Source organism: Pseudorasbora parva, chromosome 24, assembly GCF_024679245.1.
Source record: "Pseudorasbora parva isolate DD20220531a chromosome 24, ASM2467924v1, whole genome shotgun sequence".
Lineage (NCBI taxonomy): Eukaryota > Metazoa > Chordata > Actinopteri > Cypriniformes > Gobionidae > Pseudorasbora > Pseudorasbora parva.
This window is the reverse complement of record NC_090195.1, coordinates 892,785-964,873: the sequence shown is the minus strand read 5'-3', so window position 1 is coordinate 964,873 and position 72,089 is coordinate 892,785. Positions and strand designations below refer to the sequence as shown.

At 39.4% G+C, this 72,089-nt stretch overlaps 3 protein-coding genes across 8 annotated transcripts in view; all 3 read right to left on the bottom strand.

The window, feature by feature from the left end:
- epb41l3a (erythrocyte membrane protein band 4.1-like 3a) overlaps nucleotides 1–9,536 on the bottom strand; it is a 77,735-nt gene extending 68,199 nt beyond the window's left edge. For 2 of the 3 annotated variants that reach the window (XM_067434750.1, XM_067434754.1), the window contains exon 1: nucleotides 9,373–9,536. The gene's annotated coding sequence lies outside the window, so the exon portion shown is untranslated. Of the gene's footprint in view, nucleotides 1–8,921; nucleotides 9,273–9,372 lie in introns of those variants that run through there. The other variant, XM_067434749.1, reaches the window with a different exon arrangement.
- A 14,885-nt stretch (nucleotides 9,537–24,421) lies between these two features.
- tmem200ca (transmembrane protein 200C, genome duplicate a) lies at nucleotides 24,422–44,704 on the bottom strand. 3 transcript variants are annotated; one of them, XM_067434760.1, is made up of 4 exons: nucleotides 44,174–44,628; nucleotides 34,124–34,253; nucleotides 32,094–32,262; nucleotides 24,422–29,773 (listed from the first exon to the last, which is right to left on the bottom strand). In XM_067434760.1, exon 4 carries the CDS (start codon nucleotides 29,750–29,752, stop codon nucleotides 28,208–28,210), a length of 1,545 nt encoding a protein of 514 aa, XP_067290861.1. In that variant the 5' UTR covers nucleotides 29,753–29,773; nucleotides 32,094–32,262; nucleotides 34,124–34,253; nucleotides 44,174–44,628; the 3' UTR covers nucleotides 24,422–28,207. The 3 variants fall into 3 exon arrangements, 2 of the variants coding, with proteins under 2 accessions (XP_067290861.1, XP_067290862.1); XR_010901393.1 differs by lacking the exon at nucleotides 34,124–34,253 and having other exon boundaries at nucleotides 27,827–27,843; nucleotides 28,019–29,773; XM_067434761.1 differs by lacking the exons at nucleotides 34,124–34,253; nucleotides 44,174–44,628 and adding an exon at nucleotides 44,656–44,704.
- A 13,810-nt stretch (nucleotides 44,705–58,514) lies between these two features.
- The window catches only part of LOC137063530 (lethal(3)malignant brain tumor-like protein 4), a 55,400-nt gene continuing 41,825 nt past the window's right edge, over nucleotides 58,515–72,089 (bottom strand). For both annotated transcript variants that reach the window (XM_067434758.1, XM_067434759.1), the window contains exons 17-19: nucleotides 68,994–69,163; nucleotides 62,244–62,306; nucleotides 58,515–58,784 (exon numbers count right to left, since the gene is read on the bottom strand). In XM_067434758.1, coding sequence (XP_067290859.1) covers nucleotides 58,629–58,784; nucleotides 62,244–62,306; nucleotides 68,994–69,163 — 389 coding nt within the window. In that variant the 3' untranslated portion in view covers nucleotides 58,515–58,628. The remainder of the gene's footprint in view (nucleotides 58,785–62,243; nucleotides 62,307–68,993; nucleotides 69,164–72,089) is intronic.

Sequence of the window (72,089 nt, the reverse complement as noted above, 5' to 3'; positions counted from 1 at the left end):
GCATGTAGATGAGTCCCGTCGTCTGCACTTCCCATCATGCATCTGCACAAGGACACACACACGCACACACACACACACAGCATCAGTCTAACAGAGCAGAAGTGGATAGCACACACTTGAGTTCAGGTCAGCTGTCAATCACATGTCAACTCTGATTGGCTGCTGTCGTTGAGCTCTTCAGGTTCAGCTTCATTAAAGCATCTTCATACACTAATAATCTTCTGAACACCAGAGAGAGTGTGTGTGTGTGTGTGTTGTTTATATTACATTGTGAGGACCAAATGTCCCCATAAGGATAGTACAACCTGAGATTACCTACATTATGGGGACCAGCCAGCGGTCCCCACTTTTCAAAAGGTTTATAAATCACACCGGAGGAGTTTTTTTGAGAAAGTAAAAATGAAGAATGTTTGCTGTGATGGGTAGGTTTAGGGCCAGGGACAGGGGGATAGAATGTACAGTTTGTATGGTATAAAAACCAGAACGTCTATGGAGAGTCCCCACAAAGATAGTAAACCAGACATCACCAATCACCTAGCAACACCTTTGCAATCACCTAGCAACATCTTAGCAACCACCTACAAAACATCCCGAACGCCCTAGCAAAAACCTTGAAACCATTCAGAACAGCCCTAGCAACCACCCAGAATACCCTAGCAACACCCCTTTCAACCATCCAGAAGACCCTAGCAACCGCTAAGATAGCAGAGGTATTATAGACTATTGTGAACTAAAACTAAAACTATTAAAAACGTTTCTGTTAATTGAAATAAACATAAAAATATTATATAAATTGGTTGAAAAATCTGCAATAAATTGGGTTTTGGTTTTAGAATAAAACCAATAAAACCGCGGTGGTTGCTAGGGTTTCACCCATAAAACCCTAGCAACCACCTAGAAACCACCTAAAACACCCAAGCAATGCGTTGCTACACAATAGCAACGCCCTGGCAACCACTCAGAACACCATAGCAACACCCTGGTAACCTCCCAGAACACCATACCAAAGCCCTGGCAACCACCCAGAACACCATAGCAACACCCTGGCAACCTCCCAGAGCACTATAGCAACACCCTGGCAACCACCCAGAGGACTCAGCAGTGCGGTGGTGAGTTCTGCAAAAGTGAACACCAATCTAGTTGGTATCTGTTGCCGTTCACACACACATTCAACTGGGTCAAAACATGAACACGAGGTGTAAATGTGCTGAGAACACACTGTAGGTTCACACAGACGACGGATTACTGCAGACTCTCTAATCTCTGGCTCAGCTCTGAGCACATCAGTGCACTGCAAAAAATGCTCTTCTTATTTAGTATTTGTTGTCTTGTTTCCAGTCTAAATATCTAAATATTCTTAAATCAAGATGCATTTACTAGATCAGTAAAATGACATAAGATATTTTTCCTTGTTTTGTTGAAAATAACTCAAAATGAAGAGAGTTTTTGCTTAAAACAGGCAAAATGATCTGCCAATGGGGTGAGAAAAATAATCTGATTTCTGATTGAAATCTTGTTTCTTGTTCCCAAACAGAAATTAGATTATTTTTCTCATTATTTTGTGGAATATTATTTCTAAATATTCCACGCTCAACTGTTAGTGGGATTATAACAAAGTGGAAGCCATTGGGAACAACAGCAACTCAGCCACGAAGTGTTAAATCCCAGAGCGGGGTCAGCGCATGCTGAGGGTCACAGTGCGCAGAAGTCTCCAACTTTCTGCAGAGTCAACAGCTCCAGACCTCCAGACTTCTGTGGCCTTCAGATGAGCTCAAGAACAGCGGAGAGCGCTTCATGGAATGGGTTTCCATGGCCGAGCAGCTCATCCAAGCCTTACATCACCAAGAGCAATGCAAAGCGTGGGATGCAGTGGAGTAAAGCAGCCGCCACTGGACTCTAGAGCAGTGAGACCTGTTCTCTGAGCGACCAATCACGCTTCAGTCTGACAATCCCATGGACGAGTCTGGGTTTGGCCGTCGCCAGGAGAACGGGACTCGCCTGACTGCATTGTGCCAAGTGTAAAGTCTGGTGGAGGGGGGATTATGGGGTGGGGTTGTTTTTCAGGGGTTGGCCGCTTAGTTCCAGTGAAAGGAACTCTTAATGCTTCACCAAGACCTTTTGGACAATTTCACGCTCCTGACTTTGTGGGATCAGTTTGTGGACGGCCCCTTCCTGTCCCAGCATGACTGCGCTCCAGTGCTCAAAGCGTCGCTCCATAAAGACATGGATGAGGAGTTTGGTGTGGAGGAACTGGACTGGCCTGCACAGAGTCCTGAGCTCAACCCGATAGAACAGCTTTGGGATGAATTAGAGCGGATACTGAGAGCCAGGCCTTCTCGTCCAACATCAGTGCCTGACCTCACAAATGAGCTTCTAGAAGAATGGGCAAAAATCCCCATAAACACACTCCTAAACCTTGAGGAAAGCCTTCCCAGAAGAGCTGGAGCTGTTAGAGAGGGTGGGCCGACTCCAGATTAAACCCTACGGGTTAACAATGGGAAGCTCATGTGTGTGTAGAGGCGTCACAACACTTCTGGCAATATAGTGTATATATATATATATATATATATATATGCAGCTCCAATGTGTAAATTAGCTGTAAATCTGTGTTGCTGAAGTTATTCCTGAGCTTCATCTCTCTGACCTCAGCGATGGCTCTTCTGATCTGAAGTGTATCTGTGATCTTCACACTGTGTTCAGAGGTTTAGATGTGAGGATTGGGTTACAGACAGTGCCATGTATGTGTGTGTGTGTGTGTGTGTGTGTGTGTGTGTGTGTGTGTGTGTGTGTGGGCATGTTTGTGTGACATATGAGGACCCAAATGTGTATAATGCCATGGGTATGACACAGGTATTACAGGAGAGGGTGAAATATGAGGACATTACCCATGGCCCCACTTTACAAAAGGCTTATAAATCACACAGGAGGAGTTTTTATGAGAAAGTAAAAATGCAGAATGTTTCCTGTGATGGGTAGGTTTAGGGGCAGTGTGTGTGTGTGTGTGTGTGTGTGTGTGTGTGTGTGTGTGTGTAAATCACTGGAGCGTTTGGGTCAGCGTGAGGCCGAATCACTCGGGTTTGATAACAGTCACAGTAGGAGACTAAAATAAATGGTGCACATGCTGAAGTTAGAGAAGTGTGTGTGGGTTGTTTAGTTGTTCTCTGTGTAAAATCATTCTCTGTAGGCAGAACGACAGTCATTACTGTGTGAATACACACACACTCTTAATGAAGATTGCAGCTGCACACGTCTATATTCATCAGTTTCTGTCCAGACTGGAGGTTTGATCTGACCTCTGGTGTTCTCTAGAGACACTGTGCAGCTGAGCTCAAGCTCTCATCTGCTCTATTCAGAGAATAAAGCTCTGCTCGTGTGTGTGTGTGTGTGTGTGTGTGTGTGTGTGTGTGTGTGTGTGTGTGTGTGTGTGTGTGTGTGTGTGTGTCGTCCTCCTGATGCACCAGGTTCAAGTCTGTATATCATGAGACATGCTGATATCACTCTAACTAGTCCTTCGGTTTGTAAAAACAAACAAACATGAATGTTCTGCACTGTAAGTCTCAAACTATATTTTCATGCAGTATTCAAGCTGCAGTCAGGGCCGGACTGGGACAATTTCAGGCCGGCAAATCCTACAACCATTCAGGCCATCCCAAATATAATTTAGAAACATGGACAACCCTATTTTTCCCTAAAATATTTAAAGGCTTTCTTTAGAACGCTACCCTCACTTCCATTTTCCTTTTCTTAATTTCCCTAATATCTCTCTGTCTCTCCCTTCCAGCAGGATCATCAGCCTAAAGTAAAGAGGAGTACTAGTGTTATTGGAAAATTACACCAACAAAAGATCACCATATGTGTGTGTGTGTGTGTGTGCACGTGTGTGTGTGTGTGTGTGTGTGTGTGCGCCAGTGTGTGTGTGTGTGTGTGTGTGCACATGTGTGTGTGTGTGTGTGTGCACGTGTGTGTGTGCGCACATCGGTCACTTTTTCGGACCTCATGTTACAAACAGAACTGTCTCCACCTTATTGTAATTTGTTTGGCCATAATCTACATCTATATTAGTAAAAATCAAAGTAATATATTTATGACAAAATGTTTTTATCTTAAAATTACTTTAAAAAAATCTTACTTTGCTTTTACCCCCTGCCTGGCTGAATCTGCCCATTCTTCTAGAAGCTCATTTGTGAGGTCAGGCACTGATGTTGGACGAGAAGGCCTGGCTCTCAGTCTCCGCTCTAATTCATCCCAAAGCTGTTCTATCGGGTTGAGCTCAGGACTCTGTGCAGGCCAGTCCAGTTCCTCCACACCAAACTCCTCATCCATGTCTTTATGGAGCGACGCTTTGTGCACTGGAGCGCAGTCATGCTGGGACAGGAAGGGGCCGTCCACAAACTGATCCCACAAATTCAGGAGCGTGAAATTGTCCAAAGTGTCTTGTTGAAGCATTAAGAGTTCCTTTCACTGGAACTAAGCGGCCAAGCCCTGAAAAACAACCCCACCCCATAATCCCCCCTCCACCAAACATTACACTTGGCACAATGCAGTCATGCGAGTCCCGTTCTCATGGCGACGGCCAAACCCAGACTCGTCCATGGGATTGTCAGACTGAAGCGTGATTGGTCGCTCAGAGAACACGTCTCACTGCTCTAGAGTCCAGTGGCGGCTGCTTTACTCCACTGCATCCCACGCTTTGCATTGCTCTTGGTGATGTAAGGCTTGGATGAGCTGCTCGGCCATGGAAACCCCAATTCAAAATATGAATAAACAATACATTAGTATATTAATGATAGTAAAATAATTTCTGGGATGTTCCTGGAAGCTTCCTCAATTCAGCTTAAAATCTCAAATCCCAAAAGATTAAGAATTAATTTAGGAAAAGTAGAAAGCTTTGTATCCCTGAGGAAAAGAAAATAGATATTTGAACATACAGAATGAAAACGACCCAGATGTGCGTTAAGAGCTGAATTATTCTGGAAGCTGCTCATTAAAACAGCAGCAGAATCATTTGCATGTATATGATGTTACAGAGCGCTCCTCTTCAGCTTCATCGGATAGAAACCTAACGCCAATCAATGAATCCTGATGACACTAATGTGGAAAAAGCCCGAACATCACAATCGTCCAATCACAACGTCACAGAAGAAATTCAGAAGCTCAGAGATGATTTCAAAACCAATAACATTAACATGATCAGCAGCAGCTCAATCACATCTGAGCCTCGTTCTCTAAAATGAGAAGAAACCTACAAATCTCCAGTTCATTATTAGGGATGTTCTGTAAAGCTTGTCAGACGAGTAAAACAAACACGACCTGATGAACGGATCAATCTCATCCAGTGAGCTGAGCGTTCACTCCAGCTGGAAGATGTTCAGATTCTTCAATAATTTATGCAATAAATGCATCCAGAAGCTTCCATTAATCGGCATAATGGAGCCCTGGACGAGCGTCCGTCTGAAGAACCGACTCGGAGTTATAAAAGGCCATCAATACTGATTATCTGGCTTTTTGCAGAGCTGAAGTTTCTGGCGTCGGGGCTGCACGTCTTCAGTGGAAACCCAAAGAAAACCAGAGCTCCGACAGATACAGAGAGCGAAGGGAGGGCCGCTCAGTCCTCTTTTACTAATCTCTCTGTGTAGGAAAACTGGAGCGGTTGTGGATTTTAATCCAGAGCAGATCAGCAGATTAAATCTCAGTCAAAGAGTTTAAAATCAGGACACACGGGATGGGACGACCAGCACAGATGTTTATTCTGCATCTGTTTATTCCCAGTTCTCCAGAAACGTTAATATAACGTTCGTTCAAAGTTCTCTGGACGTTTGCAAAACATTAAAACATGCAAAACGTTTGAGGAATGATAAATGTAACGTTCCCGTAACGTTTGAGGAATGATAAATGTAACGTTCCTATAACGTTCTCGTAATGACGAATGTAACGTTCCCGTAACGTTCTCGTAATGATAAATGTAACGTTCCCGTAACGTTTGAGGAATGATAAATGTAACGTTCCCATAACGTTCTCGTAATGATGAATGTAACGTTCCCATAACGTTCTCGTAATGATGAATGTAACGTTCCCGTAACGTTTGAGGAATGATAAATGTAACGTTCCCGTAACGTTTGAGGAATGATAAATGTAACGTTCCCGTAACGTTCTCATAATGATGAATGTAACGTTCCCGTAACGTTTGAGGAATGATAAATGTAACGTTCCCGTAACGGTTGAGGAATGATAATTGTAACGTTCCCGTAACGTTTGAGGAATGATAAATGTAACGTTCCCATAATGTTCTCGTAATGATGAATGTAACGTTCCCGTAACGTTTGAGGAATGATAAATGTAACGTTCCCGTAACGTTTGAGGAATGATAAATGTAACGTTCCCATATTGTTCTCGTAATGATGAATGTAATGTTCCCATAATGTTCTCGTAATGATGAATGTAACGTTCCCGTAACGTTCTCGTAATGATGAATGTAATGTTCCTATAACGTTCTCGTAATGATAAATGTAACGTTCCCATAACGTTCTCGTAATGATGAATGTAACGTTCCCATAACGTTCGTGTAATAATGAATGTAATGTTCCCATAACGTTCGTGTAATGATGAATGTAACGTTCCTATAACGTTCTCGCAATGATAAATGTAACGTTCCCGTAACGTTCTCGTAATGATGAATGTAATGTTCCTATAACGTTCTCGTAATGATAAATGTAACGTTCCCATAATGTTCTCGTAATGATGAATGTAACGTTCCCATAACGTTCGTGTAATAATGAATGTAATGTTCCCATAACGTTCGTGTAATGATGAATGTAACGTTCCCATAACGTTCGTGTAATAATGAATGTAATGTTCCCATAACGTTCGTGTAATGATGAATGTAATGTTCCCATAACGTTCGTGTAATAATGAATGTAATGTTCCCATAACGTTCTCGTAATGATGAATGTAATGTTCCTATAACGTTCTCGTAATGATAAATGTAACGTTCCCATAACGTTCTCGTAATGATGAATGTAACGTTCCCGTAACGTTCGTGTAATAATGAATGTAATGTTCCCATAACGTTCGTGTAATGATGAATGTAACGTTCCCATAACGTTCTCGTAATGATGAATGTAACGTTCCCGTAACATTCTCGTAATGATGAATGTAATGTTCCTATAACGTTCGTGTAATAATGAATGTAATGTTCCCATAACGTTCTCGTAATGATAAATATAACGTTCCCATAACGTTCTCGTAATGATGAATGTAATGTTCCTATAACGTTCTCGTAATGATGAATGTAATGTTCCTATAACGTTCGTGTAATGATGAATATAACGTTCTCGTAATGATAAATGTAACGTTCCCATAACGTTCTCGTAATGATGAATGTAATGTTCCTATAACGTTCTCGTAATGATGAATGTAATGTTCCTATAACGTTCTCGTAATGATGAATGTAATGTTCCTATAACGTTCTCGTAATGATGAATGTAACGTTCCTATAACGTTCTCGTAATGATAAATGTAACGTTCCCATAACGTTCTCGTAATGATGAATGTAATGTTCCTATAACGTTCTCGTAATGATGAATGTAATGTTCCTATAACGTTCGTGTAATGATGAATATAACGTTCTCGTAATGATAAATGTAACGTTCCCATAACGTTCTCGTAATGATGAATGTAACGTTCCTATAACGTTCTCGTAATGATGAATGTAATGTTCCTATAACGTTCTCGTAATGATGAATGTAACGTTCCTATAACGTTCGTGTAATTATGAATGTAACGTTCCTATAACGTTCTCGTAATGATAAATGTAATGTTCCTATAACGTTCGTGTAATGATGAATGTAATGTTCCCATAACGTTCTCGTAATGATGAATGTAATGTTCCCATAACGTTCTCGTAATGATGAATGTAATGTTCCCATAACGTTCGTGTAATGATGAATGTAATGTTCCCATAACGTTCGTGTAATGATGAATGTAATGTTCCCATAACGTTCTCGTAATAATAAATGTAACGTTCCCGTAACGTTCTCGTAATGATAAATGTAATGTTCCCGTAACGTTTGAGGAATGATGAATGTAACGTTCCCGTAACGTTTGAGGAATAATAAATGTAACGTTCCCGTAATGTTTGAGGAATAATAAATGTAACGTTCCCGTAATGTTTGAGGAATAATAAATGTAACGTTCCCATAACGTTCTCGTAATGATAAATGTAACTTTCCCGTAATGTTTGAGGAATAATAAATGTAACGTTCCCATAACGTTCTCGTAATGATAAATGTAACGTTCCCGTAACATTTTCGTATTGATAAATAAAACGTTCCCGTAACGTTCTCGTAATGATGAATGTAACGTTCCCGTAATGTTTGAGGAATGATAAATAAAACGTTCCTGTAATGTTCTTGTAATTATAAACGTAACGTTCCCATAACGTTCTCGTAATGATAAATGTAAAGTTCCCATAACGTTCTCATAATGATAAATGTAAAGTTCCCATAACGTTCTCGTAATGATAAATGTAACGTTCCCATAACGTTCTCATAATGATAAATGTAAAGTTCCCATAACGTTCTTGTAATGATAAATGTAACGTTCCCGTAATGATAAATGTAACGTTCCCGTAATGTTCTCGTAATGTTGAATGTAAAGTTCCCATAACGTTCTCGTAATGATGACTGTAATGTCCCTGTAACGTTCTCGTAATAATAAATGTCACGTTCTCATAATCTTTTCTTTAATGTTCTCATAAGCAAAAACCCGTAAACGTTCAAAGAAACAATGTTGATATATTGTAACGTGAATACATGTTTGTTAGCCGTGTTGTAAAGCTTCAGTCAGGCTTCTGATCTATATTTTGAGACAAACACAAGCAGAAATGATGATGATGATGTTATGACTTTTAGGCAGAAACTCACCGTTCAGATCCGCCCAGACCGATCCACCATCGCAGTTCAGGTTCGGGTGACAGAGAAGAGACAAATATGACAGCACGTGATTTATTATTGGCACTAAAAACACAATATAATCAGACTCGGTTCCGTCCCGACTGGACTGTTGCGCGCGTTCTGGAGGCGTGCCGGACCATCTGTGGTGTCGGCCGCGCGCACAACATTCCTGTCTGGACGGAGTCTGTCATTCAATATTCCCCATGGATTCAGTTACAGATATAAATAAGCATAACACACGCGTTCTGCAGAACACATGGAGAACTCATGCGAACGAACACGTGCATTAATGAAGCTTTAGAGAACAAACTAAATCCTTCTGTGACGAGACACGACCGCAACGCGCATCATAAACACACACACACACACACACACACACACACACACACACACACTGTAGATCAGAGAGAAACACTCGCACCTTTTATTTCTTCCCTTTCACTCCTTTAACTCCTCCTTTAAGCCCTCCTGATGCAATAATCCAGTGTTTGTGAAGATGAAGCTCAGATGAAGATGAGGATGAAGAGCCGCTTCGGTGGACCGGACCGGTGCTGAGAGAAAGATGTTCAGAAGCAGACAATCTGACCACACCCACTTATGCTAACGAGCCTGCTCTCCGCGGACCCTGATTGGCTCGGGCTGCTGTCAGTCAGATTAATAACAACATCTGCTGTAACGCCCTGATTAAGAGCCCAGGATAGATCATGAATAGAGATTTCTGACTTACAGTAAAATCATATTTCCGTATTTCTGATTATTTATTTGTATTTAAAATTTTTATTTTTTACTTTATTTAGTACATCAAGTCAAACTAAATGATGAATGTTTCCTTGGCAACAGCTGGATTTATTTTAGTTAACGTTTATTTTATTTCAAGTAACGCAAATGGCTTTTATTAATATTTTGTTTTTATTTATTGCATTTCTATTTTAATTTTAGTGAAAGCTTTAGTCATTTTGCGTGTTTTTACATTTTTATTAGTAGTTTTTTAATTTAATGTCTAAATACTTTTTGTTAAAAATTTTTATTTGATCTGACTTTAGTACATGAAGTTAAGCTAAATGCTGTTTTTATTTTTTTATTTAAGTTAACCTTTTTTTGTCTCTTTAAATAAAGAAAATGTGCTGTTATATTTTAATTAATAGTTAGATTTTCCATGTTAATTTTCTTTTTAAAGCTTTAGTAATCTTGCATATTTTGACTTTTAGTAGTAGTTGTTTTTTAAATGTCTAATTTTATTTATTTTTATTGAATTGCATTTTATTTTTATTATTATTTTTTTATTTCATGTGTTTATTTGTATGTATATTTTCCCCTTTAATGTTTATTGAATTTTATTTTTGCATTATTATTTAATTGTTTATTTATTTAGTTATTATTATTTTGAATTTAATGTATTTATTATTTGTATTTATTTTATTTTTATTATAATTTTATTTTTATTAATTTCTTTTATTATTTTTAATTTTATTCAATTCATTTATTTTGTATGTATTTTCCCCTTTAATGTTTTTTATTGAATTTTATTTATTTATTTTATTTTATTATTATTTAGTTATTTATTTTGTTATTAATATTATTTTTAATTTAATGTATTTATTATTTTTATTTATTTTTATTATATTTTCATGTATATTCATTTATTTTATTATAATTTTTAATTGAATTATGTGTATATTTCCGCCTTTAATGTGATGCCGTGAGATGGCTCAGCTCAATAGCTCATCTGGTGTGATGCAATGGTCCTGAAAGCATCAGATCTGATCCTCTCGCTCTGCACTTCACACTCATGCATAATAAAGCAGCTCATGCGCCTCTTTCTGCAGATGTATAATTCCCTTTGAGTGGAGGATGAGTTTATAGCATCATCATTTCCAGAAGATTCACAAAAGAGCTCATCCCAGCATATCCCATCATATCCCAGTATATCCCGAGCATATGCAATCATATCCCAGTATATCCCGAGCATATCCCATCATATCCCGAGCATATCCCATCCTATCCCAGTATATCCCGAGCATATCCCATCCTATCCCAGTATATCCCAGCATATCCCGAGCATATCCCATCCTATCCCAGTATATCCTGAGCATATCCCGAGTATATCCCAGCATATCCATCATATCCTAGCATATCCCATCATATCCCATCATATCCCAGTATATCCCGAACATATCCAATCATATCCCAGTATATCCCGAGCATATCCCATCATATCCCAGTATATCCCGAGCATATCCCATCATATCCCATCATATCCCAGTATATCCCGAACATATCCAATCATATCCCAGTATATCCCGAGCATATCCCATCATATCCCATCATATCCCGAGCATATCCCATCATATCCCGAGCATATCCCATCATATCCCGAGCATATCCCATCATATCCCATCATATCCCAGCATATCCCATCATATCCCAGTATATCCCGTGCATATCCCAGCATATCCCGAGCATATCCCATCATATCCCGAGCATATCCCATCATATCCCAAGCATATCCCATCATATCCCAAGCATATCCCATCATATCCCAGTATATCCCGAGCATATCCCAAGCATATCCCATCATATCCCAGTATATCCCATCATATCCCATCATATCCCAAGCATATCCCATCATATCCCATCATATCCCAGCATATCCCATCATATCCCATCATATCCCAAGCATATCCCATCATATCCCAAGCATATCCCATCATATCCCGAGCATATCCCAAGCATATCCCATCATATCCCAGTATATCCCGAGCATATCCCATCATATCCCATCATATCCCAAGCATATCCCATCATATCCCAGTATATCCCGAGCATATCCCAGCATATCCCGAGCATATCCCATCATATCCCAAGCATATCCCAGCAATTTTTTTTTGTTTTTTTTTGTTTTTTTGAGTTAATATCAGTTTTAGTAATCTATAATAATAATAAGAACCTGGGTCGTGGGTCCAGACAGACTAAATATGCTGAGTTTAATGTGAGATCAGAACAGAAACCAGTTTAAACGGAGGAAAAACAGCATCCTGAGCAAACCTGCCAAACAATCCCAAACCTCTTCAGGGATTGAGAGGAATTCAGGGCTCGTTTTCAGGCCGTTTGGGGATCCTCTGGTCAGGATTGGGCAGTTTTACACAACTCAAACTGGATTACAGACAAAAACAAAGACAAGTCATGTCTGATAACGGATCAATTTCAGACTTAACAGCATTAATATTGATCAGTCAGGGCTTTTTATGCGACTCAAACTCAATGGGAATTTGTTTTGTAAAGTATGTAATCATATTTTTCAGCAGAAATCAATACAGACGGAGCAGAACTGCAGAAAATCACCTTTATCATCATCATCATCATCATCATCATCATCATCATCATCAATGACGCAGAAAGTGTAATAATGTCGCCCCCTGGCGGTCAGAGACGAGCACAGCAGCCTCGCTCACATTAAAGCATGGGCGAGGGAAAGGCGGATATAATGAAGGCATTTCAATACATTTAGCATTGTTATCTCTTAAATAAATGAATTGAGAGAGATTGATAGTTTATCGTCAGCGTTAACTAGTTTTTTTTTTGTAATTTGATGTAAATCTAATGTAATACAAAGTATAGTGTTATAAATGTACATACATTTATGAAAATAAATAAATAGGGCCTATGGTATTTATTTATTATTATTATTAATGCTTGAATAACAAACATAGAACATTGCCAAGGGAGTACATATAGAAACATAAACACACAATGCATACATACAATACAAAAATAAACATGAATTAAACAAAAGCAAACCAACAAAACCGGAACAAGAGGAAGAACAAAACATTTCAAAGCAAAGCAGAGTAGCAATAATTTCTGACCAATTTTGATGGAACATGTTTTCATTCATCACAAGACAATGACAGAAAAATATGAAATTTGTTTTGAGATTAAAAATTGACTTCTGCCTGAGAACTATGTTTTGAACAAATGTATTTTTTATTTTTTGCTGTATCGAGCGGCCGGTCTGGATGACACCGCTGCACTTCCTGCTTTAATGACGTCACTAGAACCGTCTGTTGACTAAAGCCTACATCAATGGCTACAGTTTATGGTTAACTCGGTTCCGGAAAATTATAATCACAATGTGCAGCACATTTCGCTGAGGACTGCTTCCTCAATCTCAATCAGTTTAATGCCGGATTCGCAGAAAGATTATTCTTAAAAGATGACGCAGTTCCCTCTTTGTCTGGAGAAGGCGTTGTTTATGGACCACTACCGGTAAGTGTATTTTATTATTTAAGTCGGTCCGTTTAATAGTTTATGTAACTCATGACACAAAGTGCAACGCTGTTTAGCTTTGTTAACTAACGTTAGATGGTAATTGAAACTAATCCGAAAAACTTAGCATATAAAAGTGTAGTAATTCATTCAGACACCATCGATTGTTGGTGTTTGTAATAATCAGTTTAAACTCCTGAATAGACAGCTTACCATTCTGAAACATCCAGCAAAAGTCTTTCCTGAGCAGGTTGTAATCGATCCTCTTCGATATTCTCCGGGTCTGATTCCGGCTCAAATTGATAAGGCAATATAGACATTTTTGCAATAACATTGAGCGCGCGCTATGGTAAGAGGCGGGACCTTTCCGGGCAACGTGCGCTAAGCTGCTGTCCAATCACAGCACGGGAAGCGCTGGCCCAATCAGAACTCGTTACGTGTTTCTGAAGGAGGGACTTCATAGAGCAAGGAAATCATCAGGCCGTTTGTAGGACAGAGGAAACAGCGCTGGACAGATAAGACGACTGTGGGAAAAATACTGTGTTTTTACACGCGAAACATCAACTCATGTTATATTGCACACTGTAAACATAATCAAAGCTTCAAAAACACGCGAAGAACGGGACCTTTAATTCAAGCGGTAACCTCAACACTGAAGTGAGTTAAACTGCAGTTCATGGAGTGGCCACTAGAGACAGGCGGAGGCAGATCAGGATCTATCTCATGTTAAAATGGCCAACTTCACAGCAGAAAATTAAAAGGCTCCGCCCACTTTAGGCTTTAAAAATGTTCAACTAAATGAGGCTTTATATTCTCATACAGTTTATGGTTTAATTATGTACGAAACATACTCTCTCTGCTGTCCCTCTCAAGCACACACACACGCGCAGAAACGTGCAATTTTAGTGGCGAGGTTGTGAAGTGCACCCGTCCCCAGGCTCACCCCTCCTTTTAGAAGCACATAGAGACTCTACGGTGGCTCACACAGGGCAAAAATGTGGTTGTGTGAGACGGCAGAGAGTAAGAAGCACTCTCTAGGAAAGTTTGTCCGTTTAAGGCCACCGTAGTAACATGACGGCACAAAATGGCGGCTTCACTGTAAGGGGATCCACAGTGTGTGCAGATAGAAACGGCTCATTCTAAGGTAATAAACACATAACGGTCTGAAGACATAGTTATGTGTATTATATCGCATTTCTGTCAGTAGATCCTCATAAATCCTACACACTGCACCTTTAAACGTGTTTCTCACTATAGTGAGGCAGTAATGGTGCTATGCTTACAGTTTCATATTATAGACGCAAATCACATACTCTCTCTCTCTCTCTCTCTCTCTCTCTCTCTCTCTCTCTCTCTCTCTCTCTCTAAGTGCATTAATAACTGCACTAATAACTGCACTAATAAGTGCATTAATAAGTGCACTAATAAGTGCATTAATAAGTGCATTAATAACTGCACTAATAAGTGCATTAATAACTGCACTAATAAGTGCATTAATAAGTGCATTAATAAGTGCATTAATAAGTACATTAATAACTGCACTAAGTGCATTAATAACTGCACTAATAAGTGCATTAATAAGGGCATTAATAACTGCACTAATAAGTGCATTAATAAGTGCATTAATAACTGCACTAATAAGTGCATTAATAAGGGCATTAATAACTGCACTAATAAGTGCATTAATAAGGGCATTAATAACTGCACTAATAAGTGCATTAATAAGTGCATTAATAACTGCACTAATAAGTGCATTAATAAGTGCATTAATGAGTGCACTAATAAGTGCATTAATAAGTGCATTAATAAGTGCACTAATAAGTGCATTAATGAGTGCACTAATAAGTGCATTAATAAGTGCATTAATAAGTGCACTAATAAGTGCATTTAATAAGTGCACTATTAAGTGCATTAATAAGTGCACTAATAAGTGCATTAATAACTGCATTAATAAGTGCACTAATAAGTGCATTAATAAGTGCACTAATAACTGCATTAATAAGTGCATTAATAACTGCATTAATAACTGCATTAATAAGTGCATTAATAAGTGCATTAATTACTGCACTAATAAGTGCATTAATAAGTGCACTAATAAGTGCACTAATAACTGCATTAATAAGTGCATTAATAACTGCATTAATAAGTGCACTAATAAGTGCATTAATAAGTGCATTAATAAGTGCATTAATAAGTGCATTAATAAGTGCATTAATAACTGCACCAATAAGTGCACTAATAAGTGTATTAATAAGTGCACTAATAAGTGCATTAATAACTGCACTAATAACTGCATGAATAAGTGCATTAATAACTGCATTAATAACTGCACTAATAAGTGCACTAATAAGTGCACTAATAACTGCATTAATAAGTGCATTAATAACTGCATTAATAAGTGCACTAATAAGTGCATTAATAAGTGCATTAATAAGTGCATTAATAAGTGCACTAATAACTGCATTAATAAGTGCATTAATAACTGCATTAATAAGTGCACTAATAAGTGCATTAATAAGTGCATTAATAAGTGCATTAATAAGTGCACTAATAACTGCATTAATAACTGCATTAATAAGTGCATTAATAACTACACTAATAAGTGCATTAATAAGTGCATTAATAAGTGCACTAATAAGTGCATTAATAACTACACTAATAAGTGCATTAATAAGTGCATTAATAACTACACTAATAAGTGCATTAATAAGTGCATTAATAACTACACTAATAAGTGCATTAATAAGTGTATTAATAACTGCATTAATAAGTGCACTAATAAGTGCATTAATAACTACACTAATAAGTGCATTAATAAGTGCATTAATAACTACACTAATAAGTGCATTAATAAGTGTATTAATAACTGCATTAATAAGTGTATAAATAAGTGCACTAATAAGTGTATTAATAAGTGCATTAATAACTACACTAATAAGTGCATTAATAAGTGCATTAATAACTACACTAATAAGTGCATTAATAAGTGCATTAATAAGTGCATTAATAAGTGCATTAATAAGTGCACTAATAACTGCATTAATAACTGCATTAATAACTGCATTAATAAGTGCACTAATAAGTGCATTAATAACTGCATTAATAAGTGCATTGATAAGTGCATTAATAACTGCATTAATAACTGCACTAATAAGTTCATTAATAAGTGCATTAATAAGTGCACTAATAAGTGCATTAATAAGTGCACTAATAAGTGCATTAATAAGTGCACTAATAAGTGCATTAATAAGTGCACTAATAAGTGCATTAATAAGTGCATTAATAACTACACTAATAAGCGCATTAATAAGTGTATTAATAACTACACTAATAAGTGCATTAATACGTTTATTAATAAGTGCACTAATAAGTGTATTAATAACTACACTAATAAGTGCATTAATAAGTGTATTAATAAGTGCACTAATAAGTGTATTAATAACTACACTAATAAGTGCATTAATAAGTGCATTAATAAGTGCACTAATAAGTGCATTAATAACTACACTAATAAGTGCATTAATAAGTGCATTAATAACTACACTAATAAGTGCATTAATAAGTGCATTAATAACTACACTAATAAGTGCATTAATAAGTGTATTAATAACTGCATTAATAAGTGCACTAATAAGTGCATTAATAACTACACTAATAAGTGCATTAATAAGTGCATTAATAACTACACTAATAAGTGCATTAATAAGTGTATTAATAACTGCATTAATAAGTGTATAAATAAGTGCACTAATAAGTGTATTAATAAGTGCATTAATAACTACACTAATAAGTGCATTAATAAGTGCATTAATAACTACACTAATAAGTGCATTAATAAGTGTATTAATAACTGCATTAATAAGTGTATAAATAAGTGCACTAGTAAGTGTATTAATAAGTGCATTATTCTGCTATAATGGCTCCGTTATGGGTTTAGCAGCGGATCGAGTTTAGATCTTTAGATGCGTAAGAAAAGAGAGTTTTAAAGACAAAGCCTGACTAATGTCTTCGAGTGTAGCATTCGCGGGATCCGCTGAATTATTCTAGATGATAACTGACTGCATGACCACCTCGGGTGTGCATTATTTTCTAATAATTCAACGGCCCGTCGTCAATTATTCCTTACAGCAGATCAGACTCATATTCCTTTAAAGACTCTCTCTCTCATGACAGTGGAAACCTCCTCAGACTTCACAATCATATGAATAATATGCAGATGAAATATCAGATGAGTGTTTGTCTGGCTCCGCGTCCCTCTGGATTATTATTATGCTCAAACGCGCTCATTAATATGCATGAATAATGAGTTTAATAATGAATGTAATATTGAGCTCTGGTTACGTCACCGTCGTTATGTTAATGTGGAGATGTCTGTCTGGATATGAGAGAATATTTATCATTTTAATTGATCAGGATTAATCTCAAAAACTCTGTCAAGATATTTTTGCATAAAGATAATTAAACCTGCTTTTAGGACCAACATGTGAGCATGTATGACACAACACATATCACTGAAACATTTGAAACTATTAACATTTCTTTGAGATTCCCCCACCAACACCTTTGTTTACAATAACACATTATCTTTTTAACTGCACAGTGTGTGTGTGTGTGTGTGTGTGTGTGTGTGAGAGAGAGAGAGTGTGTGTGTGTGTGTGTGTGTGTGTGTGTGTGTGTGTGTGTGAGAGAGTGTGTGTGTGTGTGTGAGAGAGAGTGTGTGTGTGTGAGAGAGAGAGAGAGTGTGTGTGTGTGTGTGTGTGTAAGAGAGAGAGAGTGTGTGTGAGAGAGAGTGTGTGTGTGTGTGTGTGAGAGAGAGAGAGTGTGTGTGTGTGTGTGTGTGTGTGTGTGTGTCAGGAGCCACTGGATGGCGCTGCAGGATTCAATCTTTAAGTGTCTAACACTCATAACTTAACTCTTTCTCCGCCATCGTCAGATTTGTCCAGCTATCCGTGTTATATTGAAGCCGCAGAATCGAGCTTATGCACATTTAATTTGACAAAACAAGATTTCCTCAACTTCTCTATTCAAAATGTTGTTGTTTTCTTTTATAAAACGTACACATTCAAGAGTTAATAAAATAAAAACGCATGAAGCTGAAGTTCTTTTGATATATTGCATGTTCAGATATTCATACAACAAAATATTTTGAGGGCCATGAAAGTTTTGTGGAAATTATCAACATAAAAAAAAAAAAACTGGCATGGAAAGAGTTACTGAAATGTTAGATGTTGTTCATTCTCAGTGATAAATGAAAGCTGGGAAACTGTTTTGCTGAATGCGAGCCGCAGTGCATGCTGGGAGATTGAGTGTGTGTTTTGGCAGAGTTACATAAACAGCCGTCGATGGTTACATAAGGCCATTCAGATGTTTGGGAGCTATTTAAAGCCGTCTTCTACTGGAATCGAGCTGTTTAACCCTTTGCTGAACATGAGTGTGTTTGTAGAATGAAGCAGTCTGATCTTCTGCTGGACAAACACCAGATCTCTTCAGTAAAGCTCTGGTCAGATTCATGCGGAAAAACTCATTCAGTCGAGAAGTCCAGACACGAGCTCTCAGAGCCAGAACTGATTCAGACGCCGTGAGATGTCCAGTCCAAATATCGAACAATTCTTAAATCAAGATGATTTACTAGATCAGTAAAATGACAGAAGATATTTGTCTTGTTTTGTTGAAAATAAACAAAACTGCTGGGAAACCTTGGGTCCTCCATCCATGTGGATGTTACTTTGACACTCATAGAACTCTTACAACACCTTGACAACCGCACAACTCTACATGTCTAAACAGGACTAACGTCCTTCAGCAAATCTTGTTCTGCTTAATTATTCTCTCTCTAATGGCGTCAGACTCGTTACTGTCTCACAGCTCTGAACGGAACAATACTTCACCGAAAGCAAGAGCTGAATATAACGGAGGAAAGGGCGGAATAAATCAGCAACAGCACAAGAGACGAGAGCCGGACTGCAGAGAGAGAGAGAGAGAGAGAGAGAGAGAGAGAGAGAGAGAGAGAGAGAGAGAGAGAGAGAGAGAGAGAGAGAGAGAGAGAGAGAGAGAGAGAGAGAGAGACTGAAGGTTATATTCTGGATGAGGATCTATCTGAAAAGGTTTTGGAGGTCACATGCAGAATAAAATGGGTTACACATTAAGGCAGACTTTCTGGTAAAACTTTATCAGTTAAATGAAAATACAAACCCGATTCCAAAAAATGTTAAGACACTACAAATTGTGAATAAAAACAGATTCCAATGATGTGGAAGTTTTACATTTTCAATATTTTATTCAGAATACAACAGATGACATATTAAATGTTTAAACTGAGAAAATGTATGACTTTAAGTTGATTTTAAATGTCATGGCATCAACAATCTCAGTAAAGTTGTGCCGAGGCCATGTTTCCCGCTGTGTGTCATCCCCTCTTCTGTTTATATCAGTCTGCAAACGTCTGGGGACTGAGGAGACGAGCTGCTCAAGTTTAGGAATAGGAATGTTGTCCATTCTTGTCTAATACAGGCTTCTAGCTGCTCAACTGTCTTAGGTCTTCTTTATCGCATCTTCCTCTTTATGATGCTCAAAATGTTTTCTAATGGTGAGAGATCTGGACTGCAGGCTGGCCATTTCAGTGCCGGATCCTTCTTCTACACAGCCATGATGTTGTAACTGATGCAGTGTGTGGTCTGGCATCGTCATGTTGGAGAATGCAAGGCCTTCCCTGAAAGAGACGCCGTCTGGATGGAGCAGATGTTGTTCTAGAACTTGGATAGACCTTTCAGCATTGATGGCCTTTCCAGATGTGTCAGCTGCCCATGCCACACACACTCATGAACCCCAGACCACACACACACACACACACACACTCATGAACCCCAGACCATCAGAGATCAGCTTCTGAACTGAGCGCTGAGAACAACTTGGGTTGTCCTTGTCCTCTTCAGTCCGGATGGAGTCTCAGTTTTCCCAAAAGAACTTCACATTTTGATTCGTCTGACCCCAGAACAGTTTTCCACTTTGCCACAGTCCATTTTAAATGAGCCTTGGCCCAGAGAAACGCCTGCGCTTCTGGATCATGTTTAGATATGGCTTCTTCTTTGACCTGTAGAGTTTTAGCCGGCGACGGCGAATGGCGCGGTGGATTGTGTTCTCCAATGTTTTCTGGAAGTATTCCTGAGCCCATGTTGTGATGTCCATTACAGGAGCATTCCTGTGTGTGATGCAGTGCCGTCTATGGGCTGAAGATCACGGGCATCAGTTTGGGTTTGACCCTTGACCCTTACACACAGAGATTGTTCCAGATTCTCTGAGTCTTTGGATGATATTATGCGCTCTAGATGATGATAACTTAAACTCTGTGCAGTGTTTCTCTGAGAAACTCCTTTCTGATATCGCTCCACTATTGTTCGCCGCAGCGTTGGGGGAATTGGTGATCCTCTGCCCATCTTGCCTTCTGAGAGACACTGCCACTCTGAGAGGCTCTTTATACCCAATCATGATTGGTCCTCCAGCTGTTCCTTATATGTGCATTTACATTTTTTGGCCTCTTATTGCGACCTGTCCCAACTTTTTTGTAGTGTAGCTTTCATGAAATCCAAAATGAGCCGATATTTGGCATGACATTTCAAAATGTCTCACTTTCAACATTTGATATGTTATCTATATTCGATTGTGAATAAAATATAATTTTATGAGATAAATTATTGCATTCCTTTTTTATTCACAATTTGTAGTGTCCCAACTTCTTTGTAATCAGGTTTGTATTATTTCAGAATGTTCATCATTAGAACGTCGAGTTTAAAAACATTCTTGGCTATGCAGACATTAAGGAAACGTTCCATTGTATCATTCTTCAGACATTATGGGATGTTACTTTTGAATGTTTCAGAATTTTCTGAAACAAGTAGCAACTTTTAAAAATATTACATTAAAGTCCAAATAAAACGTTTCAGAAAGTTACATGAATATTTTTGTGCTAACATTTTGAGAACATCTCTGATGCACTTTTTGACCATAAAAAAATTATTAAATAATTAAACGGTCCTAAAAAAAAAGTCACTTTTGCTTTAGAAATTAGAGACGGATCTCATCTAGTGGAAGCATTTGGTATTGCACGCACACAAACCCACACACACACACACACACACACAAACAAACTGGAAGAACATCTTTATAACTTTAAGAGAATGTTCTAGGAATATTAGTCACATGAGAACATAATTTTAATATATTGTAATAATCTTTTGAAGTGTTGATCGTTACCAAACGGATGTTAAACTGTATTTAATGTTTTAGACCAAATAAACATCCCAGAATCCATCAAATCCATACTTACTGCGGGTTTCCCTCCAAAATGATGTCACTTCCTGTGGGTTGATGTTGTTCAGCCAAGGGATTTGACAAAGGACTGGCAGGATGGAAAGTTATATTGAGACACAAGGGGAAAAAACTACTTTTGAATGAAAACATGCTCAAATGTTTAAGATTTAAATGAGGAAAACATCCAAAATCCACAGCAGAGAAATGATCTAAAGTTCACCTCGTTGTGATGAAAGAAAACGATATGCTTTAATCTGGATAGATTGTGAGTTTAATATGTTGTCTAGTGTTTTCAGAGACACACACACACACACACACATATATATATATGATGCACAGGAGGAGAAGAGCTTCTGTTTTTCAGCTTTCCTTGAGTTAACTCTTCATTCATCCACGGAGAGTTTTAAATATGTCCAGGACTGGCATATCTGCAAAAAAATGCTTTTCTTATAGATAAATAATCTGCCAATGGGGTGAGAAAAATAATCTTGTTTTCTGTTTGAATTAAGATTATTTTTCTCACCCCATTGGCAGATTATTTATCTTATTTTAAGCAAAAACTCTCTTCATTTTGAGTTATTTTTCACAAAACAAGACAATTACTTTTGCTTGTCTAGTAAATGTTTCTTGTTTTAAGAATTTTTAGATGTTTGGACGAGAAACAAGACAAAAATACTGAGTAAGAAAAGTAAACGGACACACACACACACACACACACACACACACACACACACACACACACACACACACACACACACACACACACACACACACACACACACACACACACACACACACACACACACACACACACACCAAGGAGAGATAATGGAGTATCAAACACACTCTTAAACATAAAGCTTGTGTTGGCATTGATGGTTCCACCTTTAACATCCATCAAACTCCAGGAATCTCGTCACACAAGGTTATTTTACGAGCGGATCACGCTATCACTGGGAAAACCCTCTTCTGGAGCTTTATTTTGAAGAGATGGGTCAGATACAGCACTAGCGCTCGCTGTAGTTTTCAGCCGCATCGCTGTGCTCATTAAAGAGCAGAATGATTGTACTATCAAAGGCAAATGGAGACATAATGACTGAACTGACTAGGGAAGCTTGAGAAGAGTTTACCGTTATATTTCAACACCGTCACAAAGACAAAGTCTGTTCATTAAAGGATCAGTTCACTTCCGAATGAAAGTTTCCTGATCATCTACTCACCACCCATATCATCCTAGATGTGTCTTTCTTTCTTCAGTCGAAAAGAAATGACGTTTTTCCAAGATTTATCTCCACTTTAATGGGAAGCAACGGTTAAAGGTCCAAATCATTGCAGTTTCAAAGGAAGGGCTTCAAGAGGCTCTGATGATCACACTCTAAAATAATGCTGGGTTAAAAACAACCCAAATTGGGTTGAAAATGGACAAACCCTGAAATTGGGTTGTTTGAATGTGTCCCTTTACTAGGGTTCAAACAACCCAATTTCTGGCTTTGTCCATTTCCAACCAAACTTGGGTTGTTTTTAACCCAGCACTGGGTTTCTGGGTTTGTCCATTTCCCATTTCTGGGTTTGTTCATTTCCAACCCAACTTGGGTTGTTTTTAACCCGGCACTGGGTTTCTGGGTTTGTCCATTTCCCAATTCTGGGTTTGTCCATTTCCAACCCAACTTGGGTTGTTTTTAACCCAGAACTGGGTTTCTGGGTTTGTCCATTTCCAACCCAAGTTGGGTTGTGTTTAACCCAGCACTGGGTTTCTGGGTTTGTCCATTTCCAACCCAACTTGGGTTGTTTTTAACCCAGAACTGGGTTTCTGGGTTTGTCCATTTCCAACCCAAGTTGGGTTGTGTTTAACCCAGCACTGGGTTTCTGGGTTTGTCCATTTCCCAATTCTGGGTTTGTCCATTTCCAACCCAACTTGGGTTGTGTTTAACCCAGCACTGGGTTTCTGGGTTTGTTCATTTCCAACCCAACTTGGGTTGTTTTTAACCCGGCACTGGATTTCTGGGTTTGTCCATTTCCAACCCAACTTGGGTTGTTTTTAACCCAGCACTGGGTTTCTGGGTTTGTCCATGTCCCAATTCTGGGTTTGTCCATTTCCAACCCAACTTGGGTTGTTTTTAACCCAGAACTGGGTTTCTGGGTTTGTCCATTTCCAACCCAAGTTGGGTTGTGTTTAACCCAGCACTGGGTTTCTGGGTTTGTCCATTTCCCAATTCTGGGTTTGTCCATTTCCAACCCAACTTGGGTTGTGTTTAACCCAGCACTGGGTTTCTGGGTTTGTTCATTTCCAACCCAACTTGGGTTGTTTTTAACCCGGCACTGGATTTCTGGGTTTGTCCATTTCCAACCCAACTTGGGTTGTTTTTAACCCAGCACTGGGTTTCTGGGTTTGTCCATGTCCCAATTCTGGGTTTGTCCATTTCCAACCCAACTTGGGTTGTTTTTAACCCAGCTCTGGGTTTGTCCATGTCCCGTTTCTGGGTTTGTCCATTTCCAACCCAACTTGGGTTGTTTTTAACCCGGCACTGGATTTCTGGGTTTGTCCATTTCCAACCCAACTTGGGTTGTTTTTAACCCAGCACCTTTTAGTGTGCAGAGGAATAGGGATCCAGACAATCCATCAGACATTTACTAAATAAAATAAACATTTAAATACTTTTCACAGTGTATAACGTCAGTAAGGTCATGCCCGTGATAGGTGGAAGTACCGACCCAGTGTTAAAACAAACATGCAAAGACTACACTCTAAAGAATGCTGGGTTAAAAATAACCCAAGTTGGGTTGGAAATGGACAAACCCAGAAATTGGGTTGTTTGAACCCAGTGAACGGAACCATTCAAACAACCCAATTTCTGGGTTTGTCCATTTCCAACTCAGCTTGGGTTGTTCTAAACCCAGCATTCTTTAGAGTGTAATGATGCATCCCAATTGGTCGTTCGCAAAGACCCCGCCCCCTTCTCTGCGGAAAAAGGCATTTCTAAATTAGTGCACTGTAAAAAAGAATTTAGAAAAAAAGTTACCTGGTTGCCTTAAAATTTTGAGTTCATTGAAATTAAAATTTTGTGTTAATACAATTAAACATTTTTGAGATCCGACAACCTTTATTAAAATATTATTAAAAGTAATTGTGTGTTTTATTTGTGATGACGCAGCCAAATTGTGCTATTCTCATGATTTATCAAATTGTTTATGTGGTTCAGATACAATAATATTTTGAGTTTCTATTTATTAAACAAATTTCCTTCATTGTATCAACTCAAATTTTTAATTTCAATAAACTCAACATTTTAAGGCAACCAGGTTACTTACTTTTTTAAGTTAAACCAACAAAAAACATTTTTTTTTTTTTTTTTTTACGGTGTGGTTGTTTTCAAACTGATGGGTGTCTATAATGCTGCGTTCCAGGCTGGTTTTTGAGCCCGCAATTTACGACTTCAATCCACAACTCACAACTTTTTCCAGGCAAAGTCACGCCAAACCGCCAGGAATTGTGGTAGCTATATGTAAACAAATCCTGGTGGACCGTACGGGGCTTCTGCTCATTTACAATCATTTCTATCACCAAAGGTGCTTCTTGCTTATTTGAGGAAAGCAGTGGATAAAAAATGCCGCACAAGGCAAGAGAAGCTGTTATAACGTTTATTTTACTTTATTTGTATATTTGAAATGTATTTGGAACACTGTAAAAAAAATTGTTGGTTTAACTTTAAAAAGTAAGTTTCCTGGTTGCCTTAAAATGTTGAGTTTATTGAAATAAAAAAATTGAGTTGATACAATGAAGGAAATTGACTTAATAAATAGAAACTCAAAATATTATTTTATCTGAACCACATAAAACATTTGAAAAATCATGAAAATAACAAAATTTGGCATGTTTCCCTGCATCATCAAAAAATAAAACACACAATTACCCAATATGCTTACAAAATATTTTAATATTTTAATAAAGGTTGTCAAATCTCAAAAAAAAAATCATTGTATTAACTCAAAATGTTAATTTCAAAGAATTCAAAATTTTAAGGCAACCAGGTAACTTTTTTCTAAATAATTTTTTACAGTGTACGAGTTCACAGATAGACAGAAAAAATCGGGTTTCACGGCTGTTCCAGTGCAGTTTCATGGGTAGAAGTTTGGAAAAAACACGGTTACGGGTTGCCTGGAACGCGGCATAAATCTCTCTTAACCGTCGGACTCGCATATCCGCCATGTTTGTAGTTTTCAAAACACTCTTTATCAGCGTTTGTAGTTCTAATCGAATCCTCGTCTAACTCGCAATGGGTTGTGGGTAATACGAGCATGGATCTGCACTACCGGAAGTCATAGACCATCCGGGTATCTTTGGGATACTCTTTTCTACATACAACGATTTGGGACTTACTAATTCTATTTTCGAATACTATTTAGGATGGATAGTATGCGAATTGAGACCCACCGTAAATCAAACGCCCTGGTGACACTTTAGTACGGGGAACACATATTCACTATTAACTATGACTTTTCCCTTAATAAACTCCTAATTTACTGCTTATTAATAGTTAGTAAGGTAGTTTTTGTAGCGTTTAAGTTTAGGTATTGGGTCGGATTAAGGGATGTAGAATAAGCTCATGCAGAATAAGGCATTAATATGAGCTTTATAAGTGCTAATATCCTAGTAATATGCATGCTAATAAGCAACTAGTTAATAGTTAATAACTGAACCTTAAAATAAAGTGTTACTAATGCCCTTATTGGTAAAACGATGACCTTTCTGACGTAACGAAGAGCAACACCAAAGTCGAGCATTTGAGGCTAACAATTATATAATACCTTTATTTTTTATTTTAATTTTTTTATGTCCGATGGTTTGTCTGGACCAGTCTCTGAAGCTCTTCCTCTGAAACTGCATTGATTTGGACCTATTGAAGTCCATTATGTGCAGAAAAATCCTGGAATGTTTTCCTCAAAAAAACGTAATTTCTTTTCGACTGAAGAAAGAAAGACATGAACATCTTGGATGAGATTGGAGCGAGGAAATCATCAGGACATTTTCATCCTGAAGTGAACTAACCATCATGAGCTGCAGATCACACTGCGTTCCATTCAACTCAAGATAGTCTGAATTATTTAAGAATAACATTGGATAGAAGTGGGATTTCCAAATTGAAACTGGGAACTGCGACACAACTCCAAACGAGTCACAAAAGCCATCGGTTTCAACTCTAAACACTCATTTCCCCAGAGGTTCTTGATTTTTCCTCGTTCAAACATCTGGTTTTGGATGGAACGCGGCATTAATGCTTCTCTCTGGCTTTTTTAAAGATTAATCTTTAATTAACTGACCCCAAAACCCATCTGACAAACTCTCATGATATTTTAAAAATACTATATAATGGACATTACATCTCAGACATTACTACATGAACACACTGTGCTAGCTAACGTCTGGATTTGGTTCGTTCGAGTTAATTCAAGTAAAAAAACAAAAAACTGACAGCATACAAGTGTAAGTTAACATCTCTGAGGCAAAATGCAGACATAAATATTTCCCACACAAGCAGGGAACATTATTTCAAATGAGATATTGCTATCAAGTCAATCTCTAAAAATAATCAGGAATTTGGTGGTTTAAAAAAAGTGCAAGTAGACGACAGTATAAAACATGCTGCTCAGACAGCCAAACTTCACCGATAAACTAAACAGCCACAAATATTCTACTACTGGAAGTTTAAGGTAACGCTTTAATCTAGGGGAGCATAGCTGTGCTATCATGCTGAGAGTCTGAGATTGGTACTTCCATCTGCTTTTTGCTTGTAGTTCCTTTAGGAAACAGTATTAAAGACTGACCGTAGGGTCTAACATATGAACATCATTTCAGGCCACGTTTGCTCTCTTTCTGAAGACCATCGCTGCATGTAATGTCACTGAAATGACTTGTAAGGTGCGGTCACATTTACCATTGTTCTGCAAAATCCAGCCATTTCAATGGGAATCCATGTGGGGGCGAAATATTTCCCCAACGCAGGTTTTGAACATTTGCCACGTTGACCATCAGAAAGTGGCTTGTTTTTTTGGTGTGAGCTGCTCTTCACACATCGCTACACTAGTAATGGACGATGAACCTTTTATGTTTACGCCGAAAATACTTTCTTAGGACCATCAAATGGACAGAGTAGAAGTTTAACGAGAGATTTGTGGCCTTTGGGATGGTCCTAGACTCTACCAATGCGAAATCCATCTGGGAAAACGACTGGATCTTATTGAAACAACTGGATTTTGCTTGTGAAAATTTTCTGACATTACTTTCTGAGGACCATCAAATGGACAGAGTAGAAATGTTAAGCTTTATTAGAGTTCCACTTTGGCCTTTGTGATGGTCCTAGACTCTACCAATGCGAAATCCATCTGGGAAAATGTCCAATTATGTGGATTCCTATTGAAACGACTGGATTTCTCTTGTGAAAATTCGCTGAAATTACTTTCTGAGGACCATCAAATGAACAGAGTAGAAGTTTAACCTTTATGAGAGTTCCACTTTGGCCTTTGTGATGGTCCTAGACTCTACCAATGCGAAATCCATCTGGGAAAACGACTGGATCCTATTGAAACGACTGGATTTCGCTTGTAAAAACTCACTGAACAAATTCCACCAATGTGACCGTACCTTTAGTTTCATATCAGACAAGAGTCTCGAGGGAATCGCCTAGCTAAATTTCTACACTGTCCATTTCCACATCCTCTAAAGTAGTGTCCGACTGAGAAACCATTATGAGTTTTTGTTTCTTTGAAAACTGTCTGACCACACCGCTCTCCTCTTGCTCTGTCTGATCGTGATGCTCTTGGTCCTTTTCCAAAACCTCAACAGAACTCCCACGACTAAACATGGCATTGTCCGTGGACTCGAAGGATTCGCCCCCAAGGCCTTCAAGTTTAGTGTAGCCTCCGCCTCCAATACCCTCCAATCGAGGGCAGCTGAGCCGTCTCAATCGCACTTGCCGATCTGTGGAGGTAGACCCACAGATATCCAAATCGATAGACCTGGAGTAGTCCGACAAAGCGCTTAAAGACAGGTGAGATCCTGAGACCTTTGGCGAACACGGTGGAAGCAATTGAACTTGGGAACCCTGCAGAGAAACTCGTGGTGCTCCATGCAAACTCCCGCTACTCCTGTAAACCTCCACCGAGTCCTGCGGGAGCTCCGGATGAGTTCGAGCCGGCTCCACTTTGGCCTTTGTGATGCTCCTAGCCGCTACCAGATCCTCCAAACGTCTGCAAATGGCCTCTGCGTCCAAAAACTCTCTCTTGGCTTCTCCGGTTTTGTCCGACCCCCTTCTTTCGGACGCTCCTCGGTTGTTGAGCTTCATCATTGGCAGGGTGAACGCATTGACTGAAGTCGACACGATGGTTCTGGTTTCCCATTGCTTGAGCTCCGATGGGATTCGGTTCTGATCCGTATAGATACTGTAGACCGTGTCGGTAAAGCTCTGCTTTTCCAAAGACGAGACTCGTGGGATTGTGGTAGACACACGTCGGGATGAGATTATGCTACTTGCGTCATGTCCACCAGATCCTGGAGAAGGCCATGAGCCTTTATGAGGCGCTCCATGTGATTTATTCTCTTTCGATTGACAGTAATTCACGAAACCGTTAAGCGGGCCAGACTCTTTGCTTCGCAGACTATGAATGTCAATCACCGTTGAGTAGATGTCTCTGAGATTAATGATTTTGGTCTTTTTGTCTCTGTTTTCGTGAAGTACTGCATTAGCACAAATGAATAGGAAGATCCCGATGCCCATAATTAAAGGTCCGAACACCTTCAGCTTGTCTGAATACAAGTATCTGTTTATAAACGCAGCAAATGCTCCTAGTTTAGGCGAATCCTGCTCAGCAGTCCCATTGGAGCCATTATAGCTCCTAAAGTATTTATCTAGTAAATCCCATCTGACGGTTAAATTGGCGAATTCACGTTCTCGGTTCTGACCCGGTGAGTTTACCAATTCTGGATACAACACATTTTCTTTGGGCCAGTAGCCCAAAACAGCCATAGCGACGCCAACCAGTAGCACCAGAATCCCAATGGCAGCGACCAATCCGGATACGGAGCACAGCTTCAGCTTTCCTTTAACCACAACCACTTCGTTCTTCCTCTTTTTCTTCGCTTTCCTCTTGCGCTTGTTTTCAGCGTGGTTCTTAGCGCGGAGGGAGTCTTGTCGCCGGGCAGATATCCGAAGCAGACCCCCTGTGGCAATCATGATGGCGCTCAATTAATCATCCTGGAAAAGATAGGAAGAACATGAGAACATTAGTGTGGGCTGGAAAAGCCATGAGATCTAGACACACACTCACCAAATATAGCATGTAGCATGTGCATATAGAGGCAGCAACTAATAATCTAAACACAAACACACTGCCAAACAAATAAGTTTGGAATTAAGATTTGTTAATGTTTTTGAAAGTCTCTTCATAATACAGTAAAACAGTGAAATATTACTCCAGTATAAATCAGCTCTTTTTTAATGTGAAAAGTAAAGTGTAATTTAATTCTATGATTAAAGGTGAATTTACGTGATAAAATACAGTAAAAATATTCAAATGTAAATCAGCTGTTCTCCATGTGAATGTTAAGTAAAGTGTAATTTATTTTGTATGCTTACAGCTGAATTTACATGATAAAAAACAGTAAAAATTGTGAAATATTATTAAAATGTAAATCAACAGTTTTATATGTGAACATACAGTAAAGTGTAATTTATTTGTATGATTAAAGCTGAATTTATCATCATTACTGCAGTCTTCAGTATCACATGATCCTTCACAAATCATTCTAATATGATTATTTATGATTATTATCAATGCTGAAAATAGTTAATCTTTTGTGGAAACTGATACATTTAATTTTTCAGGATTCTTCGATGGAACACCGAAGACTAAAAATTCAGCTTTGATCACAGGAATAAATTACATTTCAACATATATATTTACATAGAAAGACAGGTACATAGTTATCCATTTTGAATAACAACATTTCACAATTTTCCCTGCATTTTTAATCAAAGAAATGTGCCCTTGTACAAAAATTTCCACAAAAATTCAATCAGAAATGTTTCTAGAGCAGCAAATCAGCATATTAGAATGATTTCTGAAAGACACCAAAGACTAAAAATTCAGCTTTGATCACAGGAAATAAATTATATTTGAACATATATTCACATAGAGAACTGCCATTTTGAAGAGCAATACTATTTCACAATTTTTCCAGTATTTTAAATCAAAGAAATGTACCTTGGTGAGCAGAAAAGACTTATTTTTGCTTGTGAGTGAATGTCACACACACGCATTTGCTGTGCTCCTATTTGGTTCCTCATTGGAATTAAGATTTGTTAATGTTTTTAAAAGAGTCTCTTCATAATATAGTAAAACAGTGAAATATTCCTCCAGTGTAAATCAGCTGTTCTCTATGTGAATATATTGTAAAGTTTGATTTATTTTTATGATTAAAGCTGAATTTACCAGATAAAAATACAGTAAAAATTGTGAACTATTATTCAAATGTAAATCAGCTGTTCTCTCTGTGAATGTACAGTAAAGTGCAATTAATGTCTATGATTAAAGCTGCATTTATGTGATAAAATACAGTAAAAATTGTGAAATATTACTCCAGTGTAAATCAGCTGTTTTATATGGGAATGTACAGTAAAGTGTGATTTATGTCTATGATTAAAGTTGCATTTATGTGATAAAACAGTAAAAATTTTGAAATATTACTCCAGTGTAATCAGCTGTTTTATATGTGAATGTACAGTAAAGTGTAATTTATATCTATGATTAAAGCTGCATTTATGTGATAAAATACAGTAAAAATTGTGAAATATTACTTCAGTGTAACTCGGCTGTTTTATATGTGAATGTACAGTAAAGTGTAATTTATGTCTATGATTAAAGTTGCATTTATGTGATAAAATACAGTAAAAATTGTGAAATATTCCTCCAGTGTAAATCAGCTGTTTTATATGTGAATGTACAGTAAAGTGCAATTTATATCTATGATTAAAGTTGCATTTATGTGATAAAATACAGTAAAAATTGTGAAATATTACTCCAGTGTAACTCGGCTGTTTTATATGTGAATGTACAGTAAAGTGTAATTTATATCTATGATTGAAGTTGCATTTATGTGATAAAATACAGTAAAAATTGTAAAATATTCCTCCAGTGTAAATCAGCTGTTTTATATGTGAATGTACAGTAAAGTGCAATTTATATCTATGATTAAAGTTGCATTTATGTGATAAAATACAGTAAAAATTGTGAAATATTACTCCAGTGTAACTCGGCTGTTTTATATGTGAATGTACAGTAAAGTGCAATTTATATCTATGATTAAAGTTGCATTTATGTGATAAAATACAGTAAAAATTGTGAAATATTACTCCAGTGTAACTCGGCTGTTTTATATGTGAATGTACAGTAAAGTGTGATTTATTTCTATGATTAATGCTGAATTTAAATGATAAAAATACAGCAAAAATTGATTTTGATTGAAAACTGATTGCAGAAAAGACTTATTTTTGCTTGTGAGTGACTGTCACACACCAGCATCTGCTGTGCTCCTATTGGTTCCTCATTAGATGGACGTTCCTAATGTTCGCTTATCTTGATGAAAGCTCTGAAAGAGAGGACGAACATGAAGCAGGCGAGGCGAAGCTCCGTCTCAGATGAGCTTTCTCTGGACTCTCTGGCAGGCTGAGCGAAAGGCTTCTTCCTGCAACGGCATATGGACAGTGTGTGTTAATGCAGCACACACACACACACAGTAATCAGCAATCACAGACACATGAGCAGTGTGTGGCGGAGACAGACGCCATGATTCACTTCAGACTCCAAACATAAAGAGGAAAAGCATCTGTTTAGGGGCAGTGTGTGTGTGTGTGTGTGTGTGTGTGTGTGTGATGGGTAGGTTTAGGGGCAGTGTGTGTGTGTGTGTGTGTGTGTGTGTGTGTGATGGGTAGGTTTAGGGGCAGTGTATGTGTGTGTGTGTGTGTGTGTGTGTGTGATGGGTAGGTTTAGGGGCAGTGTGTGTGTGTGTGATGGGTAGGTTTAGGGGCAGTGTGTGTGTGTGTGTGTGTGTGTGTGTGATGGGTAGGTTTAGGGGCAGTGTGTGTGTGTGTGTGTGTGTGTGTGTGATGGGTAGGTTTAGGGGCAGTGTGTGTGTGTGTGTGTGTGTGTGTGTGTGTGTAATGGGTAGGTTTAGGGGCAGTGTGTGTGTGTGTGTGATGGGTAGGTTTAGGGGCAGTGTGTGTGTGTGTGTGTGTGTGTGTGTGTGTGTGTGTGTGTGTGTGATGGGTAGGTTTAGGGGCAGTGTGTGTGTGTGTGTGTGATGGGTAGGTTTAGGGGCAGTGTGTGTGTGATGGGTAGGTTTAGGGGCAGTGTGTGTGTGTGTGTGATGGGTAGGTTTAGGGGCAGTGTGTGTGTGATGGGTAGGTTTAGGGGCAGTGTGTGTGTGATGGGTAGGTTTAGGGGCAGTGCGTGTGTGTGTGTGATGGGTAGGTTTAGGGGCAGTGTGTGTGTGTGTGTGTGTGTGTAATGGGTAGGTTTAGGGGCAGTGTGTGTGTGTGTGTGATGGGTAGGTTTAGGGGCAGTGTGTGTGTGTGTGTGTGTGTGTGATGGGTAGGTTTAGGGGCAGTGTGTGTGTGTGTGATGGGTAGGTTTAGGGGCAGTGTGTGTGTGATGGGTAGGTTTAGGGGCAGTGTGTGTGTGATGGGTAGGTTTAGGGGCAGTGTGTGTGTGTGTTGGGTAGGGAGACAGAAAACACAGTGTTTGTACGGGTATTAAACCCATTACGGCTCTGGAATGTCCCCACAATTAACAAAAACAAACGTGTGTGTGTGTGTGTGCCGGATTCGCCTGGTCTAAGAGTGTCTGTGTGCACGTGTCGGATCTGTGCGTCAGCGCGAATTAGATTGTTTTCATGGACAAATGAAAGGTACACCTCTCTGAAAACATACAAATAAAGATGTTTCCTTTCTATCTGGAGCATGGAGCTCGTAGACGAGGGGTTAATGTTGGCTAGACGAGGGGTTAATGTTGGCTAGACGAGGGGTTAATGTTGGCTAGACGAGGGGTTAATGTTGGCTAGACGAGGGGTTAATGAGCGAATGTTTAGCCTGTAGCACGAAATGATCCCACCCTCATTCCCACTCATTTTGCCAGCACGGGTCACATCTCATTTCCAGAAGCGTTAAACTCGGATATACGGTCCAATAGACAAGAAAAGACGAGCACGACTTCCCTTTCATGGTGTCGTTCTAAATAAACTCCCAGAAACTTTAGTCTTTCTCAAGGGTCTGACCCAAACACAGCCTCATTAAAGCTTGCGGAGACTATACTCAGGCCACTGTGTTTATTACATGTGCTTAATCACAACAGACTCTGCAGTGGCATTTCGTGAACCCATCCACTTTTCTCCAGTAGAGCCTAATAATTTATGGCACCAATTAAATCTTTATGTTGTCTTCCAAAAGGGACTTCCGGAGGAAAACACAAATGTGAGTTTCCAGCACCAGGGTTCATTAGCTCTGAATCATCAGGGTAGAAAAGAAGAGAAAAGAGCATTGGTTTCTCACCGAGTGTCCGTTTCTCTTCATGTGCAGTGCGGTGTAATGCCGCCATACTCGTTAAACGCATTAGACGGACATTGATTTGAAATGAATCAGCAGATATGACGTGATAATGACCCTCCATGGCTTCATAAACCTGATGAGAGTAAACAAACATCAAGCATGTAATTACATGTTCTCGTCAGTCATCAATCTATCCGCCAGTAAACGGAATATCCACTGACTTTAAATCACGCCTAGGGAAAAAATCACGCCTACACTCTAAAACATGCTGGGTTGTTTTAACCCAATGTTGGGTCAAATATGGACTAACCCAGCAATTGGGTTGTTTTAACCCAGCGATTGGGTTGTTTTAATCCTGCGGCAGCGGTTGGGTTAAATATTTGCTTAAAACGACCCAATCGCTGGGTTAAAACAACCCAACTGCTGGGTTAGTCCATATTTTACCCAACATTGGGTTGTTTTTTAACCCAGAACTTTTAAGAGTGTAGGGAAAGGTTTTGTACTCTCAGATATAAGAGCACTGCATTTACATGGCAACACTCTAAAAAATGCTGGGTTGTTGTAACCTAATGTTGGGTCAAATATGGACTAACCCAGCAATTGGGTTGTTTTAACCCAGCGATTGGGTTGTTTTAATCCTGCGGCAGCGGTTGGGTTAAATATTTGCTTAAGACAACCCAATCGCTGGGTTAAAACAACCCAACTGCTGGGTTAGTCCATATTTAACCCAACATTGGGTAGTTTTTTAACCCAGAACTTTTAAGAGTGTAGGGAAAGGTTTTGTACTCTCAGATATAAGAGCACTGCATTTACATGGCAACACTCTAAAAAATGCTGGGTTGTTGTAACCTAATGTTGGGTCAAATATGGACTAACCCAGCAATTGGGTTGTTTTAACCCAGCGATTGGGTTGTTTTAATCCTGCGGCAGCGGTTGGGTTAAATATTTGCTTAAGACAACCCAATCGCTGGGTTAAAACAACCCAACTGCTGGGTTAGTCCATATTTGACCCAACTTTGGGTTGTTTTTTACTCAGAACTTTTTAGAGTGTAGGGAAAAGTTTTGTACTCTCAGATATAAGAGCACTGCATTTACATGCCAACACTCTAAAAAATGCTGGGTTGTTGTAACCCAATGTTGGGTCAAATATGGATTAACCCAGCAATTGGGTTGTTTTAAAGCTGCAGTTGGGTTAAATATTTGCTTAAAACAACCCAATCGCTGGATTAAAACAACCAAATTGCAGTTCGTCCATATTTGACCCAATATTGGGTTGTTTTTCACCCAGAATTTTTTAGAGTGTAAAGGCGGGCGTACACTGTGCGAATTCGGACACTCTGGAAGTCGTGAGATATTGCAGACGCTACGTGTCATTTAATTTAATCATCGCATCAAATCAGCAGGAACACGACTGTTTGCACCGCGAGCCGGCCGCGATCACACGAGCTTTCGCGTTAAACACAGACCGGAGCTTTCAATGTTGCTGCTATAGCTTCAGATACAAAAAATAAAGAAAATATTGTGTGCAAATGATTTGTTGAAAAGCAGAGAACAGCCATTCCTTTCAACCGAAACCAGAGGGAGAGAGAGAAAGTGAGTGTGTGTGTGTGTGTGTGAACGCTGTATGTTTGCAGCCACTGCGCTAATAATACTCATAGATTGAGTCTTTGTGACGTGCTTGTGCATGATTTGGCAATAGGGGACAGCCATATGCTGGTAAAAGTCAGGCAGACTCCCCGAACTTTTTAAACATGCTTAAAAATGATCGTAAGGTCGGGAGGTGCTCCTAACGTGCTCGGCTCGTCTCGTATTTCCTCTCACACGCACACTTAAAACAACTCAACTGTAGGGTTAAAACAACCCAATTTCGGGGTTAAAACAACTCAACTGTAGGGTTAAAACAACTCAACTGTAGGGTGAAAACAACCCAATTTCGGGGTTAAAACAACTCAACTGTAGGGTTAAAACAACTCTATTGCTGGGTTAAAATAACCAAATTGCTGGGTTAGTCCATTTTCAACCCAACTTGGGTTGTTTTTAACCCAGCATTTTTTAGAGCATACAGTCTGTGGAAGCGAATTTCCTCTACTGAGGACAATACAGTATAAATCTAAATCTTTGCTATGATTCTAGAAAGGGAGATTTAACTCTTAGATTAGGCCGGGTGGATGATGGAGATTGTCCCTCAGTATATATGGCATCTGACGGCCCACTAGATCACAACACAGCCAGGAAAAATGCGAGAGAAATATTCACTTTCCCTCCTGTCAAGCAAACAAAAATGCTTTTGAGTGTTTATGGACCTGCAGTAAATTTGCTACTTAAAGTTTATGGCTGGTCAATCTGTGTAAATGCACTGCTCGTCTTTAAATCAGGATGAATGTACTTGTATAGCGCATTTCACAAAACATTCTGTTTTAGAGCAGCTTTAAAGAAAATCCTGATGTTTATGTTTATATCTTAATGCCTTTAGCAGAGCTGGACAATAATATAGACCGGTGAAGTGAATAACACTGATGATCTCTTCATCTCCTGTTAGTGGGTGGGATATATTAGGCAGCAAGTGAACATTTAGTCCTCAGAGTTGATGTGTGTGAAGCAGGAGAAATGGGCAAGCGTAAGGATTTGAGCGAGTTTGGCCAGATTGTGACGGCTAGACGACTGGTTCAGAGCATCTCCAAAACTGCAGCTCTTGTGGGCTGTTCCCGGTCTGCAGTGGTCAGTATCTATCAAAAGTGCTCCAAGGAAGGACCAGTGGAGAACCGGCCACAGGGTCATGGGCGGCCAAGGCTCATTGATGACCGTGGGGAGCGAAGGCTGGCCCGTGGGGTCCGATCAAACAGACCAGCTACTGGAGCTCAAACTGCTCCAGAAGTTAATGCTGGTTCTGTTGGTTCTCGGGTGTGTGTGTGTGTGTGTGGTTTACCTGGGGAACACATGGCCCCAGGATGCACTATGGGAAGAAGGCGAGCCGGCGGAGGCAGTGTGATGCTTTGGCCAATGTTCTGCTGGGAAACCTTGGGTCCTCCATCCATGTGGATGTTCCTTTGACACGCTCCACCTACCTAAGCATTGCTGAGACCATGTTCAGCCTTTGATGGAAACGGTATTCTGGTGGCTGTGGCTCTTCCAGCAGGATAATGCTCCTGACACAAAGCACAAATGCTTCAGGAATGGTTTGAGGAGCACAACAACCAGTTTGAGGCGTCGACTCGGCCTCCAGATTCCCCAGATCTCAATCCAATCGAGCATCTGTGGGATGAGCTGAACAAACAAGTCCGATCTGAGGCTTCACCTCGCAACTTACAGGACTTAAAGGATCTGCTGCTAACATCTTGGTGCCAGATGCCACAGCACACCTTCAGGGGTCTAGAGGAGTCCATCAGAGACGGGTCAGCACAATATTAGGAAGGTGCTCATAATGTTATGTCTGATCGTTGTGTATATTTGTGTGTGTGTGTGACCTGTGCTGACAAAATGAGTGGGAATGCACACACACTAATTACAAGCTACAGGAAAAACAAATGAAAAATTTCAAGATTTTCACTAAAATGCAGTTAATTAAGCCCTGGTCTAGTGATCACAATGCTCCAAATAGCAATTAAACATCTAAAAGTGTTGTTCTGTACGCTTTCTGAGAAGAGAACCTTTCCTTTGTACATTAAAAATGCAGGTTTACTCTGCTCACTTCTCTACGACCGGCGTTTCCTCTCAGTACAAGCGTGGTATCGTTTTAAAGCGCAGCGTTCCAACTGTGTGAATTCTCGATGGTATGAGTCTCAACCAAAAATGTGATTTTTAAACTCATGCTGATGTAAACAAAACGATCTCACTCCTGCTGAATGACAGACCTGAAGCGCTCGTTTCTGTTGTGTCTTATGTGAGCGTTTGGTTAACTGAAAACATCTGATGTGTATTATATTAGATCCATGCGGTACAGTAGATCTGAATATATAGGCTGTCTGTCTCATTGTTAATCAAACAAGTGTGGTATCATGGAAAAAAAGAACGGTCATCAATGAGCCTTGGCCGCCCATGACCCTGTGGCCGGTTCTCCACTGGTCCTTCCTTGGAGCACTTTTGATAGATACTGACCACTGCAGACCGGGAACAGCCCACAAGAGCTGCAGTTTTGGAGATGCTCTGACCCAGTCGTCTAGCCGTCACAATCTGGCCAAACTCGCTCAAATCCTTACGCTTGCCCATTTCTCCTGCTTCACACACATCAACTCTGAGGACTAAATGTTCACTTGCTGCCTAATATATCCCACCCACTAACAGGAGATGAAGAGATCATCAGTTATTATGTTATGCCTAATCGGTTTTAAATTAGTTTACTGTTAAAAATGTTGTGTCAATATAATCAATCGTACAATCAAAATATTATAGCCAATATTTGCTGTATATTGCTTTATGTGAGTGCAGTGTAAGTCTACAGCACATAATAGCGTATCTTCCTCCCTTTAATCAAAACATAATGGTAAAGTTCATATAGCTGTACAAAGCTTATGAATATTTAATGACATAAACATTCAGATTGGATATTTGCGCCTGAACATCCTAGCACTGCATTATTTCCCTGAAAACATTTACCACCACAAGTCAGTGTTCATAAAACGGTTAAAAATGATGCAAAATGTATAATTGGATTAGCAAAGATTTCAGCGAGTGTAAATGCATTACATAGAGCTGCGGTCACTAATGTTACGTCTCATATTGTATTTACAAATGGGTGTTTTTTTCATAAAGAGTCTGATGTTCTCCATCTCTCTTTAGTCTCTAGTGTTGCTGTTTGAGTTCCAGTTCAGCTTCCTCCTGCAACGCCTCCATTGTAGTACTGAGTTTCTTCCGAGAACAAAAACATCACAATATTCCTCATTATAATAATTAATGCGCAGAATAAAGCGGTGGGCCTGGTTGGGTTAGTTAGTCGTGCGTTGAAACTGCCGGTTATGGTAAGGGGCGGGACATTTCCCAAACACCAATCACAACACACCGCTTCAGCCGACCAATCAGAGCACAGTGTGCGTTCAGAAGGCGGGGCTTCATAGAGACAGGAACTGAACAGAGTTCAGGGCTCGACATTAACGCTTGTCCGTGAAATGTGGATTTTTTTGAAGGGGCAAGTGAAAGAATTATTTTATTTTACTTGCCCGACAGACAAGCGGATTAAAACGGCAATAACAAAAAATAACTAGCGAATCACCAAAATGCACGAATGATTCTGCATTAATTTAGTGCAAGTGGCGATGGATAGTGGATAATAGTGTAATATATAATGAACTGAAGGTGGCGCTGTTGACGCTCCGCAGCCTCTCGAGGAGAAATCGGAAAAAAACTGCGGTAAACATTCAAAATCTGACGTTTTTATATTGATAACATATGAGACAGTTAAACAACATCTCACAACCAAGAGTGTTTTCCTGAACACCATCACGACTGAAAATGACACTGATTTCATATGACCGCTCCATAAACTATTAATTAACATTAAGGCACTTACATTTTAGATGCAATATTGACTGTTTTTGTTCTGTTTCAGCAGCGAAAATAGATCCAACCATCAGAACCGTAACGCATCTCACAGCAACTGTGTGTGTGTGTGTTACTGAATGTAATACGGTTTGTAGATGGGAAGGAAGGAGGCGGGAACCGGCGAACGTTTAAACAAACTTTAATTCAAAAGAAATAAACAAACCGAAAGTAAAACCGCGGGCAGCCCCTCACGGACGACTGCCCGCGAACACACAAAATAAAACGTGGGCAGCCCCTCACGGACGACTGCCCACAAACACATAAACAAAACAAAACATAACATAAAATTCCAGGCCTGGTCCTCTCTCGTCTTCCGCTGTCCTTGCTCCTCCTTATATGCTCCCGTCACATGGCCGTGAGACGAGACCGGTGTGCCACGCAGCTGGCCCTCGTGAACATTAATCACCGGCCCGCTCTCGCGGTCCCTCGCCCCGCTGCCTGTCACACCACACTGAACGATTCAGTGTTTGAATGAATCGGTTGAATCAAAGATTCAATGACCTGTTCGTAAACAACTCCCTCATTCTTAAATGATTCAGCGTTTGACTGAATCGTTTGAATGAATTGACTCAATGACTCACTCATTAAGACTCACCTGCCGCCCCCTACTGGTGGTTTAGTTTCATGTTTAAACATACTTTCTAAAATTTCTTATTTGTGTATCCAAAAATACAAATCTCACAACATTATTTAATGCAGTTGTAATTTTTTAGTGTAAATTATTGATTACTGGTAACAGCCCTATAGTGTCTTATTCCAATTTAATGTATAGATCAAATTTATGAATATAAAATGAAAGCTGAAGCAAAGCCTATATTTACTAAGATTAGGGGAAATGCTCTTTATAAAAGATAAAAATATCACAAATATGCAGCTTTAAATATGCCAAAACACTGGTGAGAATATTGCTTCAGAATCAATTATATTTACAACACACACACACAAACCGGACAACCTAATTTTTTACTCTGACAAGTGAATGACCGATTTACATGAACATGCCCTGGAGTTACTGTCGGACAGGGAAGAAAGGAGCCGCAACAATGGAGAATATGAGGAATAATCAACATTAAAAGCAGAAAAACCTGAGACAGAAACAACAGCAAGACTTTAAGGGCCTAGTATTAACAAATCAGCGTTTTGATGTTACCAAACAAACGGCTTTTAAAGAACAAGGCTTCTGTGTTGGCACTGCTTCTGTTTTTCCAACCGCAAAGATTTATAGATTTGATGAATTCCTAAGAGTATTTTTGGCAAGGAAGGACTCCACGTTTAATCAAATAAAGCTGAAAACTCTCCGACGGTCCAGACAAATAGACATTTAGCCAGGCCGTGGGAGTTCAAAGGTGTGTGTGGATCCTTCCACATCAAAGCAAACAGCAAAGGATCTGTACGAACAGAAAAATGAGCGGCGGATCCACAGAGACTTCACACATCAATTGACATCTCAAACACGGGCGAGAAGCATTTATGGATCACGATGACCTTTACATTCATATCTGAAGGGCTTTATGAAGGGCTGCGGAGATGGAAATAAACATCATGAGGACAAGACACAAAATGACAGCGATCGCGTAACACTGCCAGAATGAGTTTGCTTGTAAGACTAGAGACGAAGCAGAAATGTGATTTCTCGCCAGCTTTATCATCACATTCGGTGCACAAAGGTAATGGAGCTAAAAATGACGGCTATTACCATCCGAAAACACGGGCCGCACAAGTCAACAAACCATACTCCGCGCACAAATAAACAAATTTCACCGAGCATATGCTGCTGACATTCATTCGTGGGCGGAAAATGAATGATATGCTGTTCACAAAGGCAAAATCCATCTGAAATATGTGCTGCTGGCAAAAGCTGCATTTCACTGATCTGAAGCCACACTGCACAAAACGCTCTTCTTCCTCAGTCATTCTGTCTCGTTTCCAGTCTAAATATCTAACAATTCTTAAAACAAGAAGCATTTACTAGATCAGTAAAACGACATATTTTTGCTTAAAATAATAATCTAAATGAAGAGAGTTTTTGCTTAAAACAAGCAAAATGATCTGACAGTGGGGTGAGAAAAATAATCTCGTTTCTTTCATTTTGCCTGTTTTAAGCAAAAACTCACTTCATTTTGATATTTTACCCCAGAAAACACAAAAATATCTTGTCATTTTACTTATAAATGCATCTTGATTTAAGAATATTTAGATATTTGGACTGGAAACAAGACAAAAATACTAAATAAGAAGAGCATATTTTGCAGTGAACGCTTCTCCTTAGATTTGGTGTGTGAGTTGCAGTCTTCTAACAACTTACAATCAATAAAGAAACAAGATTGCAGAATGACTTTAAAAGGATCAACACATCCATTATTGAACTCACTGTTTAATTGAAACTAATGAGGGAAGATGCAGTTTATTCAATAGGGTTTAATTGCTCATTGACAATATGAGACCGGTCATAATCTCACGGGTATATCTGTGGCAATAGCCAACCATTTTTCTTTTATGCGAAAAAACATTAGGATATTCGCTGCAAAAAATGCTTTTCTCACTTAGTATTTTTGTCTTGTTTCTAGTCAAAATATCTAAAAATTCTTACATTAAGAAACATTTACTAGACAGGCAAAAGTAATTGTCTTGTTTTGGGGAAAATAACTCAAAATGAAGAGAGTTTTTGCTTAAAATAAGATAAATAATCTGCCAATGGGGTGAGAAAAATAATCTTAATTCAAACAGAAAACAAGATTATTTTTCTCACCCCATTGGCAGATTATTTATCTTATTTTAAGCAAAAACTCTCTTCATTTTGAGTTATTTTTCCCAAAACAAGACAATAATTTTTGCTTGTCTAGTAAATGTTTCTTGTTTTAAGAATTTTTAGATGTTTGGACGAGAAACAAGACAAAAATACTGAGTAAGAAAAGCATTTTTTGCAGTGTTAAGATCATGTTGCATGAAGATATTTTGTAAATGTCCTACCGTAAATATATCATAAATGCATTATTAGTAGTAATATGCATTGCTAAGGACTTCCTTTGGACAACTTTAAAGGAGATTTTCTCGATATTTAGATTTTTTTGCCCCCTCAGATTCCAGATTTTGTTGTATCTCGACCAAATATTGCCCTATCCAAACAAACCACATAATTGGAATGTTATTCAACTTTCAGATGATGTATAAATCTCAATAAAACTTATGACTGGTTTTGTGGTCCAGGATACAAACAAATAGAGGACAAAAAGGTTGTGAACATTAGACTTTGAATCAATCAACCTCTCACGGTCTCATTTGCATCAAATTAAATATGCAATCGATACTGACCCTGACTAGAGTACATCTGGTCTGTAATGCGGGACTTGGATTGTAATAAGGAATATGCGCTTTAATGCAAGACCAGTTGCAGCAAAATCCATAAGTGAAAAAACCTTTGGTTATGGGTTTGTTTCGACTGGCTGCCGGTCTGTAATGTAAGATAAGAACCACTTAGTGGTTTACAGCATATACGGCAGTTCTATTGCATGTGAATATGCGATTAATGCATGTCGATCACTTTATGCTGCGCTTGTTATTCCAGATTTTTGGTCAGCTTGGACAGATTCTCATGCGCTTTGCTGCACACTGGATGCATTAATGAGCTGTGAAAGCACAAACATCGCATGCATTCCTGCATTAGTTATTGCACTGACAATATCAAATCATAACAAACTCTAGTCTTATGCATGAAAAACTGTCCTCATTGAGCTGTTTGACCAGCACAAAGTCAAATGTATACATGCCACTGAGGTTTTTGGTGAAATGAATTGGTAGTTATTCAATCAATTCACAGGTATGTTTCATATTTTAGAGTTCTTAGCATCCAAGAAGACCTTTGAAAGAAAGTAGAATACACAGGACATAACATGCATTGATCATATATGACCTGAGAGCCTTTTAAACCTGGAACATGGACAGGTTCACCTCAGCCCTTCAAATCAATAATGATCAATAATGAATAACCCTATACCTACTCTTCAGTGTCTTCTCACAGGTCGGTGATATTCGATAATGGACAGATTTATAGTCAATTAAGCTATAATCTTCGTATTTTAGTTTTCTGAAATGTCACCACACGTTTCTGATCTCTATAAACACGGGGAACACGAAAAGAGACGAATTTGAATGTAAATATTAGAGTTTTTATTCACATTTGGACATAAAATGGGGATTGTGGGCAACTGCTCGGATGAACAACCTCTATTAAAGGGATTTATGTCGAAGGAATTAAACGAAATGACGAATAAAGGTAATTTATATCATTGTACTGTTCAAAATGAACGTAAAACTGAATAGAAACTGGAAGATCTGGGGGTTTATGCGTAGAAAATAACGTGCGTAACAGCTCGTGACATTCGGTACATTTAACGAGACCTAAAAATACACAAAACACAAGATACAGACACTCATGCGTTGACATATTAATAATTTATATCAATAATCGATAAAGCAATGTCCATCGACACAGTGAAGGAACAATAAACGATCGCTTACCGTCAAATATGGCTAACGAATTCGTATTTGGGCATTTAAACGAAAACTTTCTCCCTTCAGAAGAGAACATTTTGCGCGAAGGTTAAAAAAAAAGCAGAATAAGTTGATTATTTCCGTTATTTCCAGTCAGGAATATTCCCGCGCTCCTCTCAGCCGTCTCGCGCTCTTCTGTGGGGAGTGTCGCGCGCGCGGGTTTTTCTGATCCAGAGAGTTTTGTGCTTCAGGTTCGGTTGCAGCTGATGTGCTTCTCGGGTGTTGTTGCTATGATACCGCAGCCCGAAATCCAGTGGAAGTGCTGCAGGATTTGAATAATTGCCTTCTAAACTGTTTAACCCCATGAATGACGGCGCGCGTGATGCTCAAATGCGCGTAACATCATCAGAACCGGTCAGCAGAAAAGAGAGAGAGAGAGAGAGAGAGAGAGAGAGAGAGAGAGAGAGAGAGAGAGAGAGAGAGAGAGAGAGATGGTGACGCGCACTTACCTGCGCGATGCGACGTGCGTTCACTAGTTTTGTCGCGTCGTGCCACTTCCTGTTGGTCAAATATGCAAACAAATAATAATAAATTTCATATATATATATATATATATATATATATATATATATATATATATATATATATATATATATATATATAAAATAATATGCAAAACCTGAACCGAACCTGAAGCACAAAACTCTCTGGATCAGAAAAACCCCCCGCGCGCGACACTCCCCACAGAAGAGCGCGAGACGGCTGAGAGGAGCGCGGGAATATTCCTGACTGGAAATAACGGAAATAACGAACTTATTCTGTTTTTTGTTTTTTTTTGTTTTTGTTTTTATTATTATTAATTTCATTTCTTAAGGCTTTTCTTATCAATATGGTCCAAATGCCGTGTGAATATATATATATATATATATATATATATATATATATATATATATATATATATATATATATATATATATATATATATATATATATATTCACACAGCATTTAGATCATTTTCATAAGAAAAACATTAAGAAATGAAATTCACCAGTTAAAGTACAGTGGCAAAGGAACATGCAGTACTTTCCCCCTTCAAGATGCTTAAAAGAACACAATGGTACATGTCCAAAAAATACTATATAGCCATATTCAAAACATCCTTTCTGAGAACCATTTCTGTGTTTTAGCAAGATATTTTAATCTGCATTATCAATGAAATGCTGATAAACTCATTAAATGCAAAACATTTGTTAACATCTGTTGGAAGAGGAGAGTATAGGGTTAAATCGATACCAGGATCGATATCATTCCAGAGGCCAGAGTTTTAGGGATCTCAACCAGCATTTGACGAATGTTGAGTATGGACTCTAAAAATGCTGGGTTAAAAACAACCCAAGTTGGGTTGAAAATGGACAAACCCAGAAATTGGGTTGTTTGAATGGGTCCATTCACTGGGTTCAAACAACCCAATATCTGGGCTTGTCCATTTTAAACCCAACTTGGGTTGTTTTTAACCCAGCATTTTTTTTAGAGTGTGAAAAGAGCAATTTAATAAATAAACAAACATTCAAAATCCAAATTCAGACTAAAACCATCCCTGGTTATAACGCATGTCATGTTAGTCAAACTAGTAAAAATCAACCTACAAATTAAACCAAAAAAACCTGGCTATTGAAGTTAAACCATGGATATCACAAAATTAATCATGGTTTTATTACAATAACCATAGTTTAAACTTACTGGATCTGAATACACTTCTGTGGTTGCTCATTGATGAATTTACCGGTTTTCATAATTGATGACCTTCACAAAGTTATTGAACTGATCTGCATAATGACACTATAGTTTTCTCTTGGGCTAATTTAAATATTACATTGAATTCATAATTGATGAATTGCAGAACTTTAGCACTGTTATTTTCCTGTTTATCACTGTGAAGCTTCTTTGAAACAAACATAAAGGTTCTTTATTTGGATCAGGCATAACATAATATTGTGTTGGTCCCCGCAGCAATGCTTAGGTAGGTGGAGCGTGTCAAAGTAACATCCACATGGATGGAGGACCCAAGGTTTCCCAGCAGAACATTGGCCAAAGCATCACACTGCCTCCGCCGGCTCGCCTTCTTCCCATAGTGCATCCTGGGGCCATGTGTTCCCCAGGTAAGCCATACACACACACACACCCGGCCATCCACGTGATGTAGAAGAACACGTGATTCCTCAGACCAGGCCACCTTCTTCCATTGCTCCGTGGTCCAGTTCTGATGCTCACGTGCCGCTGTTGGTGCTTTCGGCGGGGTCAGGGGTCAGAGGTCACCCTATGCCGCCCCATATGCCTCAAACTGAGCTGCTCTGTGTATTCTGACAGCTTTCTATCAGAACCAGCATTAACTTCTGGAGCAGTTTGAGCTCCAGTAGCTCGTCTGTTTGATCGGACCCCACGGGCCAGCCTTCGCTCCCCACGGTCATCAATGAGCCTTGGCCGCCCATGACCCTGTGGCCGGTTCTCCACTGGTCCTTCCTTGGAGCACTTTTGATAGATACTGACCACTGCAGACCGGGAACAGCCCACAAGAGCTGCAGTTCTGGAGATGCTCTGACCCAGTCGTCTAGCCGTCACAATCTGGCCAAACTCGCTCAAATCCTTACGCTTGCCCATTTCTCCTGCTTCACACACATCAACTCTGAGGACTAAATGTTCACTTGCTGCCTAATATATCCCACCCACTAACAGGAGATGAAGAGATCATCAGTGTTAGTCACTTCACCTGTGTATAATCCATCCGACAAAGGGTTCTTTAGATTATTAAAATGTCCTTTAAGAACTGATCACTCAAAGGTTCTTTGGGGAACCAAAAACGGTTCTTCTATCACTGCGAAAACACTCTTTTGTAACTTTTATTTGTAAGAGTGCAAGGTTTACACTGCAAAAAATGCTCTTCTTAAAGAAAATAATCTTATTTCTGTTTGGGACAGAAACAAGAAACAAGATTTCAATCAGAAATAAGATTATTTTTGGCAGATCATTTTGCCTGTTTTAAGCAAACACTCATTTTGATTTTATTTTCAACAAAAGGAAAAATATAGTTTTACTGATCTAGTAAATGCATCTTGATTTAAGAATTGTTCGATATTTAGACTGGAAACGAGACAGAATGACTGAGTAAGAAGAGCAGTGTTTGCAGTGAACGGATGAGAGTATATTGCAATATCTAACGCATTCACAATCTTAGCATATTTGATGGGTAACTCTTCACATCATCCGTAATAAACACACCCAAAACGCTTCCTGTAGATGTTGAGCTCAGGATAAAGATGAAACGCTTCAAAACCAAGAAGGTTGAGGCGGCTGAGGTCCTCCGAGAGAAGCGTATTATCCAAACCTCCACGGCCTTTGAAGTTCTCTCTCTACATCTCGCCTCAAGACACAATCAAGGAACTCAGTCTTCGGAAACGCTCACCGATGGCCGAGTGCATTTAACAAGCTCCAGCTCTTCCTCTGGGATCTGTCAGGAAACAGCTTCCCTCTCCCACTACAGCACATCTTATTCCACAAGCGTTTAAGGAAAGATCTGCGTCATCAAATTCTCCCATAATCCTCAGAGCTCCAGAGTCGCCTCGTGAGACGGGACGAGTCTGACCTGAGGGTTATTTTCCTTTACTGCAAGCTTAGTATTTTTGTCTTGTTTCTTGGTCTAAAAATTCTTAAAGCAAGAAATATTGGTATCACTTTATTTTAGGGTTCAGTTATTCAGTCCCTGCAGAAAAATGCTCTTCTTATTTAGTATTTTTTTCTTGTTTCTAGTCTTAATGTCTAACAATTCTTAAATCAAGATTCATTTACTAGATAAGTAAAATGATATATTTTTCCTTGTTTTTTGGGGAGTTTTTGCTTAAAACAGGCAACATGATGAGAAATGAGAAAAATAATCTTAATTCAAACAGAAAACAAGATTATTTCTCTCACCCCATTGGCAGATTATTTATCTTATTTTAAGCAAAAACTCTCTTCATTTTGAGTTATTTTCCCCAAAACAAGACAATTACTTTTGCTTGTCTAGTAAATGTTTCTTAATGTAAGAATTTTTAGATGTTTGACTAGAAACAAGACAAAAATACTGAGTAAGAAAAGTATTTTTTGCAGTGATGGAAAATAAAACTAGGCTAAACATAACTGGGGCTAGTTGTCACAAGACTAAATCCTAAAAGGTATAAAATCAGGATAATATTCTGAACTAAAATGCCAATAGCATCCAATAGTAGTTGGTTATTACAAAAACACACACATTATAAGTTGAATTTTACATATTATTCTGATTGCACCTTATCTATGCATCATTTTTTACTGTTTTAGTTTACCTGTTCTTTTCTTTGGTTATCTTCATTTTATTATTTTTAATTCTCTTTACATTGTATTCTTTTTCTTATGCATTTTTTTATCCCTATTTTAATTCCTTTCTATGTAAAGCACTTTGAATTGCCATTATGTATGAAATGTGCTATATAAATAAACTTGCCTTGCCTAAATGTCACATTTAACTAGAACATTAAAAGAAATAAAAGCCAAAACGCACTGAAATCAAAATTTAATTTTTTTTATCTTTTAGTATGACTGTGTTAGCCTTAAAGTTATGAATAAGCTGGTGTGTGTTCCAAAACTATAACAAAATGTGCATTTAGGAGATATAAGCGTTCAAAATGTACAGTCTCCCACTTCCGCTAAAACGAATCTCAGATTTTGGTGACATCATCGCAGACTCATCAAATCTTCTGTCCAATCAGAATGCGCTCTAGAATCTAAAGCTCCGCCCCCTTACACTGCGGTCAGTTGTTCACACACATTTACTCATTTCTACATAAGGCACAGAGCACACTATATATGTGATAGGAAATGATTCAGTGTGAATATGCTTTCATTTGAGGCGAATCAAGTCTGTTTTCACGTTAGTTTCACACACCGCAGCAGCGCACACACACCAACTAAAGCGGACTCGCATATGATCCGCGCTGACAACAAACATATCGGCCCATTTGAGTTCTGCACAGAACGCTGCATTTCAGAGCGATATATGGAGGAGATTATGATGATGATAACAGTGTTAGAGGAAACTGGCGTCACCAAACAGAGACAGAAGGTCCGCTCTAGCGCTCTAGTCAAACTGTACATTAACGGAACGCTATTGGCTGTTTTAAAAAAGGGGAGGAGCCACTAACAGCTGGAGCCGTTTCAGGGGAAATCACGTCAACACATCGAATAATGCGGCGCGTTCCAGAGCACTTCAGCGGGGCTTTAAGAAAAATATGGGTTACACTTGTGTAATTATATATATTTAAGTACTGAGTAATATTAATTAACTATGTGTAAGGGTAAGTAGGGTTAGTTTAGAGATAGTTGCATGCAAAAAATGCATTTCTTACTCAGTATTTGGTCTTGTTTCTAGCAAAAATATCTAAAAACTCTTACATTAAGAAATTGTTTAGTCCATTTTTCTTGTTTTTGGAAGAAATAAGTCAAAATTAAGAGTTTTTGCTTAAAATACGCAAAATAATCTGCCAGTGCAGTAAGAAAAATAATCTTATTTTCTGTTTGAATTAAGATTATTTTTCTTACCTCATTGGCAGATTTATCCTATTTTAAGAAAAACTCTCATAATTAGTTATTTAATGAGTCAAATTCTCCCATTTATTCACCGTTCCAAACCTGTATGAGATGCTTTTGTGAAACACACACACACACACACACACACACACACACACACACACACACACACACACACACACACACACACACAATGTCAGTGGGGTTCAAAACAACACAGACTCCACTGACTTTGAGGAAAACACAGATTTGAGAGTAAATGATAATCTGTGATATAAGTCTGATGTATAATCTAAGAGTCTTTCCGAAGAGTTTCCCACAGACAGGAAATTAAATGTGATTTATAATATTGTGCGGCTCTTCTTACAGTTAAACCACAACCACACGCGAGTGTTTTCCTGTCATCTCCATCGGTTAATCATGAGGGATGAGCATTAAAGGACACCGGCAGTCACCAAACGTCATTAGATTGCACCAAAACGTTAAACGCATGTGTGATTCACCGGCTGCCAAACCTCAGGGACATTCTGATGGGGTTTATGCCGCTGTGCCTGTTTTAAGTGTCGATGTTCTGGCGTGTTTTGTCTGTCTCAGCTTCACACCCTAATAATTAAATTCACATTTGCTGAAACAGCCGCATTATTAATCCCTCTGAACATCTGCTGTTACAGCAGACTCTTTTAGAGTGACCGTGTTTCTGTCACATTTGCATGAAGAGCCTTCAGGTGTTTCCTCAGCAAGCGGCCAATCACGAGCCAGACACAGACATCAAACACACACCGTTCCTGATTACGCCACAAAACAGCCTTAAACCTGACGTACTCACTCTCAGAAGAAAAGGCTCTATTTAGAACCTTAAAGGGTTCTGTCAGGCACTTCTTTTAGAGGTTGCCATAATGGGATCATTTTAAGGATTTACTTTTGGGTCATTTTTAATTTTCATTCAATAATTTAATTAAACCGCTCATAAACAGACATGAAAATATTATGCGATTTTGAAGACCTTTCTCCTTAAATATAACCTTTTTGGCATAAAGCATTTTTTAAAACGGAGTCGAGAACCCTAGAGTTCTGTATAGAACCTTTTTGGTATAAATGTTTTTTTAAAGCTGAGTCGAGAACCCTAGAGTTCTGTATAGAACCTTTTTGGTATAAATGTTTTTTTAAAGCTGAGTCGAGAACCCTAGAGTTCTGTATAGAACCTTTTTGGTATAAATGTTTTTTTAAAACTGAGTCGAGAACCCTAGAGTTCCGTATAGAACCTTTTTGGTATAAATGTTTTTTTAAAGCTGAGTCGAGAACAATAGAGTTCCGTATAGAACCTTTTTGGTATAAATGTTTTTTTAAAGCTGAGTCGAGAACCCTAGAGTTCTGTATAGAACCTTTTTGGTATAAATGTTTTTTTAAAACTGAGTCGAGAACCCTAGAGTTCCGTATAGAACCTTTTTGGTATAAATGTTTTTTTAAAGCTGAGTCGAGAACAATAGAGTTCCGTATAGAACCTTTTTGGTATAAATGTTTTTTTAAAGCTGAGTCGAGAACCCTAGAGTTCCGTATAGAACCTTTTTGGTATAAATGTTTTTTTAAAGCTGAGTCGAGAACCCTAGAGTTCCGTATAGAACCTTTTTGGTATAAATGTTTTTTTAAAGCTGAGTCGAGAACCCTAGAGTTCCGTATAGAACCTTTTTGGTATAAATGTTTTTTTAAAGCTGAGTCGAGAACCCTAGAGTTCTGTATAGAACCTTTTTGGTATAAATGTTTTTTTAAAGCTGAGTCGAGAACCCTAGAGTTCTGTATAGAACCTTTTTGGTATAAATGTTTTTTTAAAGCTGAGTCGAGAACCCTAGAGTTCTATATAGAACCTTTTTGGCATAAAGCATTTTTTAAAGTTGAGTCGAGAACCCTAGAGTTCTATATAGAACCTTTTTGGCATAAAGCATTTTTTAAAGTTGAGTCGAGAACCCTAGAGTTCTATATAGAACCTTTTTGGCATAAAGCGTTTTTTAAAGCTGAGTCGAGAACCCTACAGTTCTATATAGAACAATTTTGGTATAAATGTTTTTTAAAGCTGAGTCGAGAACCCTAGAGTTCTATATAGAACAATTTTGGTATAAATGTTTTTTAAAGCTGAGTCGAGAACCCTAGAGTTCTGCATAGAACCTTTTAGGCGTAAGGTGTTCTTTAAAAAGGAGTCGAGACCCCTAGAGTTCTATATAGAACCTTTTTGGCATAAAGCATTTTTTAAAGCTGAGTCGAGAACCCTAGAGTTCTATATAGAACCATTTTGGTATAAATGTCTTTTAAAGCTGAGTCGAGAACCCTAGAGTTCTATATAGAACCTTTTTGGCATAAAGCATTTTTTAAAGTTGAGTGGAGAACCCTAGAGTTCTATATAGAACCTTTTTGGCATAAAGCGTTTTTTTAAAGCTGAGTGGAGAACCCTAGAGTTCTATATAGAACCTTTTTGGCATAAAGCATTTTTTAAAGCTGAGTCGAGAACCCTAGAGTTCTATATAGAACCATTTTGGTATAAATGTCTTTTAAAGCTGAGTCGAGAACCCTAGAGTTCTATATAGAACCTTTTTGGCATAAAGCATTTTTTAAAGTTGAGTCGAGAACCCTAGAGTTCTATATAGAACCTTTTTGGCATAAAGCATTTTTTAAAGTTGAGTCGAGAACCCTAGAGTTCTATAGACGGTTTCATCGAACGCACGCGCGTTGCTACGGTTACGCGCCTGGCCCGAAGTTAACTTCCGGTCTGTGTCTGTTTGTATGGCGCACTACTCAGTAGAAATACATTTTAAAGTACTATTCTTGGTTAACATGATATAAATATTAAAAATCAAGCAGAGAGCACATGACACAAGTTTCCCAACATTATTCTTATATTATGAAACAAAGAAACATGTTATGCCGACGCATTGCATAATTGAAAGGCGAGTGCGCATGCATTTATATAGGCTACTGTGAACCCACCGGTAAAATGATGTTCGTTCAAATCCAGCTCAGGCATGACATAAATCTGTAGCTTACTATACTTGTTGTAGCCATTAAACAATGTTTTTTTTCTTCTTCATATTTATGTTTAAATATTATAATATTATTTTTAGATCTCATCTGATTATGATAGGCTATAAGTGCAAAGATGCGAGTGGGTCAGAAATGATTTTGGTGGTTATATTTAGTTTAATATTAAGTTTTGTTTTGTAAAAAGCCTTTCTTTCGTTTTGTACAAATTGTCTCTTAATTTTAATAAAGGGTTCTTCGGTTAATTTCATGTATTTAATTAATAAGAAATAAATAAGTAGACTAGGTCGCGGAAGCCATCGCTTTCATCATGAACTGAAGCGCGTCTCAAACTGAAACTCGGCTTGCCTCACAGACATGAGGAATATGTAGTCTAATATGTGTAGAAACGAAAAGATTTAAATAAGCACATGGTGCAGTGTTCAGAACTCACATGGTAAACAACCAGCGTTATACAGATGATCACGGCGATGGGCATGAGCGGGATGTTAAAGTTTAAGGGATTTTTTTTTTTTTTTTTTTTTTTACCTTCTACTGAATATGATCGGGTGCAAGCACATTTTAAACAGGTAGCACTTATTCACACACGTAATTTTGTGAATAAGTAATTTTGTCGTTTTCTCTAATGATTTCAAAAACATCTTGTAGTGCGCTTGTAGTTATCAGTACTGTTATATTCTATTATATGATTTTGTCATTTCACACTGTGGCCAATTTAAATGTTACCAACTAAATGAGACATACTGAGTTTATAATTAAATTTATGAATTGCGTTTAATTATTGCATCTAAAGATTTTTCACGTGAATAAAGGCAAATAGATTTGCACACTTTGCTTAATCACTGGTCTAGTCTGTTAAACTTGTCAGAAGTTCTCGTTTCTAATCTGCCCTCGTGGTCTATTTTTTCTCTCATCAAAACCGAATACCATCAGTGGTTGTACATCAAGAGCAGGAACAGTTTTTGTGCGTTTTGTTTCGCGATCTGACCGGAACAAACAGAAAGTCTCTGCAACGGCGTTAAGCGTTAGATTAAAGCGCTCGTCTGTGTGAAGACTGCATGAGCCGCGTTTGCTGCATTGAACTGCATTGTTTGTATTAGTTAGGTTAATCCGTGAAGCAAGATGTTTTAAAAAAGTGGTAGGGACATGTCCCACCTGCAAATTACGCCTATAAGTTAAAAAAATTGGTTGATTGACGCCAATCGGACGTTCATGTTTTTTTTTCCGTCTATTTGAAAGTTCGGCTAATAAACATGGTCATTTTTTTAATAAGTTACATAAACTGCTTTCAGGAGTTTTTGACCGGCATATATAATCAAAATGTCCGGAAAACGAAACCTCTGCCGGTCACTTTGACCGGCTCCATTTTTTTCTAGCGGAAACTCTGGGATCAACGTGACGGTGAGTAATGACAGGATTTTCAGTTTTGGGTGACCTACCCTTTAAGTGGGGCGTTTTCCCACTCTATATTAAAGACATAAATGGGAGATTATTTATAATAAACATGCTGAAACAAAAAAAAAATCTATACATTAAGATAATGGTGCACAATCAAAATTAAAGATGCTAACGCATAAGAAAGATAACGCATCCTCTGGTGTTATTGATGTCTACCGGAAGTTAAGTTTGGGCCACAAAAGCGCGCATGCGCAGTAGCGTTTGTTTATGTTGTTACCGTTGAAACCGTCTATATAGAACCTTTTTGGCATAAAGCGTTTTTTAAAGCTGAGTCGAGAACCCTACAGTTCTATATAGAACAATTTTGGTATAAATGTTTTTTAAAGCTGAGTCGAGAACCCTAGAGTTCTATATAGAACAATTTTGGTATAAATGTTTTTTAAAGCTGAGTCGAGAACCCTAGAGTTCTGCATAGAACCTTTTAGGCGTAAGGTGTTCTTTAAAAAGGAGTCGAGACCCCTAGAGTTCTATATAGAACCTTTTTGGCATAAAGCATTTTTTAAAGCTGAGTCGAGAACCCTAGAGTTCTATATAGAACCATTTTGGTATAAATGTCTTTTAAAGCTGAGTCGAGAACCCTAGAGTTCTATATAGAACCTTTTTGGCATAAAGCATTTTTTAAAGTTGAGTGGAGAACCCTAGAGTTCTATATAGAACCTTTTTGGCATAAAGCGTTTTTTTAAAGCAGAGTGGAGAACCCTAGAGTTCTATATAGAACCTTTTTGGCATAAAGCATTTTTTAAAGTTGAGTGGAGAACCCTAGAGTTCTATATAGAACCATTTTGGCATAAAGCGTTTTTTTAAAGCTGAGTCGAGAACCCTAGAGTTCTATATAGAACCTTTTTGGCATAAAGCATTTTTTAAAGCTGAGTCGAGAACCCTAGAGTTCTATATAGAACCTTTTTGGCATAAAGCGTTTTTTTAAAGCTGAGTCGAGAACCCTAGAGTTCTATATAGAACAATTTTGGTATAAATGTTTTTTAAAGCTGAGTCGAGAACCCTTGAGTTCTATATAGAACCTTTTTGGCATAAGGCGTTTTTTAAAATTGAGTCGAGAACCGGTTCTATAATGTTATTTCTATAATCTGTATTGAAAAGCATTTTCTTTAAAATGAGCAGGCTGGCACATGATGAGTGGTTATAAACAGTGCTAAGATGATCGTTTGATTCAGCCATGACCGCTCGTCCAGACGGTTAATGAACGTCTGAAGGTCGTTGAGCTGCACAAACTCAAACGTTCATATTCAGACACGGATCAGATCTAGCGCTCGCGCTGCTTGAGCTGAACTCTATTAATAAACGCGGATAAATCAATGTGTTCTTCCACTAATGCTGCTGCCGGAGATAAGACGACCACGCTGAGAAGAAACATGCGTTCTCCCCAAGAACATCCACCAATGATTTGACATAAAGACGACAGACGACAGAATGAGGAGGTTTGCATTGTTTATTAGGGTGCTGATGTGGACTGAATGAAGTCTGAAATATATTCAGAATTAATAAATCAATCATTGTGGATGAATGAACAGCAGTGAACTAATGCAGCAATGCAGTGAAAACACAACTGATCATCTTCATTCTGGGTGTGAGACTACAACACGCAAGATGGACGTACAATCCTGACGTCTGGCTAAAGGAAATAAACGTTCAAAATGAGACGGAAATCACATTAATGTCAAAATTCATAGCAAATATATATATCGTTTGCTTTGTGCATTATAGCAAAGTCTTTAAATAATCATCAGAAAATCCCCTGATGCGAAACGAGAATTCAGATCTAACAGAGCCAATGAGAGCGCAGCTTTCACACTCCAATAAAGTTTTATAATATTTCATTAAACATAAACGGGGAGTCGTCATATTCCGGGCTCTGTGCAATACATCACAAAAATAAACACTCTTCAATTTAAAACAAATCCGTTTGGCATTTGAAATTGATCATATACAATATATTATTATCCTTCACTGTGCAAACATACGGTGGTTTCGCACAATAAATAAAAGGAGATTCATCATCAGGTACAGCAAAATCATACAGAACTGTACAAAACAGAATAAAATTAGAGGAAGTAACAGAAAGGGCACAATTCTCTGAGTATCCAGGAAGAGTTCAGACACAAATCATCGTTCGGTCATCGTTTACTCGCCCTCGTGTGACTTTATGGCTGTTCGATTCCATTTAAAGAAGGAAGAGCATAAACTGAAGCAGAATAAAAGTTTATTACATGATAATATACAGAATTATTCACTGATAATCTTCCTCATCGATGTCATTTTGAAAGATTTAGTCCTAATTAAAAGCTATTAAAGGGAGAGTTCACCTAAAAATGAAAATTCTGTCATTTACTCACAAGTTGCTCCAAACCTGTGAGAGTTTCTTTCTTCTGCTGAACACAGAAGAAGATATTTGGAAGAATGTTTGTAATAAAGCAGAGAGAACAACCATTCATTACAATTGTAGGGAAAAATACTAGTCAATGGTTGTTCTCTCTGTTGTTCTCTCAAAATATCTTCTTTTGTGTTCAGCAGAAGAAAGAAACTCATACAGGGGTCAGTAAATGATGACAGAATTTTAGATTTTTGGGTGAACTATCCCTTTAAATATGATCATATGGTGATTATAAACCCATCCAGTCTATTTTAGTCACATTAAATGGATGTTATTAGTGACACGAGGGAGCGTAGATGATGACAGAACAATCATTATTGGACAAACTATTCATTTAAAGTCATCTCCCACACACACACACACACACACACACACACACACACACACACACACACACACACACACACACACACACACACACTCATTTGAGAGCAAATTCACCTGTTGTGTTTTGAATAGAAATAGCACCGTGACCGATAAACCCCTGATAATAACGCGTTTGACTGCGTCGGATTGATTGTCATGTCGTTGAGTTTAAAGGACGACTCCGGTGAGAAATGCCCCTCGGGGTGATTAACAGATGGTCAGCGAGTAGATCGTTCTCTGGGATGCGGTTTTATGGAAATCGAATGTAAAGAGTTTTATCTCTAAACACAGATTAGCTTATAGCGCTTGTCTATGGGGCACAGGGTAAGTGAAATTAAACCGCTAGTTAATACCACTAACAGCTCAACATAGCCTCACACTAACATGGCAGCATAATGAGGGTCCCTACAGGCAAACCGCAGCATTGAGAACTTTATAAGAGTACAAACAGTTTAATAAGAAGATACTTTATAAAGACAGAACATTACGCGTTTACAGACGGCAGCCATTTAGGAGAACAGTCTCGACGAGTCGAGCCACGAGCGCTGAAGTGTGAGTCTCATATGCGACGCCTTCTTCCCTTGCAGTTAGTCAACCTTATATTTTAATAAATAGATATAATTCATGCACTTCCAGTAATTCGATTTCACAAACTTAATTCCTATCGACCAGCTCACTTAGCACAGCGCTCGTGGCTCGAGTCATCGAGACGGTTCTCCAAAATGGCCGCCGTCTGTAAACACGTAATGTTCTGTGTTTATAAAGTATCTTCTTATTAAACTGTTTGTACTCTTACTGAGTTCTCAATGCTTGGGTTTGCATGTAGGGACCCTCATTATGCTGCCGTGTTAGTGTGAGGCTATGTTGAGCTGTTAGTGGTATTAACTAGCGGTTTAATTTCACTGACCCTGTGCCCCGTAGACAAGCGCTATAAGCTAATCTGTGTTTAGAGATAAAACTCTTTACATTCGATTTCATGAAACCGCATCCCAGAGAACGATCTACTCACTGACCATCTGTTAATCACCCCGAGGGGCATTTCTCACCGGAGTCGTCCTTTAAGCGAGATTAGTTCGGTCCAATACGTCTGTTTAAAGGCAGAACCGGGAAAAACGCACAGGAACCGCACTGCAAAAAATGCTTCTCACTCAGTATTTTTGTCTCGTTTCTAGTCCAAATATCTAAAAATTCTTACATTAAGAAACATTTATTAGACAAGTACATATTTATGTCTTGTTTTAGGAAAAAATAACTCTAAATGAAGAGAGTTTTTGCTTAAAATAAGATAAATAATCTGCCAATGGGGTGAGAAAAATAATCTTGTTTTCTGTTTGAATTAAGATTATTTTTCTCACCCCATTGGCAGATTATTTATCTTATTTTAAGCAAAAACTCTCTTCATTTTGAGTTATTTTCCCCAAAACAAGACAATTACTTTCGCTTGTCTAGTAAATACTTCTTAATGTAAGAATGTTTAGATGTTTGGACTAGAAACGAGACAGAAATACTGAGTGAGAGGTGCGTTGTTTTGCAGTGCTGATCATCGGGACGGAGAGTTTGGGGCACGAGAGGTTTCGGAATGCATCGATACAGCAGATCTGTTTGACATACGGGACGGCAGGCTGTGATTGGTCGCTCTGGCTTCATGTGTTGCTGTCGCCGGCTGCTGATTGGTCCTCCTCGGCGTGTCTGAACATCAGGATGGAGTTGTAGATCTTGAGGGCGGGGCCGAGCTTCACACTCATTATCTTCACGATGTCTCGCTGCGTCAACAGAAGAAACGCCTTCCCGTCGATTTGCTAGCGAGGAAATGGAGAAAATATGACCGATGAAGGAACATAATCATAATAATCAATCAATCAATCATCTTTATTTCTATCGCTCTTCTCCAGCGGCGATTGTGTCAGAGCAGCTTCAGTGTTAAACAGGACAATACTGCAGCAGAATTAGATTTGGCTGTACAGTCGTTCTGGAGTAAACAGTGATGTTATCAGCTTATTTTAATTTATCATAGAGAGACAATGTTGGCAGATCAGTATTATAGTTTATAGAATTAAATAAGACCTCATTCATTAATGTTATTTGTATATTTAGTTGAATAACTCTGATCATATTTTTAGTGTCCCCAACTGAGCAAGCCAAGCCAAAGGCGACAGTCATAATCATTTGTTACATTTATATAGCGCATTATATTACATTTATATATATATTTTCAAGGCACTCAAAGCACTTTACATATCATATTACATAATCATATACGGCTGAATCTCCAGGATGGCCGGGCGATATCCCCAAAAAAATGATATCTTGATATCGAATTGCTTTTAAATTAAAAAATATGGTAACACTTTATTTTAGGGTTCAGTTATTAACTATTAACTAGTTGATTATTAGCATGCATATTACTAGGATAATAGCACTTATAAAGCACATATTAATGCCTTATTCTGCATGAGCTTATTCTACATCCCTTAATCCGACCCAATACCTAAACGCTACAAAAACTACCTTACTAACTATTAACTCTTTCCCCGCCAAACACGGATATTTCCGTTATTTGTGAGAAAACGCTTCCAGGTCAATATCCGGATTTTTCACTGTCGGGCGCTAGGGGGCGCTGTTGCACATCTTCTGAATGAGTCCTGAATCTCCTGATCAAAACACACCTGAGGAAGACGCAGTGAAACGAGCGATCGCATGTCATCATACGCATATTAAAAATAACGTGATCCTCGTCATTAAGCAGCGTATGAATCGAAACGGCCTAATGTTCCAGAATGAGATGTGGAGCGAGGACGAGCTCCAGGACTGTGTGAGCATCAGGAGTGTAGATGGACTCGATCTCCTCATCTGAGTTTGATCATCTCTGAATCTGATCTGGAGTCAGTCTTTCACACACACCTGATTATAACAGCTTTTTTTATGAAACCTACCCATACTCAAGAGTTGATAAAATAGAAATGCATGAAGCGAGAATAAAACGGGTTTATCTTGTTTAGAAGAAGAGGCTCAGCTCGTTATTTTGATATATTGCATGCTCAGATATTTATTAAACTAAATATTCTATGGGTTATTACATTTTGGTGAAAACTGTCAAAAAAACTCTGTTTTAAATGCTGGCGGGGAAAGAGTTAATTAGCAGTAAATTAGGAGTTTATTGAGGAAAAAGTCGTAGTTAATAGTGAATATGTGCTCCCCATACTAAAGTGTTACCGAAAATATATATTTTCTTTTGCCCCCATTAAAAAAACCTAAAATTATTTAGACAGAACCCAATTAAATAGAAAATATTCACGTTTACTGAACCGGGTTGGGATGACCAAAATCTTAAATCATGACATGAGTAATTTAATATTTTTGAAATGTTCTTTTATAATTACAATATAGATTTATATTTTATGTTTGTTTTTAAAAATAAGTTAAACACGTAAATTACAAACAATATGACAAACAGTGCTTTATTTTCAGCTATAGGTCTATTTAACAGCAGCGAGTCAAGAAATAAATCAAATATCAACTGCTCAGTCTTCACTCTATGAATGAACTATAGGCTACACTGATTCTTAATCAATATATTCAAGTTGTTTAGCCAAGCATGTGGTGGTTTTCTGATTAACATTAATCACACAGAATATGAGCTCTGGCCCTTTAAGAGCTGCACGGACCGACTTCATTTTAACACACGACTTCTCACTCAACTCCGTGTGTGTTCACTAAAGACACAGTAAGACTGAAAAAACTAGTATATGCTGAAATGTCTGAATGAAGAACAAGGACTCTCTGAGAAAATAAAGGAAATTAACATCTGAACTGTCCCTCACACACCACTGGAGACGCAAGTCTCACCTCACTATCAGCTAATCTACATCTTTCCCTATATACCCCGTCTCCCCCAATTCCTTCCCTGTCTCATGCTGAGATCACCTGAAAATACACACAAAATCTCTATATTACAATGTCAATCCACACGATACAGTATTATATGTGTTTGATATCGTTTGAAATGTCTCAGTGCAACTGGTACAAAGATCTCATCCCTACAGAAGTTAATCAAAAGATAATCAATGTTTTAAGAGTTTAGAGATATCTTGTCTTAGTTTGGTGGGTGTGGCTTTCAGCCATTTGGCCTTTACATCAACACAAGTCTTGATCAATGCAAATTCCCATTGTGAACTCGTGTTTACATTTGAAAGAATTTCTACATTTGTTTCTGGGTATTTAAGGAAATGTTGCAGAGCTCAGGGCTTGACACTTTAAACCGGTCAGCCCGTAATGTTGGATGTCTCAAGATAGCCAGCATTATGCAGTTTTCAGAAGTCAGGTATACATTTCATTCTTTACTTCAGAGTATTTCAGAATCAGAATCAGAAAGAGCTTTATTGCCAAGTGTGCTTTCACACACAAGGAATATTTTTTGGTGCTGAAGCTTCCAGTGCACATAAACAATACAATACAACACGGTAATAAAAAAATTCTAAGAATAAAAATATGAACAGTATAAGGTCACGGTTACGTTTAGTCAGAAGACATAGATTATGAGCATTTACAGTATACTCATAATCTGATATAATTTGATGTTATATATGGATTACCTTTGAATTGACTATGTAATTGGCTTTATACATTTACCTGACTGTTAATAAATTGTTACACTTTGATTGATTCTGACTTGCTCTGGAATTATTCAGGTTGGGTATAATTTCAACAAAGGGTTAAACGGAATAATTAAATGTGTAGTTAAACTATTAAATATGAATGACCAAATAACCAAATGGCATTCTAACCTAAATTCTAAATTATCATTAAATGGAGTCAGATAACGAGGAATTGGAATAAAATCCCCTTTGCCCCGCTGAAAAGACGAACGCGCAGCGACCTTCACCCGCCGATCGTTAGCCTCCATTGGGACGATTTGGGCGGCCTTACAACACACACTACTTTAATCCTAGAAATCGTACATATTGTGCCTTTAATGCCGCCTGGCTGAGCAGCGTCTCAAGTAAATCATATTTTATAAATGCAGTCGAACAGTCTCTCCTCTGATACTTTCACTTGAAACGCAGACACACACACTGATTGGGAGCATTAGTTTGAGATGGAGCAGGTGTGATTTCTGAACGTGTCAGATCATAAATTATAACGCAAAGCTGCATTTGTACAGGAGTGTGTGTGTTCTCAAGAGAGTGTGTTCTCATGTGTGTGTTCTCAAGAGTGTGTTCCTCATCAGTGTTTGATCTGAACGACTGCGAGACACGAACCTCCTCTCGGAACTGCTTGGCCTGTTCCTCACAGCCGGGTAAAGAATGGATGAAATCAGCCACCTGAAAAACACACACACACACACACACACACACACACACACACACACACACACACACACACACACACACACACACACACACTTTAATCACAGAATCAATCAATTTAGTTTAAAACAATCTCAAGGACGTGTGTGTGTGTGTGTGTGTGTGTGTGTGTGTGTGTGTGTGTGTGTGTGTGATGGGTAGGTTTAGGGGCAGTGTGTGTGTGTGTGTGTGTGTTTGTGTGTGATGGGTAGGTTTAGGGGCAGTGTGTGTGTGTGTGTGTGTGTGTGTGTGTGTGTGTGTGTGATGGGTAGGTTTAGGGGCAGTGTGTGTGTGTGTGTGTGTGTGTGTGTGTGTGTGTGTGTGTGTGTGTGATGGGTAGGTTTAGGGGCAGTGTGTGTGTGTGTGTGTGTGTGTGTGTGTGTGTGTGTGTGTGTGTGTGTGTGATGGGTAGGTTTAGGGGCAGTGTGTGTGTGTGTGTGTGTGTGTGTGTGTGTGTGTGTTTGTGTGTGATGGGTAGGTTTAGGGGCAGTGTGTGTGTGTGTGTGTGTGTGTGTGATGGGTAGGTTTAGGGGCAGTGTGTGTGTGTGTGTGTGTGTGTGTGTGTGTGTGTGTGTGTGTGTGTGTGTGTGTGTGTGTGTTTGTGTGTGATGGGTAGGTTTAGGGGCAGTGTGTGTGTGTGTGTGTGTGTGTGTGTGTGTGTGTGTGTGTGTTTGTGTGTGATGGGTAGGTTTAGGGGCAGTGTGTGTGTGTGTGTGTGTGTGTGTGTGTGTGATGGGTAGGTTTAGGGGCAGTGTGTGTGTGTGTGTGTGTGTGTGTGTGTGTGTGTGTGTGTGTGTGTGATGGGTAGGTTTAGGGGCAGTGTAAGGGGATAGAAAATACGGTTTGTACAGTATAAAAACCATTACGCCTATGGAATGTCCCCACAATTCACAAAAACAAACATGTGTGTGTGTGTGTGTGTGTGTGTGTGTGTTTGTGTGTGATGGGTAGGTTTAGGGGCAGTGTGTGTGTGTGTGTGTGTGTGATGGGTAGGTTTAAGGGCAGTGTGTGTGTGTGTGTGTGTGTGTGTGTGTGTGTGTGTGTGTGTGTGTGTGTGTTTGTGTGTGATGGGTAGGTTTAGGGGCAGTGTGTGTGTGTGTGTGTGTGTGTTTGTGTGTGATGGGTAGGTTTAGGGGCAGTGTGTGTGTGTGTGTGTGTGTGATGGGTAGGTTTAAGGGCAGTGTGTGTGTGTGTGTGTGTGTGTGTGTTTGTGTGTGATGGGTAGGTTTAGGGGCAGTGTGTGTGTGTGTGTGTGTGTGTGTGTGTGTTTGTGTGTGATGGGTAGGTTTAGGGGCAGTGTGTGTGTGTGTGTGTGTGTGTGTGTGATGGGTAGGTTTAGGGGCAGTGTGTGAGTGATGGGTAGGTTTAAGGGCAGTGTGTGTGTGTGTGTGTGTGTGTGTGTGTGTGTGTGTGTGTGTGTGTTGGGTAGGTTTAGGGGCAGTGTGTGTGTGTGTGTGTGTGTGTGTGTGTGTGTGTGTGTGTGTGTGATGGGTAGGTTTAGGGGCAGTGTGTGTGTGTATGTGTGTGTGTGTGTGTGTGTGTGTGTGTGTGTGTGTGATGGGTAGGTTTAGGGGCAGTGTGTGAGTGATGGGTAGGTTTAAGGGCAGTGTGTGTGTGTGTGTGTGTGTGTGTGTGTGTGTGTGTGTGTGTGTGTGTTGGGTAGGTTTAGGGGCAGTGTGTGTGTGTGTGTGTGTGTGTGTGTGTGTGTGTGTGTGTGTGTGTGTGTGTGTGTGTGAGATGGGTAGGTTTAGGGGCAGTGTGTGTGTGTATCAGGTCAGCTCAGCCGAGGTTTGTGTGAGAGATTCAGAACCTTCTGCAGCGTCAGCAGCGGTTGCAGAAATATCCTGCAGCGTTTACAGAGAAACACACACATCGACTACGCTCAGAGTCTCCAACACTCAGCGGAGCTAAGAATAGCCGTCTGAAGGACTGCAGGAGTGAGAGGAGTGTGTGTGAGGAGGAAGAGGAGGAGTGTGTGTGAGGAGGAAGAGGAGGAGTGTGTGAGAGGAGGAAGAGGAGTGTGTGAGAGGAGGAAGAGGACGAGGAGGATGAGGAGTGTGTGTGAGGAGGAAGAAGAGGAGGAGGAGGAGTGTGTGTGAGGAGGAAGAGGGAGAGGAGGAAGAGGAGTGTGTGTGAGGAGGAAGAGGAGGAGGAGGAGTGTGTGTGAAATGATTCAATGACTCAATCACTTTTGCTTTGCCCCTGAACGAATCAGCCGTTTGAATGAATCGTTTGAGTGAATGATTCAATGACTCATTCATCAAGACAATGATTTGCTGCCATCTACTGGTAGCCTAGAAATCTAGACGCCCCCTAGCGGCAGCAAATCTAATCTGCCCACGAGTGTCGTCTAGCAACTCTCAATACCCATCTGAGCTGTATTCCCCAAACTCGGGTCGGGCCAATCACATCGTGTATAGAGTCGGTGGGCGGGGCTATAATGACGACGGCCGAGTTGCGTTTGCGTGCTTCTAGTAAACACAGAAACTGGCGAACGGCGGTCTGTCGAATCAGCTTTGACCGCGACTCTGGAAGACTTGAGTTCAGCTTTTCTCTGAGAAAAGAACAAAGAACGGCACTGAAGTCATTCTGAAGAAGGGAAGATGTGTTCGAGTTTAGCCGACCGGATACGGTGAATGTTTAATCTGTCAGCTCCGCTTCACCTTCGTTGCTCTGGTTGGTGTAGCGCTATCCTATCGCGTGCAGAGGGAGTTTGACAGACAGCCGTTTATCCGCCCCTCAGATTGAGCCGTCAATGGAGAGTTTCCAGACCAAACATCTGGATGTGGCTCCGGCTTGTCAGGCTACTCTACTGGTGGATTGAGTATAATTTAACGACGACTGAATGCTGTGTTGTTATAGTTCTGGCTAGAGAGGTTGCACACAGTCTTTTTTCTCTGACAGGTCTCCGAAGAACATCTTTGAAGATTGTCCAGCCTGTAGATGTTCTTCTCAGATCGGACTCAAAGCCCTTCAATCACAGGGAGAGCGTCTCTGGACTTGAATTAATACATTTAATAAAACGCCACACTTTAATTAAACTCCATTTATTATAAAACAACAGCGAGTGCCAGGACACACCAGACTGACCTTCTGCAGTCCTCTCAGATCACACAAATATCTCCTGCTGATGCTTTCATTAACGCGCAGTCGTGTCTTTCTAATGCATCAGCAGATTTAAGGCCTGTCGTTTGCTGATAATGAAGACGTGTGTGTGTGTGTGTGTGTGTGTGTGTGTGTGTGTCTAATGAACCCGCAGATTAAGGCTCAATCCTGCCGGGACAGCAGAAGTGATTAAAGGAAAACTTTTTTTTTTTACCATCACACTCTTTTGTAAAAGGCTTCAAGCGAAACACGAAACACTGAAGCGATCTATATTGCTCCTAAGATCGATCCGGCTTTCGTAGGAACAGAACAAGAACTCCTGGCAGGACCCATTAGAGCTTCTGAATGATCTCCTCATGTCCATTTAGAGCGCTTGTGTTCGTCTGATATGCTAATGGCTTTTCCACAGTTAAAAGACCTCGAACGACAGCAGACAGTCACACACACACACACGCACGCACACGCACGGGCACGCACACACACACACACACACACACACACACACACACACACACACACACGTTTGTTTTTGTCAAATGTGGGGACATTCCATAGGCGCAATGGTTTTTATACTGTACAAACCGTATTTATGCTTAAAATAAGATAAATAATCTGCCAATGGGGTGAGAAAAATAATCTTGTTTTGAATTAAGATTATTTTTCTCACCCCATTGGCAGATTATTTATCTTATTTTAAGCAAAAACTCTCTTCATTTTGAGTTATTTTCCCCCAAAACAACACTGTAAAAAATTATTTAGTTACCTGGTTGCCTAATTTTGAGTTCATTGAAATAAAAATTTCTATTTATTAAACAAATTTCCTTCGTTGTATCAACTCAAATTTTTAATTTCAATAAACTCAAAATCTTAAGGCAACGAGGCTACTTACTTTTTTAAGTTAAACCAACAAAAACCAACATTTTTTTTTTTTTTACAGTGAAGACAATTACTTTTGCTTGTCTGGTAAATACTTCTTGTTTAAGAATGTTTAGATGTTTGGACGAGAAACAAGACACAAATACTGAGTAAAAGCATTTTTTGCGGTGCACTATCCCACAATCCCTCAGCCTGTTTGAGGAGCGAGTGTCTGATATTTACACAGCCTGCAGTTTAACACACACGGTGTGTGTGTATCATCCTCATGGCCCCGGGGTCGGAGTTTCGGCCGCACCTGGTTACTATGACAACCATCCCATCATGTCCCTGGCAGACGAAAGAGGCTCGATTTCACCTCTTCAACCCAACATCACCAAAACAAACAGCGGCGACAGACGCTAAACCACTGCAAGTGTTAAAGCGATAGTTCAGCCAATAATGAGCCTGATGTTGATCTGCTGACCCCAGGGCATCATAGGTGTGTGTGTTTCTTCAGGAGAACACTAATGAAGATTTTTAACTCAACCGCTGCTCGTATAATGCATGCCAATGTTTGTTTTTTATATGAGGGCCACTAGGAGAGTAAAAAACACATACATACGAATCCATGTTAAACTCTGCGGCTCGTGATGATACACCGGGAAAGTGAACAGCATGTTATTTTTTTACCTCATAGCAGCCAAATCTCATCTAGTGTTGCCATCCGTCAGTACTTCCGTCGAAGAAGGTCAAAAGCCGGCGTGATCATAGATATATATATATATATAGATGCCTCATTAGTGCATGTGCGGATTGGTCGAATGAGGCATCTATGAACACATTTATATTTGACATGCATTATACGAGCAACGGTTGAGTTAAAAATCTTCATCAGTGTTCTCCTGAAGAAACACACACACCTATGATGCCCTGGGGTCAGCAGATCAACATCAGGCTCATTTATGGGTTAACTATCGCTTTAAGCTGATAACCTGCTGTTTCAAACATTAAGTTAACAATATGTTTTTCCAGACAGGTCTGAGTCCTGTTTATTTTTGTCAGACTGATAATAAATGTGTGATTGGATCTCCATTAAGTTGTTTTTTTTCATATGCTCATAGATATTCGAATACATTGCTTGATATTTTATATCCGTTCAAATTAGATTTTTCTCAAAAATGACAGCCTGCACTCTAATGCTGACTGTCAACAGTATATTTACATTCATGCATTTAGCAGATGCTTTAAATTATCAAGAGGAATCGAAGAACGAACGAAATCAAACTAGAACGACGTTAATTTCTGGAAAAGTTCGCACTGTTTCACGGCTGTTAAACAAACCCCTGAACTCCCATTGGTCCGTGTGGTGATGATGTAATATGTGGGCGTGGTTCCGAGGCTCTGCCTTCTTTGAGGCGTGAATCTTCTTTGGTTCATTTCTTCTGTTCAGATGCGAATAAAAACACAGAAGAGCCTTATAGTAGAAACTGAAGCTGTAATTCTAATCCAAAGCGACACTGACACAGTTTTTCCATCTTTAAAGGGTTAGTTCAGCCAGAAATGAACCTTCTGTCATTAACTCCTCTCCCTAATGTCGCTCCACACCCGTAAGACCTCCGCTCATCTTCACACACAGTTTAAGATATTTTATATTTAGTCCGAGAGCGTATGCAAGTGTATGCACACTATACTGTCCATGTCCAGAAAGGGAATAAAAACATCATCACAGTAGTCCATATGAGACATCAGTGGGTTAATTAGAGTCTCTTGAAGCATCCAAAATACATTTGGGTCCAAAAATAACAAAAACTACGACTTTATTCAGCATTGGCTTCTCTTCCGCGTTTGTGTTCAATCCTCAAATAAAGATTCAAACGGTTATGAATCATGAATCGATTCACTGATTCAGACATTAGGGGGAGGAGTTAATGACAGAAGTTTCATTTTTGGCTGAACGAACCCTTTAATAGTGTGTAAGACTGAAGAAAACTAGCAGATGCCGAAATGTCTAACCGAGGAACAAGAACCTTCTTAGAAAACAAATGAAATGAACATCTCACGCGCCATTCAAGACGCAAGTCTCACCTCAGTATCACCTAATAATTAATATTTTATTTTGTACTCAGATTATTTGATGTTATGTATGGATTATCTTTGAATTGATCATGTGATTCTGACTTGTTCTGTAATTATTCAGGTTATGAACGGGTATAATTTCAACAAAGGGTTAAACAGAATAATTAAATGTGGTTAAATTATTAAATATAAATCACCAAATAAACAATTGGCATAAAACCTAAATTCGAAATAATGATAAATGAAGTCAGATAAAGAGGAATTGGAATTAAATCCCTCTTCCAGCTGAAAACACTGACCGCGCAGCGACCTTCACCCACCAATCGTTAGCCTTCATTGGGGCGATTTGGGCGGGCTTACAACTGTAACGCTGCTGTTTTAAAGCAATATATTGTCTAAATAAACATGCTTAATTTAAGAGCTGGTGCAAACATCTCCACATCGCAACGATCAGATGCTTTCTGAACGGCTGTTTTCTCATTTTTCTCAGTTGTGTTTATTTTGTTATTGAGAGGAAAGTGTGTAGCACATATTTACATATAAAACATCAGGGCTTTAAATGATCTGCTGAATGAGACGTCACACAAACATGAATCTCACACACACATACACGGTCGTGTTTCTCACCTCCTCTACGGTCCAGTGTGTGACGCGACTGGCCTGAACTCCGGCGACCCCGGGCAGTAGTTTACAGTGTTGATCCCAGCACAGCGGCAGATCGCGGCTCGGGTGAGCCGACATGGCCGACAGAAACACGGACTGATGAAGAGCCTGCTGGAGACTGTCCATGCTGCGCTCTGAGGAAACACACACACACACACACATATAATAATCACATTGCAAGCACGTCTCCTGGTGCGTTCAGATGAAACCGCAGCTGTAACTGGATAAACTGCTGTGGCTCGTGTCTGGGTCATTTGACTCTAAAGTTCATTTCTACATTTAAACATAAATTCTGTTTGATTATGGAGGTCAGAAGCATTTTATGTTTAATGCCAGACTTGTTTATATCTCGCTGTCTGACTCTGTGCACACACACACACACACACACACAAACACACGGACAGCTCGCTGAGATCTCACTGGAGTCACGCTCAAATGGCAGCGTTAAAGATGCCCGTGAGGTTTGGCAGAACGTTGCCCTTCCACGCTCCACAGAGGACGATCTGACCAAAAGAGCTGCTAAACACACGGCAGATCCTTTAGTGCAACTCCAATGAGTCATTATAATGTGTGTAGAAGAGAAACACGTTAGAGCATGTGAGAATCATGGAAAGTGAGGATAAAACGTAGGAAAGGATGGAAAATATTATTAGCTTCAGATCACTCACTCACACACACACACACACACACACACACACACTCACTCGCATACACACACTCTCACACACACTACCACAAACACTCACTTGCATACACACACTCTCACATACACTACCACAAACACTCACTCAATGACTCACTGACTCACTCAGCGACTCACTCACTCAGCAACTCACTCATTCACCGACTCTCTCACTCACCGACTGACTCACTCACTCACACACACACCGACTCACTCATTAACCGACTCACTTACTCAACGACTCACTCACTCACCGACTGACTCACTCACTCACACACCGACTCACTCATTAACCGACTCACTTACTCAACGACTCACTCACTCACTCACACACCGACTCACTCATTAACCGACTCACTTACTCAACGACTCACTCACTCACTCACACACCGACTCACTCATTAACCGACTCACTTACTCAACGACTCACTCACTCACCGACTGACTCACTCACTCACACACCGACTCACTCATTAACCGACTCACGCATTAACCGACTCTCTCACTCACCGACTGACTCACTCACCGACTCACTTACTCAACGACTCACTCATTCACGACTCTCTCACTCACCGACTGACTCACTCACTCACACACCGACTCACTCATTAACCGACTCAAGCATTAACCGACTCTCTCACTCACCGACTGACTCACTCACTCACACACCGACTCACTCATTAACCAAGTCACTTACTCACCGACTCACTCATTCACGACTCTCTCACTCACCGACTGACTCACTCACACACCGACTCACTCATTCACCGACTCACTTACTCAATGACTCACTCATTCACGACTCTCTCACTCACCGACTGACTGACTCACTCACCGACTGACTCACTCACCAACTCACTCATTCACGACTCTCTCACTCACCGACTGACTCACTCACTCACACACCGACTCACTCATTAACCGACTCAAGCATTAACCGACTCTCTCACTCACCGACTGACTCACTCACTCACACACCGACTCACTCATTAACCGACTCACTTACTCACCGACTCACTCATTCACGACTCTCTCACTCACCGACTGACTCACTCACACACCGACTCACTCATTCACCGACTCACTTACTCAATGACTCACTCATTCACGACTCTCTCACTCACCGACTGACTGACTCACTCACCGACTGACTCACTCACCAACTCACTCATTCACGACTCTCTCACTCACCGACTGACTCACTCACTCACACACCGACTCACTCATTAACCGACTCAAGCATTAACCGACTCTCTCACTCACCGACTGACTCACTCACTCACACACCGACTCACTCATTAACCGACTCACTTACTCACCGACTCACTCATTCACGACTCTCTCACTCACCGACTGACTCACTCACACACCGACTCACTCATTCATCGACTCACTTACTCAACGACTCACTCATTCACGACTCTCTCACTCACCGACTGACTGACTCACTCACCGACTGACTCACTCACCAACTCACTCATTCACGACTCTCTCACTCACCGACTGACTCACTCACTCAAACACCGACTCACTCATTAACCGACTCACTTACTCACCGACTCACTCATTCACGACTCTCTCACTCACCGACTGACTCACTCACTCACTAACCGACTCACTTACTAAACGACTCACTGACTCACTCAACAACTCACACACTCGCTCTCTCTCTCTCTCACACACACACACACACACACACACACACATACACACACACACACACACACACACTCACATTCACTCATTCACCGAATCACTCAACGGATCACTCACCAAATCACTCACCGACTGACTCACACAATGACTCACTCAACGACTCACTCACTCACCGACTCACTCATTAACCGACTCACTCACCCACTCACTCACCCACTCATTCACTCATTAACCGACTCACTCACTCACCAAATCACTCATTCACCGACTCTCTCACTCAGTGACTGACTCACTCACTCTCCCACTCACCGACTCACTCACTCACTCACCGACTCACTCACTCACTCACCAACTCACTCACTAAATGACTCACTCAACGACTCACACACTCGCGCTCACACACACACACACACACACACACACACACACACACACACACACACACACACACACACACACACACACACACACACACAGTCACTCAGTCTCTCTCTCTTTCTCTCTCTCACACACACACACACACCACACACAACTAATTGTATTTTTGGGCTTTTGATGTTTTATGTCCTTTGAATTTGTCATGTGTTATGAATAAAGGAATGAATGGATGTCAACAGAGGCAGCGTCTGACATCATCACTGCAAAACAATCCAAGTCACGATATGTTTTCTGGAATAACTCGCAGAAGGACGTCTGTGTGTGTGTGTGTGTCTGATGACATG

Bases quoted from the DNA above. Each gene is read 5' to 3' on its own strand.
- tmem200ca (XM_067434761.1), bottom strand. From the start codon at position 29,752: ATGATTGCCACAGGGGGTCTGCTTCGGATATCTGCCCGGCGACAAGAC.